The sequence below is a fragment of the Haliaeetus leucocephalus genome, unplaced genomic scaffold (assembly GCF_000737465.1).
Source record: "Haliaeetus leucocephalus isolate CR32 unplaced genomic scaffold, Haliaeetus_leucocephalus-4.0 Scaffold656, whole genome shotgun sequence".
NCBI classification, from domain to species: Eukaryota; Metazoa; Chordata; class Aves; order Accipitriformes; family Accipitridae; genus Haliaeetus; species Haliaeetus leucocephalus.
This window is the reverse complement of record NW_010973092.1, coordinates 7,269,684-7,341,772: the sequence shown is the minus strand read 5'-3', so window position 1 is coordinate 7,341,772 and position 72,089 is coordinate 7,269,684. Positions and strand designations below refer to the sequence as shown.

The 72,089-nt window shown below is 44.4% G+C and overlaps 1 protein-coding gene across 1 annotated transcript; it reads left to right on the top strand.

Moving 5' to 3' along the window:
• Positions 1-26,962: 26,962 nt before the first annotated feature.
• On the top strand, positions 26,963-64,616 carry GLRA1 (glycine receptor, alpha 1). The gene is made up of 9 exons (XM_010578961.1): positions 26,963-27,018; positions 42,592-42,722; positions 46,131-46,198; positions 54,160-54,383; positions 57,361-57,443; positions 58,114-58,251; positions 58,767-58,981; positions 59,661-59,807; positions 64,326-64,616. The coding sequence occupies exons 1-9, from the start codon at positions 26,963-26,965 to the stop codon at positions 64,614-64,616; spliced, it is 1,353 nt and encodes a 450-aa protein (XP_010577263.1).
• The last annotated feature ends 7,473 nt before the right edge of the window (positions 64,617-72,089 follow it).

Below are 72,089 nucleotides of genomic sequence, written 5' to 3'. Positions count from 1 at the left end.
TTTGTATACTTTTTCCTTCTTTTTTTTTTTTAATTGTTTGCTGCTGACCACAGACAATACCCTGCATGGACGGACCTGCAGACTGTCTCTGTATAGCCATTTTGATGTTCTTACATCAGCAGCATATATAATGCGTTGGGAAATACCAGGGAATTGATATTCACTTTAGCTGGAAGATGGAGTTCACAGACCATGATCCTGCAAAACAGTTGTAGAGCCATTCCTGCTGCTCACTCTTACTCAGGCTAGAAGTCCATAAAGCAATGTGGGCTAGTTTTAAGGCTCAGTAAGCAACACAAAATGGTCACATGCAATTTTTAGAGGTACAAAGGGGATTTGTGGCTGCTGCTGTTTGAGTGCAGGCCACCTACATTCCTCATTTTCACTGTGACAGAGAGGTAAATGAAGTTCCTCCCTCCCTCACATGGGGAAATATAAAGCAGAAGATTACAGTTATTACAACCACCTCTTGTTTGAAACAAAGTTCAAAGGCTTCTCTTCTTTAATCAATCTTCCAGCAGACTAACAGGGCTGTAAATTTCACTTTCATGGAACCAAAGCACTAGGACTAAATCAGAGTTTTTCCCTCTGTTCCCCTTCTCAAAGCAAAGCACAAGTGAAGGAGCTCTGATGAGAAAGCTAACTGAACTGACAATGTAAGCCGCACCACTTTCTCTGAGGAAAGCAAAAGGCAAGAGGTAATAAAACACCTTGGCTCCAATACCATATGCTGACAAAGCACTTTCGGCAGTCAGATATAATGAATATTCAGCAATCTCTGGATATTGTGGTATAGGAAAGTGCCTCTGTCAGGGGAGCCATTTCTGTGGCTGAGGTGAGAAAATAATAGATGTCTGCTTGGCAGAGGTAGCCACAGACATGTTAACTCAGAGCACATAGATCTCCCTAGGTAGTGTCCAACTGGAGATTATTAATGAGTCCATTAATGAGTCTGTTTCCACTGCAACAGAGTGGGGAAGGAGCTTTTAGCATATGTGTTGCAAGCAACTCTTGGAATTAAAGGTTCAAGGAAAAAAAAAAAAATGAGGCAAAAAGAAAAGGAACATTCACAAGCAAGAATAAGAGCAGAGACTTGTCTAAATATATTGTGCTATTGAACAGCATCCACAAACATGCACAGAAATTCTTTTTTTTCCCCCCAGAGCCTGTCACAGACAGCAAAGAGCTCACAAATGTACAAACAGAAAAGTAGTTTCAGGAGCATTGCTAGCATGAAGCCATCTGAAATGCCTAATTTTTTTCACCATCTTCATAATAGTCCAGACATAATTTAGTCTGGATTTCTTCCAGTCCAGATTTACTAATGATACCATAGACTTTAAATGGCCCCTCAAACACCAAGAATAATGGATAACACAAGACCTGGTCAAAGGGATTAGTTTGCAAACAATTTGGGCGTCTGTGTCAAATTTAAGGGCATATTGTAACAATTTTGCACATTCACTAAAGTTTAAAAAAAAAAACAAAAACAAAAAAGTGCTTACCTCTACAAATTTTAAGAGCTTAATTCATTCTTTAGGTTGTCATGATTTCACTTGATGCACCCATTTTATCCCTGCTTTTATTACGTACACACGTGTCCCCCTCCCACAAAAAGCACTTATCTAGCTGTTGAATTCCCAAAAGTACAAGATAATGGCTCATATGAATAGAGACTGAAGAGAGTCTGTGTTTATTAGTCTCTAATGGGCTGCAGTGGGAACTTTATTAGAAAATAACAACTGTCAGACAGTATCTGGCAGAAGTTTAACTCAGGGTCCTGTCTCTGGCAGCCAAAGCAAACAAGATGTATCTATTCCTACAGAGAATCAAAACGTTCAGGACTCAACCACCTTCTTCCCCCTCTACAGTATCACATCACTATAAATCACTGCCATCCCTCTCTGTCCCTTACAATTCCTTTGCATGGTGGCTCCATGGCAATATTGCCAGTACTACTGCAAGGCTCCAGGTATTCGTTGACCTTCTCTCATTTCTGGCTTGCTATCTTGAGCTGCAAAATGTGTGCTTTCCAGAGGGTGAACAAGCCCTTTAACTACTGTGACTGTTCTCTCTGGATGCCTGGCCCAGTAGGTGCAAGAGCAAAAATTATGGTTACCTGATAGACATTCAGCTCTACAGAAGCTCAGCACGCCATTTCTTCTGTCCTCTGCCCACTTGTTTGTGCAGCCATCTCATAACATGAGGACTTCAGCCTTGTTTGTATTGCACTGGTCCTTTTTAATTCCTGTTCCTTTCTTTTTGTATAAATCAGCTCTTAACCCCGTTTTCCCTGAAGGAAATATAAGAAAGCACAGAGTCATGCTCTGCTTTCCTGGAGAAGACAGACATTTTCTGCATTACTCTCCTGTCAATTTTCAAGCATTGCACAGGAACTGGACCAACATAAACCATCCTTCCATCAGCTCAGGCACATCCCCAGAGGTTTGGATAGCTTTTATCAATAAGGAACTGGTCTCCCCTCCCCCTCACTGTACTCTCAGATCATCTCTGGAAACAGCTCAGCGCTGCAGAAACATATGACTTCGGAAAGCAAAATTGATTAGAAGCAGGAGGTTTGTGTTAAATCAAGGATGGAGAAGAGGGACAGGGAAAGGCTGGAGGCAGCTGCAGGATGCTCCTGGGACCACACAGGGGGACATCTGAGCTAATGCTGCACTCAACCCCTGCAGCGGTACCTCTGCAAAGCAGAGTTCCAGGTGAGTTCCACAATGCAGCAATCCACCCTGCCAAGCCTCCTGCCCGGCAGCTCCCTGCGGCACAGACACGTCTCCAAACGGAAAGAGGCATCCGCCACCATGCAAACTAGATCTCACCAAGTCTTCTTAACATTAAATGGCTGAAAGATAGAGACAGAAAGCTTTTCCTTGCTTATACATTCATTGAGCTACAAGACACCCTGAGAAAGAAGAGGGCTGAACTACAAGCTCAAGGTGCTGGACTAACAGTAGAGTTAACCAATGCACTAGGGAAGGGCTCCAATCTCTTAAGCCTGGAAATACTAGGGATGTGCAAAGTGAGAGGCTTTCTCCACCCCAGCACCACCTGGTTAGCACAGAGACCGTTCCACAGAAGTGTCCCTGAGTGTCACACGCTTCATCGTTGGCAACTGCCAGACTGCAGATCCAACCTTTTCTGTCCTACTCACCAGAGGGTTAAACGCATCTGAGGACTGTGACAGTTTCAAGCACGCACAGGGGAACTCTGAAAGGACCCTCATATACCTATTCAGGCTGCTTGAGAAATCTTCATTACTACCATTACCATGCTAGCTATGTGGACCCACAAGAACTCAGGTAACATCTGCACAGTTTTGTTACACAGTCCTACCTACCACAAGGCTCATGCTCTGGCAGCCAGCGAACCCGTGCTACAGTCCCATCACCTGCCATAGGGCAGAGGCACTTAGAAAGGCACCAAAACACCCAAGCTGGCACACAGCAGTCCTGTGGGTGCAACAGCATGGAGACCAGAGCCAAACCGCTGCAAAATGTCTGACAGCTGCAAAGATCCAAGCAAGTTAATTTAAAGCTGTCTATGCTGCAGCACGGATACATCCAGAGAAACAGCACCATAGGAAAATGTACGCAGCATTGACACCATCTAGGAGGACAGTGAAGGGTGAAGTAGCTGTCCCACTGCTGTGCAGGACTGAGCCTCAAACACAGAATTCAACACACTCAGCAAACAACTGAAAAGAGGGCAACAAAGTATGGGATTGCACGCTGCTGATTTATCTGCAGCCTGCATATTAAGAGCATCTTCTCCAGAACCCTTTTGGCCTACCAAATGGTTCTGGCTTAAACAGAACCTCTCCTTTCCTCTAAATGGAGGAGGAGGAAGGAGCAAGAGGAAGCATCTGTGGCCAAGCCAGGTTTTTACATGCTCAAGTAGGACAGGGAAATAAGGCCAGTAAGAGCAACCAGTGCTGGCAGAGCATCAGAGGAGGCATCAAATCTTTGGTGGAGACTCTTCTGTAGTGGACGAAAAGGGAACATGCCAGTGAGGAGCTGGCAGGTCAGCACTCTACATCCCTGGTTTAGAGTTATGAGGGATATTATGCACCAGCAAGCCATACCACGTACAGGTGTGCAACAGGGTAACAGACCTGAACAACAGCACTCTCAGTTCGCCCACTAAGAATCTGTTGCTTGTGAAATCGAACACTGTAGATCTAGGATGATGAAGAACAAAACACAGAGCAGACAGTGTCACAAATCCTCTATAAAAGTGTCTGGGTACTCGAATGCTGTGAACGTACTCTCAGTCATGGTGGAAAAAGCATGCCTTCAAACATGGGAGTTTGGCAAGGTTACCATGGGAAATTCCACTAAACCTCTCTTCTATATGCACACCCCTATTCCTCTCTAAAACACCTCAAAGCCATAAACCCAGGAGAAGGCTACAATGAGGTATACAAGAAAAATTTCTGTAAATGACTCACTTCTTGCCAGTCCTGGTGAAAGGCCATATCTACAGCACTTTCAGTTCACACTTGAGGTTCAAGTGACAGAGCAACTTCCTCCAAATTCAATTCCAAGGAGACAGGCTGGTGTCTCCAAGCACAATATGCGATAGAAGCAGCACTGAGCTGTACGTGCCGCTTCATACGCTCACGTTCAGTGGATGTGAGACCAGGAAGCCAACTTCACTAGAAAGACCAATAAGGTTTATGAACTCTTTGTTTCCCTGTCACACATATTTATCTGCTGAGAAAATCTAGTGTTTCAGGAGCACTGAGGGAGCCCAGCTGCATACCAACATCTCTGTTGAAGTTGACACCTGCCACCATAATGTTTCTTTACCTCTGTGAGGAACATCTCCATCACATGGAGCTGTCAAAGGCATTCTTCCAATTACCAGGCTAGGCTTCAGGAGGCTTGATGCTCCTGAAGAAGGGAGGTAGAAGACAATACAACTTTTATGCCACAAGCATATTCCCCATGCCTGGAAATATATTGTGTGAAACAGATAACTTCTGCCAAAGCCTACTGCACCTCTAGTAGCACCAGCCAGTCCCTTAGGCACAGGCTCCAGGCCCCTGTGGGGCTTCTCTGAACGATGGGAGTAACACAGGGGGCTGTGTCAGATGCTGCTGTGAGATACTCTGGAAGGCATTCAGCTATGACAGCAACGGGAGCTGTACAAGTGGAAGACACAGAGCTAATTGAGTAGCCTTATGGATATTTACGTTATCCGTAAAGGCCCACAAGCCTTAGCGATGATGTCAGATCAGGTCACAGTGCCAGGGAGAGCAGCATGAGGACTTTGCTCCTTCCCAGGCATCTAGCACAAGTGAGTGATTGAACAAGTGCGTATGTATGTCTGGCACTTCACGGGAAACCGAGCTTTAATGTGTTGGGAGAGAACTCTGTTCATCTTGCTGAACACAGAAATTCCCTTCCCTCTCCTCCATGCAGATCAATGTGACATCTGGGCAGAAGTTATCCCTATTCCTTCCGACTACTCCATCAGGGCTGGTTACTGCCACGCAGGCTCTCTGCGGCTCAGACAGCAGCTGCCTCCTGGTGACGGGGCCCAAGAAAAGAAGGAAACATAAGAGAATAAAATTCCCATCCAGCCTGTAGAGCACTGTATATGCTGGCTCTGGCCAAGCCTTGTTTACCAACCCACTTTCTTCAATCTTACTAAGTCCCCTGAGGCTTTGCACAAGAAATATATAAGCAGCCTAGCACTCAAGAGCAGAAAAGAGACAGCTGAGCAGGAGTATGAAATTTATAATACCGAGCAATGTAAAGAAGGAAATTGTTCACCATCTCTCCCAGCATACAAAGTGGCATCAAATAGACTAGCAAGGGGCAGGTTCAAAGCAGACCAGAGGAGAAGCTTTGCATAGCACTTCGTTAAGCTATGAAACTCCTTGCCAAAGAAGGTTCAGGATGCCAAATGCTTACCAGGATTCAGAAAGCAGCTGGACAAGTTCAGGGGAACAAGTCCCATCAAGATAGAGATATTATGTCTGGTTTAAGCAGCTGCTGAGCTGCAAACTGCTGGAACCCTTGCCCTGTTCTTCCAACTCTCCCACAAACATCCATTTCTGATACTGTTGGAGACCAGCATTTCATAGCTGGACCTTTCTCTGGCTCAGAACAGCTACTGTAGGATCAGCCAAGGAACAGAAAGCACCAGAGCTCTGCAGGGGATTTCAAATCAGTCTCAGGACAGCCACTGATGTTCAAACAGGACAGGGAGAGCTTGCAGAGCTTTCAAACTGCCATACCCATGGCTGGCCATTGGGCCGAGGTTCTGTGGAGAAGGAAATGTGTAAGGGATAGTTAGGAATTTCCACAGAAGGACAGCGTGAGCTAGATTTGCAAGATGAAGAGTACAACTGCATGCTGATGGGAGGGGTAGGAGGAGAGGAGTGATAACCAGCTTAAGTTTTTATTACCTTATTTGCTTTAAATACATTTTAAACAGACACTGCTAAACTCAAGACGACTTAAACTAAACTAAGCCGATTATACTGTGATCAATAACTTACATTTTTAAAAAGTAACTTTTAAAACCAGCTGTGAATCTCCACAGAGAGGCTTATACTTCTTTGACGAAAGCAATTTAAATTTGCACTGTGGTTTCGAAGTCGGGGCCACATCCTAGCACAGATAAACCTTAAATGTCTCTGATGTTTCCTTTCTGCTCGGGGAGTTTCGAATTACCCAGCCCCTACAAACAGCTCGGCTCAGACTCCAGGCTGGCCACCTGCGGCTCACACTCACAACTCCTGCCACTTGAAAGAAACACACCAAAAAGCTTCTTTCAAAGAAAACCCTCCAGGCGGCTGTGTTTGAAGAGGCAGAGACAAAAGCTTTTGCAGCTAGTGCAGTCTTCGGAGGCTCTCACGGGCACACGACTAAATGGCAGTTTTCCCCGAGGAACCCATTTTTTCTCCCTTCTGTATTATTTTCTGCGAAGGACAGCTTTGTTGGCAGCTCAACCAGGATTCCTCGGCTGGGGCAAACAAAGCCCAAACGCATGTTCCCTATTTTGGGAGGTTTCGCTCCTCTCCTTGCTGCTCCGTCCCAGGGCAGTAGTGGCAGGGCACTAAGCACTCAACTGAAGTCCAACAGAGAAGAGCCTCCCTGCTGCAATGCGATATCCAACAGTAGCTGCAGCCTAGGCTCCTAGGCTTGGCATCACTTCCACCACGCAAGGCTCTTTTTTCACTGAGGATATCCAACTCTGACCTCTGCCAGCCTGTAAATGGTTCCCAGAGCTAGTGTTGCTGCTAGGACCATATGACTCGATGAAGATGTATGTGCACCTCACCAGTGTACGTTCAGGTGCAATCTAAGGGTCAGCGTACAAACGTGTCCAGGCATCCCACCTCTCATCTGTCGTGCTCAAATCCCTTTAAACCGTTTCCCTCCCACTGTTTCTGATCTACAGACAGCCTGCGAGCAAAGCACAGGCTCTTTAGGTGAGGTAATAGCATTGTGATCTTATTCCCTCTTTGGTGCAAATGTCACTTCTCAACTTGAGTAATTAGGCTTTGAATAGACCACTTTTTCTCTCTCAGCCCCTGCTTGTACCACGCTCCATCCTGTTTTGGCCCTAATTACAGAGAATAATAAATCCAGCTAGACAGTGCTTTTCTGAAGAGCAATTTGGTTTGACTTTTCCCAGCACTAATGAGTTCGTTAATAGAGGGATTTTCCCTCTCCCTCCCCTCTTCTAATCTCTGTTTCCTTAAATAGCATCACACACATCAGTAGCTTTCCCATGCCGCAGCAGGTGATGCCTCTCCTTGACCCATCTTCTCCCCTCCTCCAAGGGAAAGAAAGGCAGAGTACTGCACCTCCCAACCTTTTCCTTCTGTCAAAGGAGATGGAAAGCAAGCATGATTAATAACTGTTTGTTAACTAGCACCAGGAGGGTCACTCATCAGTTCACAAGCGTGGCAGACAGAAATGTTGGGCTACTACCAGCCTGCCTGGTCAGAACCAGCACTGGGGCTTGGAAAGCAGCTGAGTGTTGGGGAACCAGTTTAGCTGCTGGCCCAAACAGGAAAAAGACAGCGCACAATTCTTATCAAAACTTAGCTTTTTTTGTTCACCAAACCAAAACTTTAAAGCATCTCATTTATCTGCCAAATGAAATCTTTCAAGTGGCCTACAATACAAATGTTCCACCTCAGCCTTTCCTGAGAGAAGCAAAGGACTTGAAGGGGTAGATGTTCTCAAAAGATTAACAGCTTCTGCCTGTCTCTTGCTCAATAAAAGCCCTACCAGAAAAGGGGAAATGCAGATTCATTTTTTTCCCCCCTCTATTTGGAGAAATGAGCTGTATCTTCACACCTAAACAAAATTTATTAACAACAAAGGCTTTGTCAGTGACTCTGTGAAAATCTCAGCCCCTATTTCTGTCCCCAGCAAATTTAATCAGCATTTGCAGGGACAGATGTTAAATACGACAAGTTACTATTAACCTGAATCCAAGAATTCCATTTCAAGGTACTGGAGGGAAATCAATACATGGATGACTCTGCCTGCACTGTCTCTACAAAGTGGATACCAGATCCTGGAATTCCAGATACCATTTTCCATATGAAAAATTAAGTATTTTGTATTTTTCAACTTATAGTTGGAAGTTTTGTCAGAAACAATTCCATAAATTCAACCCAAATTCATAGATGGTTTCAGTTCCCCTCGCTCGGAGTATTCTCAGAATATTTTCATGCCTGTTCTGGATCTGGACACATGTTCACTGACCTGAAGAGCATACAGGGGATCCCTAGGTATTTCTCTTCTTGGATCATTTACAGTATAAATCTAACCTAAAGTAGCAAGTCTGAGACAAGGAGACAAGTTCCTTGTGGCGATGTGTGGGGTACAGAGAGATAGCAATGATTCTGAAGATTTCAGTTCTCTGACTTCACGCTCTGCATTTTTTCCCCCAAGCCCCTTATTTGACAAAACTATTTTCTCATATCTCTCTGCAGCCCATTTATTATCCTACTAATAAACCCTCCTTCCCTGATGAATCACTGCAATTTATCATTAAATTAGATGATGGAATGGGTCTATTTTTTTTAAACAAGGAGATTAACTACTGTCAATAGGATATTTCTCCATTATAAAACTCCATCTTCTTCACCAAATGCAGGAATAGCATTGTTTAAAGTAGCCCTAAGGTGATCCAAGGCAGGAGGGACAACCAGAGAGGTGATGTCCCGCTATATAAATATATGGATCAATCTGAAAATGACCATGAAAGAAAACACATGGCATTATGACCATGATTCATTCTGGGGTTTTCTAATAGCACAACTGAAAAAAAAAGTTTACCTTGTACATAGATGAGGCTTCCAGGAGCTGATATGACAAAGCACAGTCTAGATAACAAAAACCATCTCTCCATGCATACACCAGTGATTAATCACACAACAAAAGGTCAGTCAGGAAAAACATTCAACTAAATATGAAGCAACTTTCTGCTGGAAAGCCATGCCAGCCTCTCATATCCTTTTTGTATCATACAGGTCCCAAGAGCTGTCCCTTATCAGACCACTGAAATTTAGCAGCAGCACAAGCACAGAATGTATCCTCAGCTTCACTGTGGCCAGGCAAGCAGGTTTGATCCTTGTGAGCTCCTCTGCATCATTCATCCCCTGAACACAATCTCTCCATGAAATTAAAATTGCATTTACCATCATGGCTTGGATCTGATCTGCTGTACAAGGGCAGTTGCCCTCAATGTTTCCTGAGGTCTGTTTATGCCCCAGAAACGGTGCTAACAAGAGGTAGATCAAAGCTTGAGAGGGAGAACACCCCTGCACACCCCATGCTCCTCTCCAGGAAACCACTTCACTGTAAGGGCTACACTTGGCTGCTTGCCTTTCCTCCCACATCCAACCACCTTTTCTGCAAAAGTCAGCCTTGGTAGGATGTAACAGAAGTCAGTCAGCACTAGGCACCACAGAAGACAAAATCCTCCAGTATCATTCCCTACCAATCCCCAGATCCAACCTCTTCACACACATAGTGATTTGATTTCTATCTCCAGAATTTAGGAAGTTATTTTCATTCTTGGATGCTGAGGAAATACTCCATCTTCTGCCCCCACAGGTCTACAGTACAGGGAGAAGAAAGAATTGGGGTTTTATGCCACTGTCACTGTTTGTCTGTGATGAACTTCCTTTTATAAGGAACACTGGTAAATCAGGGTAAAACCAACCCTGCTAAGCATCCTTCCTACATGTAAGTGTACTCCTCTGCTCCAGATGTGATCTCTGCTGGAAAAACACACTCTGGCTGGGCTATTCACAGGCCTGTGTCAGATTCCTGCAATGAAGGAATCTATTAATTCCAAGTAGGGACTCATTCTCTAAAGAGCTGCTGATAAAATGAAACTGATAAAATGGAGGTAATTTAAAGGTCAGATGAAATCCAGCTCATGTTCATCCTGCTTATAATGGAATATCACCAAGATGCTTCATTGGCAAAGGGGCATTTATATGTATTTTTATTTTTTTAAGAAAAATTGCTTATCTGTAACACAGACTCTAAACGTCCGATAGGAAACCTTCCCACATTAATCTACCCAACAGCTGGCATCCTGCTGCCTGCCTGGGTGTCCCTTTCTGGAAATTAAATCTCCTATCATCTTTTTATCACACTTTGGAGAAAAGAAATGGGAACCAAACACAGCGTTCACGTGAGCAGCAGAAGCAAGAGCTGAAACTGATAGGGCTGCATTAATTCAAGCACGAGACAAGTTACTGCTACACTCAGACACATCCCTCCCCCTTTGCTCTGTGCCCATCATGCTCTTTGCCAGCCCAGTTCAGCTGCCCACACCATCCCTTTGCTTGACATTGGGCCCACAAGCCACACAGATTGGCCTTGGAACCAAACGCCAGGTCTCTTTTACACCTGTGTTGTATTAGGTTACTAAATGGAAAAAAAAAAAAACACCAAACAAAAAACCACAAACCAACCAAAAAAACCCAAAACTTCTCCCTTTTCACAACAGGATAAGCTACATTGAAGAAGAGCATTCCTGCACTGCAGCAGAAACAAGCTTTTCATGGTAGCCATGAGCTGATGACACCAAGGGATCCAAACTCAAAGGAGAAACTCCAGGGTATTGAATAAGTTGGACCAGAGTGATTTCCTCCCTCAGTACCCCATTTTCAGATCAGAACCGAAAGACATGACTGTCGGAAGGCAGCCACTTCCAGGGTGTTTGGCCAACTTTGTCAAATTGCCCACTGAAGCCCTGAGGCAGTAACGTGCAGAAGGCTGTTTCCACTCAAGGACGTAGCAACATAGCCACATCTAGGTAGCCTAAACTCCACATGCACCGTTAAACCTAGTTTTGTTCCCACCATTTACACTTTTCTGAACATCTAGGAGGCAACATCAGGTTCCCTGGGTGTTTGGTCATCTAGACAAGCCAGCTGACCCCCTTTCCTTCCACCTTTCCTTTTCTCATCTAGAGGTCAGTGAGGCTCCATGTGCTCATCTTGCCCCAGGGCATGCACAGTAATTGAATGTCACCTGTTGACCATAACCTGAGAAAATCCTCAACTATCATGCAAAGGCTTGAATGGCTGAGATAATTAAATCCACCTTGGTGTGTTTGTATGGGAATTGGGCCTAAATACAATTAGGATTTTTGGAAGCATTCAAACAGACAAAGCACTCAAATAAACATGACCACAAAGAGAAGCAGTAATAGCTGCAAATCGATGCCTCCCAATTCAAAGTGTCCTGATGCAAATGAAAAGCTGCAGGAAGCAGTGGAAAGCAGCACAACAAAAGGGGTCAAGGGACAACAGCAGGCATCCCTTTGAGCGCTGGGATTTCTGTTTTACACCCTTTGGCTTGTCACACACGTTTCTCCAGAAATCCTGCGGGAGATTTCAGGCAGTACCTTGAATTGCTTGCCCTCTTCATACTGCCCTGCCTCGGCATCCACTATTGGCTATTGTTTGAGACAGAAGCCTTGGCTAAAGCTGGACTTACTACAGTGCTTCCTATGTGCTAAGGTTGTAAGTGTTGAGATGCTCTAGAGCTCAAGTAAACAGGGACTTCTATGCCATGAAATCCAATCCACATACTTTTTCTCATCTATTACACACCCTGCTGTTTGCTGACTGAACTCAACAATCTCCAACAACCGCATCAGGAATACACAGAGGAACTGGGTCTGTCTGCAACACATGAAGCTTCTCTGCTACCAGAATTCAACTAGTATGAGGTCCACATAAACTTCCCCTCACTGATCGAGGAGGCAGGGCTCATCTGGCTGCTCTATTTCCTACTGCAGCAAAAGACTGTTGCAATCGGATCTCTCCTTCCCTCCGGTCTATTCTCTGCCTCCATCCTTCACATGCTCCTCCCCAAATCCCTATAATTAATATTAAACGTTACAGTTTTGTCCTATTAACACAAATTGCCCTTTCCAGAGGCAGATTAAAGAGTTTCCACTGGGGATTTCTTCTCTCCTTTACAATTTTGCTTCTGTGATCAGTGCTGTGTGTGTCTCTTACTAGCTCCTAGGGGAAAAGAGTGGGAGGGAAAGAGAAGACAAACACTTATTAGCAACTCCTTTGAAGAGCTGGAGACTGTGAATTAAACTGATTATTAACTCCCATCTTACCAACAAGGCAGGTTCCCCTCTTCTCCCTCCTTCTGCTCCTCCTATGGGAACGGTAATTGGGAATCTCACCAATCATGTGCATAAAGTTTCACCTAACTAATTTAATGGGCAGCATAAATCAACAGACTTTCTTTCCACTGATTGCAGGGAGGGGAGTGTTGTTGCTTAGTGAGAAATACATGCACATAAAATATTAGAGCATATAAACATGCAAGTGGGGGGTGCACGTGCATTCCCATTTGCATGACCTTCCAGTTTGCTTCTTGGAACAGGAAAGAAACACTCGCTGGCCCTGAGGCAGCTCTAGTTCCCTTCCCAGCTAGGTCCTCTGTGATATTTTAGCCCTGAATTCTTAAGGGGCATTTAGGGACAGACCTGACTCATCAGACATGTCACCTGCATTCAGCATCACAAAGGCTGACAGAAAGTACCCATACTACCATTGCCAGCACACATATCACCACGCAAAACCCCCTGCACCACCACAGCCAAACTTCTCCAAGTCCTCACTCTGACTCCTTGTTAACAGTAGTGTCCAGGGGTACCACAAGTCCAAAGGAGCAAGAAGTGCTGGTTCCTATTAAAAACCCCCATTCACCACCAAAATCTTTGGCCACCTACAAATCCTGTAATCTGTCAATTATACTCCACACCCACATCACTTGTGCTTTGCCAGAGACAGCTGGGAGACAGCTGAGATTCTCCTTACTAAAAGCATCAGCCCCAGGGGAAAGTCTGACTAGCTGATGTCATTGAGGGCTTTGGACAGAGAGGAGAATAATTTTGAGCCTGTCAAGCCAATTGGAAAGGAACATGTACATTACCTAGTTTATTAAAACACTCCATAAGTAAATGACTATTTCTGGGGCTGGGATGGTAAATGGATAACTGAATTTAGACACTCACAACATCACCAAGAAAATCTGGCCAATGACAATTCACTATGACAGCTTATCATAGTAATTAAAAAACAGTATCATCACGAGATTTAAAAAAATCTATGAAATAAGATGCATGTTTACAGTGAATAAGCTATTTATAATCAAGGTGCATTTATTTAGTGTACAGCAAGCCTCTTATAAAGTCTGAATTAAATGCAAAACTACCTGTAGACACACAGCATTTATTTAAAATGTTTCAGGATGCAGCAACTTTTTCAGCAAAGAGAACTTAATCAGTCCCTGGAGCTTTCCCTTCTGCTAGGGCAAGGAAAGTGCAGCTGTATTGATTTCTAACATACAGCACTTCCACGTGAGCCATTTTATTGGACCAACAAACTGTTTAACAGACAAGGTCCCAGAGCTCTTGGGTTTTATACAGGAGCATAGACATACCGTCTATAGACAGCTGATGTAATGTTAACTGGAATTTACAAGACAATACATCGTATTACCCAGTGCCAGGAGCAGAGCCTATACTTCAGACTGCCTGAAGTCCATTGTAACACCCTGTTTCATTTGTTTATTACTTTGTCCACCTTCTGCTGTTATGACAATTTCTATATTGAATTTCTCCTTAGCCTTCCACCAAAATAGTGCAGACTTTTTGAGGAAAACATGTTATTTTACCAATGCTAAAAAAGCATCTGTCTATATAATTTATATGGGCACTAACCTGTTCCCAGTAATTCTGAGTGAAGATTTAGATTCAGCAGGGCTGGGAGATGTGCCTTTTACACTTCCCAGTAAGACCTGTCCAACTTCAGCCAAATTATCAGTCCTTGGAAAGCCTCAGTTCCCATAAGTTCATAGAAGTTCTCACAAATTTCTACTCAGTTGGAATTAGCTGCTTGGGCACATTCTTAGGACAGCAAAGACACACCCAGATGTAGTCATTCCTGCAGAGTCTTTGAGTTCTCATATCCAAGACTTTTTGGGCTTTCTGGAATGCTGAGAGTTGCAAGAGGCTTTTCTAGGATTCCCTGGATTTGCCAGGAACATCAGTTAAATGAGAAGCAGCTTATCTCCAGGATCTGAAGGCTATTTGCATGTGGGATAAAGATAAAGTAAGTACGGTGACAGCTCACCTCTGGAAGCCATGAAGTGGTTCAAATCTGAATGTCAGTTCTGTCCGAACTTCCCAGTAGTTGCCCAGAGGAATTCAACAAGTAGGACAGCTGCAATCCAGCAGCCACAGACTTTAGAACAGGAGTGTTTCTTTGTTTAAAAGTCCAGAAGTGATAAAGGTCTTCTGAAGAGATGGATGGCACTTTTATGTGGGAGAAAGAGGCTTTGGAAGTTCTTGAATATTTGGGGGAATGAATATGTATATCCTTGAGGTGGGACACATGACACAGCCCAGATTTGGGAGCTATGATGTTATGCTGGGTTTCCACAACACACGTCAGAAAGACAAAAGATGTTATGGTTTCAGCTTATTTTTTCTATCCAGAAAGCCCATGCAGGTGTTATTCGTTATTATATATACTATATTTGAGTGTTTGTGTATATTTTATATATATATACACATACACAAAATAAAATAATAATATTTTGGTTATTCCTTCACATAAAATTGAGCCAGCTCTCAAATACCAAGAAAAGTACATTAGAATAGCTAGTGTCTATACAATAAAGCTCTCAAAAATTTAATTCAGTAACTAAGCTCTGGCCCTCTGACAGAGTTCTTCCACTTCAAATAATATGAATACGAAAAGTGCAATATCAGAAATACCTCCAATGTTTTTGTCCACACAGAAGTCAGGTGAGAGTCACCACAGTTCTGTTTCTCCCTAATATTGAATTAAACTAATTCAAACCAGCACTACTCCCTACTTTACTCTCCCTATTACAGCACAAGATGGTTTAAGGGCGGGGGGAGATGCTGTCAAATAAAATTCTTCACCACTTGAAGGGGTTGATTTTCCCATGGATAAAGTTATCTGGGAGGAGAGGGGGAGATTTCTTTTCATGAGGAGGAGTTTCTCCTAGACCATGGCACATTACATGAAGAGTTAAAAGGTTGAGTTATATTTGCACTTCCATGTGCAAGCAGAAATGTGCATGGACAGGTTTTAGCATCTGCCACATTCAGACAATGAGCCAAAGGAGAATATGACATCACGAGCTTCTTCGGTTCCCATTGAAGGATGCCCATTGATTTGATTTACTGCCTTTTGTTTCCAGAGGGCAGCTTCATAGATTTGGTAATCAAGCAGCAAATGCAAAGTGAGGCCACGTCTGGTCATAGGCATGGAGATTTAATGAGAGGATTGTGATTCCCCATGTCTCAGCCAAGCTGTTTCCCACCCTCAGTGTTCCATGTCTTCCCTGAAACCTAATAAAGCCTTTTCTCTCTACACAGCCTACATAAATCCCTTTTGTCCAGTTCAATAGCCTTGGTAGAGAACTATTTTCATGGGGAGAGAAAGCTATATAAAAGAAAAATGCTGGCATGGTGCAACATCATGAATGGGGTGCAATTTTTCTCTGACTTGTCCAAGGAAATGCATAGCAACGCTCCAATTTTTTTACCATAAATAATAGTATTGATGCTTGGGGAAAAAAAATAATAAATCAGAGCTAGCATATTTTTAACAAAAAAAAATCCATTCTGTTTACGTTCTGGGTTTTATGCTTCCATTCCTTTTAATAAATACAGCCCACTGGTGCTTAGCAGGGATTTGCAAAGGCTTTGCAACTTTTGTCTGTACCAGGCATGCAGCAGGTAAAGACAGCAAACAAACAAGACTGCAAAACTTGTAACCAATAGCATTTTAGTGCTTTTGCATCAGCTGAACTGTAGACACAGAAGCTATCTGTCTTAAGAGTCATTAGAACCCACCATTATTTAAATACTTTGAAGAGGGAAGAGAATTTTGATTCTGGTAGAAAAAGCAATCTTGCAGTTATGCAAAAAGAATTGTGATCTAGGAGATTCAGTGTCCTTCAATATATGCCTTTAGGAATACTCACTGTGCAAGAGAAAGATCATTAATATCTTGGGAAAATCAAGATAATCCATTCATTAATGGCAGCAGTCATTTAGAGAAGGAGCCTTGTCAACTGCTATGGTCAAGTAGAACATGTATAAGCTTGCATCAAAGAGGAGTGTTCCCTCCATTCAGATTTGGCAGAGGACAAGTCAGCAAACATGACTGCCAAATTCCCTTTGCTGAATCCAATGAGTAGTCCACACCGTCTAATACCCTTTTCCAACCAGTGAATCAATAGTATCACACAAAAATGTGGAAAATGGAACACACTGAACAAACTCCACAGCCCCTCTGGGAGGGAAATTTTGCCCAAGCTCTGAGCAAACAGTAGGCTGAGAGGTGGCATGAAAGAGGGCTTGTACCTGTCATAGGGTTTAACTCAGCAAGCTGCAAAGAAATATATAGCCCAAGGCAATAACAAGCTACTTAGCAAATGTGTTAAAATCTGTTCTCTGTCTTTTCACCTGAGGTATGAGATACTGCAGCTGAGGCAAGAATTTTAGGTGAAGTAAACATCTCAACTTGCACATAACCCAGCTGAGATTTTCAAATGGCACCTTTCACCTCCACTAGGATGTCCAGAAACAGTTATCAGTAAACCTGGTGCAGAAGTGCCCTTAGTAACCCAACCCTACATCAGCTCTCAGGCTGAAATAGAGGGGTAAAGGCAAGATGTTTTTATGAAGACCAAACAAGTAGCTGAAGCGAGTGATGCTCAAGTCCATTTCTGCAAGTTCACAGGGCCACAGGTTTGAACAACATGAAATACAGCTGGGTAATAAGTCTTTTGCCTAACGACCTCTCAAAATCACTGCTTAGCCCACTAGGGAATGACAGCTTTGGATGGCAATGAAGCAGCCAGGGCTGCCACTCCTCATGAGTAAAATAACCTCAAGTGCATCCACTAACTTGGACAATTCAAGAGGACTGTGATACTGAAGCAAGAAACATGTTCTACCAGAGGGAGGCCCTTAGTGATACTTTACATCTCAGCAGTGCTATCAAACCTGAAGGCATCTCAGATGGGTTAAAAGCCCTTCCTTCTGCTAATGCAATGTGAAAACCTACCCTATTATCAGCACTTTCTGGTGCATTGGAAACTGAGATCGTTAACAAGAGCAGTTCCATACCTCCCTTCAGAGTCAAAAAGCTTCATTAAAGTCGATGGAGGATCAGACCTTTTTTATTCATTAAAAGAAGAGGGATCCTACAGGGCTTCTTTTTATCCTTTAGATGTTTGACATGGAAATATTTCCATTGCCAAAAGCTTACAAAAAAAAGCTGCAGCTTGTTTCTTTCACTCCAGAAGATAAATTATGCTACTTGGTCCTACAAGTGAATTGGGGCATGTAAGAGGATGTTTCAGTATCTAAACACTTGGACACTGAGGGGCCACTTCAGCATCACTGGCTGTCATCTCCTGATTTGCTTTCTGAGTCTGCTGTTTGCAGTCAAAATTTTCCTCTAAAGGGTTCCACTTCTTGGCGTCTCCCACACACACTCTACTGAATTCACAAGACAAATGAAGCAATGAAAGCATGCAACATATTTGTTTCCCTCTTTCTCTCCTCATGTTTTTTTTCTTGTGTTTTTTGGGGGGAGGAGGGGTTGGTTTGGGTTTGGTTTTTTTAATTCATGACAACAGGAATGAAGAGGGTGATGTGAATAGTTCTAGGTCTCCCCTGCGTGCTTCTACTTCTGTGTAAGCATCTCTCAAAACCTGGTGCCTGCTCACTTCAAAATAAATAGATGGTTTCTTTCATTTACAAGCAAGATACAAGGTAGAAAACTTCCATTTTCCACAGTTTTTGAGGGCTGCTAAGGCAGGAGCAATGGGCTTCAAAAAACTAAAAGCTTAGATAATATTTCCAACAACTGCAAGATGTTCAGCACCTGACAAGTTCTGGCAAGACTGGCTGTAAAAGTAACTTTGGCTTATTTTTCATTCACACAGTAACGTAACCAAAAAACTTTTATTGGCCAAGATCTTTGAAAGAAACAGTACTTCTGGGTTCTCTGGGATTGCCTGGTAATTATTCTGTACAGGTCAGAAAATAATTAACTTATGACCTGCAAATCAAGCTTCTAATGGAAGTAGCAGTGTATTTTTTTTAGGGCTACAAGGTCCATGCTGCTTTCTTACTACATAACACTACATAAATTATAACAGTGACAAGCCTATGATATGCAGCAAGACTACTCACAGCTCAAGTCAAGTGTCATTATGTGACATATGAGATATGGAAATTTATTAATAAATCAGCACTGCTAGGGGGAAAACGACCATCCGTTCTTCTTTATTTCTTCAAGGATTACAGCCTTAACCTGATTCATGCACCTGACACAGGAGGCAAACACACACTCAGGTCAGGAAGACCTGAATGCTGTACCCAGCCAGCACCTCACTTGGCCTTCTGCAAACATATAGTCTGTCATGAAGTCATCCTAGCGCAGGGCTTCACACCACTTCCAAAAAGTCTACGATCACAGATTGGATATCACTAGACTTATGGGGGCTGTGTTTCCAGTGATGAGAAATCAATACAGTCCCTAATCTACCTGTCAGAGTATATACTGCCCAGAAATATGAAGGTCAAGGACAATCTATATAACTGCTCTTTTTGCAGAGAACGATGCAGGGCAGGAGTCTGCATGTTTAAGATGTTCAGCATGCAGTGTATATATGCCCTTACGTGAAGGGAAAGCTTACGTGCGCTGGTAGAAACAGGACACTAAACTTAGATGCACCATGTGGGCACATCAAACGAGTACCTGTACAGCCTATAAAGAAGGAGGAGGATATGGACACCTCAGCATTTCTGTACAGGACACTTCTACTTGACTATTACACGTGTTTATGAAAACACAAGTATTGTTTATAGCAACAACACACCTTGTGTGGCATGACACGTGGGTGGGTGTGGATGGCTGTGGATGGCTGTAAAAACCTTCCCCAGCTCATCAAAGTATCAAGGTAAGTTTTCCTCCAGCTTAAAAAAAAAAGTAAAAAAAGTAGTTGATAGACAGTTGTCTGACCCTGGTTCCTGCAAACTGTTTTTCATCTGCTCTATATCTTCAGCTTTAGGTCATCCCATCAAGAGCTCAGATTGCCAGTAAGGTACCTCAGAGTTTTGTGCCTCTCAGCATTCCTCATCCTGGGTGCAGCTCCTAAGAAAGGGTCCTTATGAAACGAGGACATAATTTTATAAGGATATACCACGCATGATGGAGTACTTAATAACCAATAAGCTCCAGCATGTTAACTGAATTCAGATTTGTTACTTTTTCTAAGGCAAGCTCTATTTCTATGGCTAGACCTATCATTTTTTAAACAAATGTGGCAAAAGACTGTCAACAGTGATATTTGGTCTGAATTTCAGCCAAAAATATCAATCACCTACACCACAACTCCTTCAGCTCCACCCCTAAAGGCCTTCTAACCTTTGTCTGCAGGTTCTGCTGAATTTCCTATGCAAAACTTTCCAGTGGCTGTTTTCCAAAGATCCACCGCATTTCAAAACAGAATTTACTAAACTTTTCACTAGAGTTCAATTTTAAACATATTTTTGGAAATATGGAAAAGAACCACCTTTACGTTAGTTCCAATGAAATCTCTTTCATCTGTAAATCTTTTCAGTAAAAAACTTGACTGAATGCTTAACTTTACAAAACATTGCAGGAACATTTTACGATGCTATTTTACCAGCAATTATTTAAAAAAAAAAAAAAAAGCGTTCCAGGTTCTCAAGTTTCTAAGAGAACTGTATTTAGTTGAACCATCTTGCACAGAAATAGCTTACTACACATGGAAATTAACTGAATAGGAATTTACTTGATAGAATCCTTTGTAAAATTCCCTGAACTTAACTTGAATTTAAATTTTATTTTTCATTTGTTCACTGTCAAAAAGCAAATAGTGCTGCTGTAACAGTTTGAATCTCTGTCTTGGGAGGCACAATCCAAGTTCTTGGGGCACTGTTTCCTCATTAGCCATTCTCCAAAGAACAAACTGACAATAATGGATTTAGTATTCCCAAGATACACTAAGCGTACTTTACTGCTATGCTAGCTGCTTCTTCACTGAAGATCCTGCAGTTTATTTGGGGAAGGAAGGCAGTGTATGTGCACATTCAACTTGAAGGAGTTTACCCCCATATATGAATTTATTAACAAAATTTTAATTTTGAAAATGGCAAGAAAAAGAAACTAAAAACAATTCTACTTGCTATAAAATCCAGAGATGAAAAACAGATCAAGAATGAAATCAACTTGCAGTTGTGAATGAGGTTTTAGGTTAATTTTCAGAGTGCATGTTCATCTCATCACAGAACAATTTCCAAGGCCTTCTGGGTTCCCCTTGTCTTTAAGCTATTCTATCAACTATCAAAAAGAAAATGAACTTACAGACTACCAGGAACATTGAAAGATTCATTTTCTTCACAGAGGAGAGAAGAAATTCACTTGCATTCTTCAAAGAGAAAGGATCAGGGAAGAACCACATGAAGGAAACTGGAGGATCAGATATTCCCTGACCCTCATAGCTAAGAAAAGAATGAGAAAGAAAAGGGCATAGTTAGAAACTAGTTTTGTTTTTTTTTTTTAGCCACAGAAGACTTGTACCTACTGACAGACATCCTCTGAGTACATTTTATTCCCCAAACACACCCTTTTCTGCAGGTGTTCCAAATTTTAATTGGGTGCAGAAGAGAAGTTAAAAACATTATGCTTTTCTTTAAGCATTTTGTTTCCCATGGCTCCTGTTGCATTCCCTGAGAAGTCTGATTTCATCCTTCCTACCAAAAGGCCTGATCTGCTCCTACTGTACTAGTGTCCTGGTTTCAGCTGGGATAGAGTTAACTGTCTTCCTAGTAGCTGGTACAGTGCTATGTTTTGAGTTCAGTATGCGAAGAATGTTGATAACACTGATGTTTTCAGTTGTTGCTCAGTAGTGTTTAGACTATAGTCAAGGATTTTTCACCTTCTCATGCCCAGCCAGCGAGAAAGCTGGAGGGGCACAAGAAGTTGGCACAGGACACAACCAGGGCACCTGACCCAAAGTGGCCAAGGGGGTATTCCATACCACGTGACGTCCCATCTAGTATAGGAACTGGGAAGTGGGGGTGGGGGGAATCGCCGCTCGGGGACTAGCTGGGTGTCGGTCAGCAGGTGGTGAGCAATTGCCCTGCGCATCATTTGTACATTCCAATCCTTTTATTACTACTGTTGTCATTTTATTAGTGTTATCATTATCATTATTAGTTTCTTCTTTTCTGTTCTATTAAACCGTTCTTATCTCAACCCAGGAGTTTTACTTCTTTTCCTGATTTTCTCCCCCATCCCACTGGATGGGGGGGAGTGAGTGAGCGGCTGCGTGGTGCTTAGTTGCTGGCTGGGGTTAAACCACGACAACAAGGAATCAAGAGAAGACATATTGAAACAGAGACTTATGGTTATAGGTGCATTTCAGTAACTCTGTTCTGGATCACATCCAGCCTTTGACTAGTAATTAATAAACAAACATCACTAATGTTATTCTTTGCTGTTTATTACCTGCCACTCTATGAATAATACAATTTGGAAAGCCTCAGACATGGTGACTGAGCTTTTGGGAGAGAAAATAGGCCAGGAGATGATATCTTGCAGAATTGCCTTGTACAATTAACCATGACTTCAACTCATCCCTTTGTTCAGTCTATGTGTCTTTGGCTTTCAGGGGATGTTGTGGCAGTTCCATGTTTCAGCGCTGGGGGTACAACTGTCCACTCAGCAACACGTAACAGCAGCTCCTTGAACAATCATAGCTTGCAGATACCCTTCAAGGTCATAATCGTCACTGCCTTGACAAGACTCACTTCTAACTTTGTTAGTCCTCGTGCCCAGACACCCCAATGGAAAAGTGTTATTTCACAAATTCTTTGTCATATCCCCGTCTTCATCTCACTCCACAGCTGCATCTTATCCCACCAGCCACCTAATCACCCATTCTTCATTACAGTAATATCTCATATAGAACACATCAAAAGCCAGTGATGCCTGGGGTGGGGGGAGAAAAAAAACACAAAACAAAAAAAAGAAAAAAAGAAAACCAGTTATCCATCTATCTAAAACACTAAAGAGCAAGTGGCAAGAAACAGAAAAAACACCAGCTGCACTGGCTGGACTGAGTCATTACAGAGTCCTCAGCCATCACTGTTTGAATCACCATAAGGAAGGATAAAAATCAAATTCACCTGCAGTGAAGACAGTAATGAGATTATTATGATAAGACAGAGTCAAGATGTAGCTCTCTGTCATAGAACAAGTGTCCTCAGCCCAAATCCTACAGCCCCAGCAACTTCCTTTCCAGCAAGGCAAGCCTAGAACTGCACACAATTCAGTCCCACCTGTTGGTTGTTGCACCAGTGATGTTCCACTGTCAGCCACAACTTTTAAAATATTGACCTGCTCCTGAAAGTTTAGATGTGAATGCTGACCTCTTAAATTATAAGACATCTTATACTACTCCAGCAGTTACCCTGCAATAACCATCTTTGTGGTGTCTTATGCTGAACAGAATCTATCACTCACAGCCCAGAAAGAAGATGACACAGAAGCTTCCCAGACAACTTCACCTAGAGCGAGTTTTGCAAGACTCATCCACTTTGAAACAAACTAATAAAAACAAGGTGAACACGCATCAAGTAATTATAATTTTAAGAGCCTCATTTGACATCATGATAAGTTATCTTCAACTCTGTCATTTGTACAAGTGCCACCAGAGAAATACAAATGCCTTTCAAAACCATTTGGACTCTGCTTTGAAAAAATAAGAGAACTGGCAAGTAAACCCTCCCCCCAAAAGTCACAAAGCACTGCAGCAAAACCTAGCAGAACTAAAACCCAATCTAAGAGCAAGCCAGGACAGATCCAGGGAGAGGAATCCTGCCAACCAGTACCTGATGACAAGGGTTACTTACAATAATGGTGATAAAATTGACTCCCAGCCATTATTAGATCTTTAGACATGATTTCCAGTTTATCTACCCTTAGCTTCTTGGAAAGCAAGAGGAAACTAAAAACTAGGCATTGTACAGAACCAATGTGGGTAACTTCACCACAGATATCCCTATAGATGGGTTTTAGTGGGGATTGGTTGGCTGTGTCTTGAATCATCTGGGTTAAATCAGAGGTTGGGAACTCCAAGGATCTGGACCCACCCTGACCAAGGTCTGACACGTGCAAGTAGCACATGCAGGGCACTGTACCAAGGCAAGCAAGTACCAACTGCCTTGGCACCAGGAGGAGATACAAGAGTATACAGTCTAGAGTCAAATATTTCCAGCGCCCTCCCCCCCCCCCCCCCCCCAAAAAAGGGGAAAAAAAAGGGACAAGGAAAGTTTTATCCAGAATACATAGAATACTTTCCTTTTCATAGCAAAACACTGATAAGACATGCAAAACTCACATCCCTTAAATTCACATTTCTTTTGATTTTACTCCCTGGTCTAAATCATCTTGATGCCTAGACCTGCTCCAAACATCTATTGCAACCTGGTTTTGCCTCTGTTTCCCCAAATGCCAAAGCAAATAATGCTCCTATTTATTTCCAGTAAGAAGAAATACTTGAATACCAGCAGAAGAGTCCCTGGGCCCACACAAATCACTCAGCCACCATCACCATCAGGATAGATGACAGCAAAGCAGATTAAGTTCTTTCCCTGGGAAAAGCAGTTTTGAGACCCTTCAACAGGAATAGCTGTGAAGCTTCTTTGTGTTATATACACCCAGATTTATGTGCTGTCTTGATCTTATGCACAGCCACCCTGCTTCCCTAACCCAAGGTAGTGCAAGGAGAGCAGGTGAGGACAAAAGGAGACAAGTCCAGATTCCTTTGGTATAAAGGAGATCAAAGTTACAACCAAGGGGAAAAAAATCACATGAGACAATCATACCTCTTACAGAGCCTATTTCTAAGGGAACCAGAAGTCTGACTAGCCTCTAGATTTAACCCACAGATGCCAAGAGATGATTCTGCCTCCTGCTCTTTGTCCTGCTTCCCAGTAAAAATGCAGGGAAACATCATTTCTCTCCTAGTGTGCGGGTCCTGTTAACACTCCCACTTTGGAGCTCCTCCTCTGGTCTGGCAGCACAGTGGGGACTGGAAAAGCACAGTGACAGAGGCTCATCCATGTGGGGATAAATATCAGGAGAGAAAGTACAGCAAGAAGCCAGCAAGCAGCAGGCAGGAAACGCTGCATGGAATCGTGTCCCCAGGAATCTCTACGAGTTGAAATCAGAGCCTGTTGTTAATCTAGCTAGACATTGAGACCCAGTAGCTGGGGTAAATCAGATTAAACTCCTTCTGTATCAATGGCTAGAAGCCAAGCAGGTCTTTCTTCCTTTTTTTTTTTTTTTTTAAATGATAACCCAAAGGATATTTCTGTCTGCTGAACTAAGTAAACATAATGCTTTAAAACAAATGAAAACAGGACATCAAAAACATCAGGTGAATTTTAGTATGGTAGTAAGGTATTTGAGATACAACCCAAAGTGAAAAGAAAAACTTGGTTATTTCGTAGCCTGGGGGGCTACAGTAGTGGTGGAGCAAGCAGTCCATTTCACCTCCACCCTCCCAACGTGGGATGGGATGAGTCTTTGAACAGATTAAAAGCAGCTAAAAAGGGGTTAAAAGTGACTCTTTCTTTGCTGGGGGGGAGGGGGTTGCAAAGCACAGGACAAGTAAACAAAACAGAACTTAAAAAGAAATATCCCATTACACCAGGACAAGAGAGAAGAAAGAAATCCTAGATTATTTAGGACAGCTAAGTTTTAATTTCAATTTTCAGGAGTTGAGAAGCCGAGCAGAGTGACACACTGATAAAGTGACTAAGGAGCCCATTCCTCCCCTCCCCGACCACCACACTCGGCACCCTGCGAGCACAGCTGGAGCTGCAATAAGAAACTGCCAAATGCTCCTTACCTGCCCTGGCCTTGATGGCTCTGGTGTTTGCCAAACATCTTTGCAAAACCAAATGCAAAAGGGGAAAAAATAATCAAATAAAACAAAGAGGAAAAAAACACCAAAACACACTAAAAAACCCAACACAGAGATGTTCGTTAAAAGCCAACAGCAACACATAGCAACTGTTAGCCAAGCAGATCTTCCACGAGATGGAGACTTAAGGCACGTTACGCTTGCCCTGTCAAGGGAGACGATTTCAGAGACTTCTTAAAAAGACAGCAATTCAGGTTAAAAAAAAATGAAATAAACCAAAACGTATCAGCGCTTTAAAGGTTAACAGCTTCTGCTGAACAACATGCGTTTATCCAACCACGTCCTAGAGTAGTTTTTTCAGCCTCGAGACCAATGAGCACAGCTAAGAGGAGGGCCTTGGGATGGTGGAGAGGCTGAGTTACCCCCTCCCCTCTGCCTTCCTCTTCTCCACCTCCCCCTCCTTTTTTTCTTTCTTTTTTTTTTCTTTTTTTTTTTTTTTTTTAGTTTAGTAAATTAATGCAGCAAGAAACTCCCAAGATCTGGCAAGTCCTAGCAGGGGAGAGAGGGCAGAGGGGAAATGAGATGCATTAGGAGGACACTGAGCCACTTTCTTTCTGAGCACAATGGGAGTGCTTCCCAAGAAACTTCCCCTTCGTTCCCCTCCGCTCTAGCCCTGAGCAATGGGACACCTTCCCTACAGCAGCAATAACTTATCCGGGAGGAAGATAGCCCAGGAAGCAGGGATCAACAGCAGCCAAACGGCGGGCAGGAAAGCGACACAACCGGGACTGCAGCACGGCTCCACACTGACAAATTCCTGTGGATGTAATTAGGAAGACACCCTGGCTAGCAGCGGAGATTAAAGCCCCGGGTTGTTGAGAGTCGTCCCCCCCTCCCCCTCTCCCATCTTACCCCACCACCCTGATGGCAAACCTACACCCCCTGCGTCCCCCCCTCTCGCCAGCCTGATGTCCGGAGCGAGATCCCGCTGAAGGGAGATTTCGGTGCGGGAAGCCTGGTCCTCCGGCCCCGAGCACCACTGCAGTGGCGGTGGCGGGGGCACAGGCGGAGAGGAGGGACGAGCCAAGGCAGCGCCGGAGCGGAGCCGCCGGCCGCTCCGCAGGCGCCCGCGGAGCGCCGCGCACCGCCGCTGTCCAGGGTGCTGACCGGAGCCGCCCGCCAGACGCTGTCCAGGGTGCTGACCGGAGCCGCCCGCCAGACGCTGTCCAGGGTGCTGACCGGAGCCCTGCCGGCCTTCCCCCTGCCCAGCCTGCCTCGGGAGGGGTGGCTCGCTTCCCCTACCCATTCTCCCCAAGTGCCGGGTTACTTTATTGGCCAACCCCACCGGCCCACCCCTCACGGAGTACAAAAAAAAAAAAAAACACACCACAGCGAGAGCTGGAAAAATGTGCAACGTCAACGCGCTCGGAGTCTACGTGTGGGAGACAATCGTTTTCTTCAGGTAAGGCTTGGCTTTACGGGAGGAGCGTGTGCGCACCGGGCACTGCCGGGCTCGACCGCCGTGCCCACCCCGAGCTCGGGGCACGGCCCCTAGGCACAGCCTCAGCCTTAGGACAGCGGCGTTCCGCCTTTCTCGAGCTGCCTTTTCGCCTCCTCTCGGTTCTCCGAGACTGGCTATCGCACAGCCCCGGGCTCGGGACTTTCCGCGGCTTTGGGAGTTACTCCGTTTAATTAGCACCGCAATCTCGCTAACCGCAGTGCTGAAAACACCGACCCCGGCTGGTTGCAAAGTGACAACTAGTGGCGGCTGGGAATGCTGCACTTGAATTTGCCCGGGTAAATATTCCTACCTCGCCCCCTCCCCATCCTCAAATTGCAGGTTAAGGTGAGTTCCGTGGGATGCTTTCACTGCTTAGCTATGTTATCTTGAGCAATCGTGGGACTCCTTTTCAAGGAGGGCTCACCCTATCTCCTCACCTTGCTATGTCTAAAGTCACTGAAAGCAAAGAAAGAACCTCCTTCCTTCCCAACTTTTTTCTTTCATGTTGTTTTCAACATCCATCCCTCCCCTTGCAGAATCTAAGTGAAAGCCAAAGGGGATGCGGGGAGCTTTTTGCAATTATATCCGTTATCACCTAGCTGTATTTCGTCTCTGCTTTAGATGTGTTCAGTTTCTCATTAAGGCTAAGGTAGGAGAAGAAACAGTTTTAGTCTTAAAGAATTGTTTCTGGTCCATCTCTCCTTGCAGTGCTTTTATTAAGTGGACAAAAAAATAATATTGGAAGGTAGAAGCTCTTCTGTATTTGCATGAATAATGCAGGTTGCTCTAGCAAGTGATACATGCCAGATACAAGCAATTGAGAAAAAACCTTCTTTCATGTCCTGAACTTGCTCATCAATCTTAGACTTCATTTCAGTTGCACAGCTCTTACTTCTGCATTTCTCTATTTTACCAAAGTCTCTTCTTAAAGTTTAATGTGAAAGAACAGACATTATTTACATATACATCACTGGTGTAATACTTACTATTTTATGAATCACAGTAGCAGACCTGCTAATACTGGCCAGACTTTTCTAGCTAGAGGTCTCTCTCCTTTTTGAACACTAACAGCTTTCCAGGCATAAAAATTGGGATATTCCCATTTTTTCTGTAATTCTACAGAAAATCAGACAGCAAGATTGTAATATGAACTCAAAGCATTTAATGTTTATCTGTTAGGCAAACCAGGAAAGAAGTTCTAGAAATAACTAAAATCGCCAATATCTGAAAAGCAATGCACAACACTCAGTACTTCAGAACCATCCTATTTAGTCACAAGTGTATAGCAGCACTGCACAATACAGTGGGGTGGACAACAGGAAGCATATGTATGTGCAAAAAAACTCTTTAGTTAGAGTGTTGAAGCACAGAGATTAAATAAAGAAGATTAAACAATACATAAATGCTCTGGAATATTATCCATAAATAAGCTAGAAGGCAAAAGGAAAATTAAAAAAAAAAAGCACATTTCCAGGCTTGAGTTTCCCATGGCCCTGGCATTAAAGCATCTGTCCGGCTCTCCTCTGGACTGCCTGAACAAGTGAAAATGATGCATACTTGTCTTGCTGATCCTGTTCTATGATGCACACTTATGCATCACACAACACATGTGAGCACTTACAGATTCTCAGCACATCAATTGAAGCCCTGGGCATTCAAAACATTAGTAAACCAGTCCCTTCATGTTTTAATGTAAATGTTTATACTGTTATAAATTGTATACATATGCATATATATACACATATGTGCTATATATGATTATTGCATATTGCATACAAAAGGTATTTCTGGAAGTCTAGTTTTCCTGAAATTAACAATTTCAGAAAATCTGAAAATGCTTTAATTCAATTACAGGGAGATGTTGAAACCAAATTGTTTTATATACTGCAATCATTTTCCAAACAAGAAGAAAATTCAGTAATTCCTGCTCAGAACTGACTCTAAGCAATGTTTTTCTTTTTTTTCCTCCCGCATTGTGTTATATGTTCAATTTGCTACAGGCCAAAAATCTACCAGCCTTTCTGGTCCAGGAATAGCTTTGCTATTTCAGTTTCAGTGAGAGAAGTTTATTCATTAACAGTCATTTATAAATTTAGTGTGCCAATTACTCCTGCACTCAGTCATACATAGTGTTTAAAAACCCACAAGCTGATAATCCAATAATCCGTGATAGAAGTATGCATTGCTTTAAATTACAGGGTGTACCACACTTAATTGTCAGCCTGTCAAAAATATTCTGGAAAGAGAATCCATTATATGTTAGCACATACACCACAAAAATAAAGAAAAATTCCAAGTCCTAAAGGAAAATTAGATACAGCCAATATAGGAAATAAGAGTAGATCTGTTGCTTAACAAAAATGTCCTTCATCAGCCTTTTAAAAAACAAGACCCTGTGGGAAAGAGTAACAGCTGGTGTGTGAATGCAAACATTATGGTATTGCCAATATGATATTTGTTTCTGTTGCAGTTGGGGTGTTTTAGAAGGAATTTGCGATAAGCGGCTTATTCTGACATGCCTTTCTTTATGGAAGAGCATTTCCCATTTTGCTACCTGCCTTCTCGGACTGCAGTCACTTAGCTGTGACTAAGACATTTACTGAGAACCTGGATAGAGGCAGGGATGGAAATTGGATTGGGGTGGGGGACAAAGAGTCTCCCGACAGACAGGCTACTTGACCAACCTTTCCTTACACATAGCTATGTAAGGCAAAATGTTATTTCTTGAAAATAAAAAATAGATTGGACAATGTTTATGCAGGGACTTCCAGATGTCCTGCTTATATCTGTGGAGACATATACAAACATTCTCCCAAAGTCTAACTACATACAATGCATGTTCATTCCCTGGTTCAGCTGTGAATTCCTTCATGCAGAACAAAAAGCTACCCCTACCCTGTGATGATCTTGCCTGGACTCTCTGTTTTACCATCACTTTTTAATAGCTGTAGTGGTCCAGAAACACCACTGCATAAGCCTAGTGGTAGGAATGCACCAAGTTAGGAGATAAGAGATAGCCTAGAACTGGCACCTTACCCAACTGGACACTGTCCTGTGAGGCTTTGAAGTCATTTGGGCCTGATCCTTGTCCTAATTGCATTTCTGCATATCAGGAATCAGTAGCATGACCTTCACTGAATCAAGATCTGAGTTGGCCCCTTCTGAACAGCAATCTGTCAGCTAGCAGGAGTGATTCAAGGCTACTGCTCCAAGCGATTCACAGGCTAAAAGTTGCTGCCAGCCTCAGACCCTTTTGGATTGCTCTAACTGGCATTTTTATATTCCCTTCTGCCAGTAACAGAGCTCTTCAATTCCAGTTTTTAAAACAATAAGAAGATGCCATTGTGAATATGATGCCTCTTAACTTTCTGGAAAGACAGGCACTTTTTTCCTAAAACAGTCTTGACAAGTATAGTAGGCGATTGGATTGCTGCTGATTTCGGCCTCTTGAAAATACAGCAAAATAAAAGGCAGGGGAAGGAAAAGGAGAGTAATGAGCATGTTATCTCCAAACCTTCTGCTATAGCTCTGCAGTGCTAGATAACATTACAGAGGTACCTGTGAATGAAGTGCTAACCAGAGGCTTCCAGAGCCACAAGCTAAGCAATGTAGCAGATATTCTCAGTAGTTAAAGAGTATTTTCCTCACACTAACTAAAATCTACTAGAAGTTGTGCCTCATGACCTGTTGTGCCTCTGCTGACTCTGTCAGCTCCTCCACAAAATAGAAATGATTTTGCAAAGGTTTGGACAAGATTGCTTTAAGGACACTCTTTAACTTCTTTGGTTTGCAACTTGTAATAGCCCCATTAGAGACCCTGATAAAACTGTTACATATTCAAGGTTTGAAAATGCAATGAGGTAGACAATTCTACCTAGAAACCCTTATAAATCATTCCAAAAAGTAAGAGTAATTTGGTGCCATCCCTGTAGAAGCCCGAAATGTTTGGGACCCTGCCTTCTACAGGGACTTTGTTACACCCTTCCAACCACCCATAACAATTCACTCGCATTCTAGGCAATGAAAACAAATCAACCTGAAGTGCGTAAAACATTTTCTAACACAGTCTAATCTTAAACTTCCTCTCTAAAGAGCTGCCTTGAATGACTGCAGACCTGCTCTTTGGATAGATCAGAACAAAAGAAAAGGTCTACAAATGCCTGGGCAAAAACCATTTCCCCCCCATTATGGGTGGGGGAAGGAGCAGAAAAACCACAGATAATCACCTTGCTTAACAAAAACATTGCAAAAAATGTTGCTGTTTCTCACATGCACTAATAAAATATCTTTCATCTCTGAGGCACTGCTGCTGTGCAGATTTTGGGTTATATAGACTGGCTGTCCAACTTGACTCCCACTGAACATTAACCTATACTGCAATAAGTCCCACTGGCAGAACACAGATTTACTGTTCAAATCCCTGAAGGGAGCTGCTTCTGGAAAGAGATCGATATGTGGAGGGAATGGTAGGATCCTGCCCTTGCATGTAATTACAGATACTTCCTTCAAGAACAAGAATTCAGGCATGGGAATTTGGTCTCCCCTTATTCCTCTTCTCCCATGAAGGAGGTGTCGGAGACCCTTATGTATGAAGCAAGTCAGCACCAAAGGACCCTCTGACTCTGTTTTAAGTGTCTCCAATTTAATAGCACAGACTAAAGGCTAAAAAGTTCATTCTGCTACTGACCAAGTGATTCAAGTCAAAAAGGAAAGCACTTGTATGCAATAGCACACTGGAGTTTCCCTGGTCTTGGGCAAACACTTTCCTTGTTGGCTTATGAAATTCATCTCACCAAATCCTCATGAGCTGACCTGGATAGAAAAGGATCCCAGCATCTGAATTAAGATGTTAATCAATGTCCAAAATTAAATTACTTTATTATCCCAGCACTAACCACTGATCATTTATCTGTGATAGAAAACCAGCAGAGAAGTCTGTTCTCATTTCATCTGAGCATGCAGGTTAAAAGGGCTCACCAAATTTCAGTATTGAGAAAAAGATGTCAGACCACCTAATGGATATAATTGCTATTTAGGTATTGATGAAAGACAAGGTTTTTAAAAATAAATCATGCTTTAAAAAAATCACAACATCCAAATCAAATCCACAACATTTAAGTATGTCAAATCATCTAAAACTACTAACAGAGTTTCACTTGCTCATTTTCTATAACCTGGAGCTTTTCTGAGAATCCCAGAGTGACTAGTGTTAAGACGACAGATAGGCTGATAATGCATTTTGACTTTTATCTGTTTTATTTGCCTGTATCGGCTCTCAGTGTTGTGGCACATTAAATCAGGGTTCCGTTATTTCCAGTAAATTATCCTTGTGCTGTCGTTACCTTGCATACTTTCATTTGACCTTTATCTATGAGCAAGAGCACAATGTTTTCTATTCTTATGAAGTACGGTTACACTTGTGCACCTCACACCTAAGAGAAATGGCTCATCATATTCTTTCACATGCTAAAATGTCATTCCAGCATACCCTTCTCTCCATGGTTTGATGCAATCGATTCCAAGCGCTTTTGATAATTTTGGTGTGGGGAAAAACAAAAACAAACAAAAAAAAACACACAAGAAAAACCCAAATTTGGGATAAATGAAGCAAAAAGGAGGGAGCGAGAGAAGCAGCACAAGGCACAAGAAGGATCACTAGCAGCCACGACCAGACAACTCAACACCAGGCTGTCTGGCTCCTGACTTGTAGACCTACTTGCACAGCCCAGAAAAGAGTCACTTTTGCATTGCAAAAAAATATTGCTAATTCAGCAGGTCAGTTCCCCTTAGAGGCAAAAGTAAAATAAAACAAAACAAAATTCACCTTTTCTTTGTTTCTCTCACCCTTCCCCCAAAGTATCCAAACAATTTACATTTGCACTTCCAAAGCCAGACAACAGAAACCTTTTCCCTCGAGGGGAGGTGGTTTGCATTGGTATTTCTCAGCCAGGATGATCGGTTGGTGCAAAATGATGTAGTCCCCTTAACCTCTTGGGAAACTGCTGATATGCCCTAGCTGATCTGGTCCTGGAGGTCTGCATGCTTTGATCCCACTGGTGCTACTCCTAAATCTCTCCTGATGCTTCAAGAGACTGATGCACAGAAACTGAAAAAATTAAAACCAAACAGAAATACAGCTTTTGTCCCCTCGGTAAGGCCAGAGCACAGAGAGGACCTGCAGAGAACTGAAATAGATAGAGACAGATGCACCCGTCATTTACAAGCACTGAGCACTCCCCATTATGCAGACAATTATTTCATCCATATAATGCACCATGGTAAGCTGCTGATCTGGGGACTGTACCACATCTGGCTGGTACATAGACACAGTTGGCATCCTGTAAATACATCTCTGTTGAATCTAAGTGCCAGCTGAGAAAAGCAGGAGAAATCTTAATTTACCAAACCCCACGAAATTTGGATTTTGAGAGGGAGGGGAAAACAAAAGAACACACTTTTGCACCTGCTTTCCTTTTGATTTCTCCCTCTTCACCCTTCCACTGTGGCTCATAGCCCGCTAGGAAAGAGAGGAAAAAAAAGACAAAAACCCCAAATGCCTTAGCAAACAGCCAGGGAACTCTCTTGTTTTTATCAGTGCCTCATTGCAGGGTGGGTGAAGAGGGAAAAAACTACCAAGAGGTGGCCAAGACAAGGAGTGTCACATGCATGGAACAGCTGGGCTTGCAGTGCAATCAATCATCGCACACATTGCCTTCAGACGAAAGCTGCTGACAGCAGCTACCCCCCCACGCCTGCCCTGCCAGCAATGCCTGCCCCTAGGACCACTTGCCCAGAATGCAGATCCTGTCTCCCAGCCCCAGCAGGGCTGGAGTAAACACACAAATCAATAAATAGCAACAGAAGTGGGATCAATGGCGGATCAGACCACTATCGCGTGCATCAGTTCATCAGCAAAATGCAGCTGAGCCAGGAATCGTGCAGAAAATCCAACAAAATTCATGACTTCTCACCTTTACCTGATTTCCTTTGAATTTTTTTTTCTTCTTATTTCAGATGATGCAAGTAAAAAGATGCTTTGTACAAAGCACAGGCCCCTCCTCCCCTCTTATGGAGGAGGTATAAAACCTGAAAGCATAGAAGGGTCAGCTGTTATCAGCACCCTTTAAAAAAATCCTTAGCTCCAGATGTCCCTGCTAGTGCCAAGAGCCCCTGTGCAAGATGGGTCGAGTCCCACACCACAGCAGGATCTGCACACCACCTGTATTACCACAGTTGGGAGTAGGGAAGCAAGATGCTCTGAATTCCTGGGTGAGGCAGCCTTTTCTTGTCTTGTAAGACCTGTGCAAAGACAGGCTGTGGACAACAAAAGTGACTTTTTGTGGGGTATCTTTACAATCTTGTCTCTTTGTTCACTCCCAGTCCTTTTACCTTCTGGAAGCACTGCTGAGCAGGGCAACAGTTCCTGGCATATCTACACATGCAGATTTTTTTTTTTTTCCTGCAGCAGAGCTCCCAAGATCTGATTTACAAACCAAAATGCGTGCATCCCACCTCTTCTACCACCCTGTGTGCCTGAGAATCGCAAGCATCCTCCAGCTTCCAGCCCCATCCATCACACCCTGACACAGAGCTATGGGCTTAGAAATCATCTCCCAGCAGCGTGGCTGACAAAGACCAAGCCTCATCAAACATAACCTGCTCTCCTGCACCAACGCAGGCCCTGCAGCACTATCAGGGTTGAAAAGATGTTGGCTTTTTTTTTTGTCAGGGAGATGAAAAAACCAAAGTCAGAGGGCAGCCGCAGTGGGGAGAAGAGCCCTTCTGGGCAGGGGACCCAGAGCTTAGCCATTCATTCCAGAAGTTACATTTCATTATAGCTCATGAATAAACTGATAAATTACACCAGGAATCACAGACAGCACAGAAGGAACGTTCATCTCCGAGCAGGGTATTTGCGTTGCAATGACAACTAATTCTATCAGAAAATATCAAAATGAGCGCTCTCATCATGCAACTCATTTTACACAGTACAACACACACACACTGGAGAGCCCCAGTTTTACTGTGGGACCCACAATTTTGTAGGGAGGTTATGCATGTTAGCTCAGGAGGCATTTCAAAGCAAAAAGTTTCGGAAGATAAAACCCACCACCACTCTGCAGTGCACGTTATATCTCTTTTAAAAGAACTCTATTCATACTACCTCTGATTTATCAAAAAAGAAAAAAGCAGTTACCATATTCTTATCAAACCTTAACAAGCAGCATAAATCCCTAAACTAAAACTAATTTTTAAAAAGCTGCCGTAGTAAGTTATTTGAACTGATGAAAACACGACTGATAGTGCGACTGCAGAGCTATAGATAGAAGAGCATCCACGATTTCTTGTAATTCTCTGACACTTGTCTGGTCTGTGATCTAAAACCTTCTGACGTCAATTGAGGTTCCCACCCCAGCTCTCCGTCCAAACGCTAAATCAAGAGCACATCAGTGAAGCGAATATTGTTACCTAGAATATGAAGCCTTGTCTTGTAAAGACATTTTCCCCCTTTATTTACTGCATTCAGGAAGGCTGTTTATGCATAACTTTAAATATCTGACTAGCCCCCCTGACTTTAAAGGGAATATTCAGTGTGCGTGAATCTAGACACTTGCTTTTGTCTTTGCAAGGATTTTTTTCCCTTTGTTTTTTCAATGAAAAATGCAATTATAACTTTTTTTAAATCCTTCGGTATATGCACGTGTAAGAGTCAATGCTGGTGTTTGCTGGATTTAGTTCACAAGTGATTAAAATCTGAGCATTGACTTGTGCTTTTCAGTTGTTAGAATTATGTTTTCAAACCTGTCTCAGTGGCTTAGGATCATACATCTCCAGAAAGTCTCTACTTGTGCTCCAAGAGCTGTAGACGCTTCTGGAAGAGGAATTAGTTGAGAATGTCACTAGAGAGAATGCCTGTGGCTCAAAACTGACTTTAACACACACTTTTCATTTAATATGCAATAAGCAAGAGTGACCACAGGACATATGAGAGTTTGAACAACAGTCCTTGTAAAAGCTGGGACCTTGCATGCAACTGAGCACTACTCCCATGCAATTTGTTGGTCTCCCTGTGCTCTTCCAATCTCAACTATATGCAACATGCAGATTTCTCCCTACCCACCCCCCAGCTGATTGTCTAGTCATTTATTATTTTCTTATTGCTCTGTCCAGGCAGCATCAGCAATTGTTCCAAGTGCTGGTGTCTTTCCATAGAGTTAATCAGTGTAATTGGGATGTTTTATAGTTCTGGACAGGGTGTTTTGCCATATGGCGGAGGAGCCATGGGCTGCAGAAACATGTCAGTGGAACGGAGAGACACCAGAATGCTGCAGTCTGAAGACGAGATTTTTCTCACTCCAGTAAAGTTGTTGCAGCTTTCCCTGGATGGGAATGATCACAGGGGGTTAATTCCCTGAGGCCCATGGAAAAGTGTCTCCCAGCTCCTCCCCTCCTGTGCAGCCATGGGGACCAGTGGTAAGGTGTTGTACAGGGCCTTTGAGGGTGTCTTGGAATCCTTTAGGTTAAAACTTTAACTGATTACATCCTGTAGCTACTGCAATGCAGTTACTTCTGGTGCAAAAGCTAAAATTGGTTTAAACAGCTCACAGCAGAGCACAACCATCCAAGACAGACACGGCAACATTTAACAAGCCTACTTTTTTTTTCCCATCGCCCTCCTCCTGCCATGAATAGGGATAAATAATAGCTTATAGCCCATTTCTTTGTCAGAGTGAAATCTTCTTCTCACAGGTTTTCAAACTCCATATTTCACCAGTCTCACCATACCCGGCTATTTTCCTATCCTGTCCCAACATCCAGGTCTGCTTTACACCTCTGTTGCACAAGCTCTCAGCTGAATTAAGAAAACAACCAAGTCCAAATTTCCTCCCCACCTCTGAGAATTAGCTTTGCAAATTCACCCCTGTAGCACACCCCACATCCATACTGCAGGGACTGTAATTACTAGCAGTTGAGCATGACCACATGGATCGCAATCAGTACTGTGCAACCAGCACATCTGTAAGACTCAGAGCTCCTGCTACTCTGCACCATGGCAGGCCAAAACCATAGCATCAGGGCTCTCTTCTCCCCACACACCTCTACTCTTTTATCCCATCCATCTCTACCACTATAGGCCAGGAATTCATACAACATGACAGAGAAAAACATGCAGACAATGAGTTTCATCCTTTTTAATTGAATTGCATATCAATATTGATTGTGCTATTCATTTTGATAGTAAATCTAATCATTAAAAGAAAAGTCTGCTTGCAATCTCTGCCAAGACTTCCCAGGCCAGCGTCTGGCAGCATTTCCCTCCAGATAACATGTTGACGTGCAGTCAGAAATAACAGTCTGGGTACAGAGTTTAGGGCTGCCCATTTTCCTTTTCACCAGGAAAAAAATCTCTCCTCTGTCCTTCCTCCCTCTCTCCAGCTGCTGAGGTCAAGATGGAGACAGGCAGCCCCAGCATCAGCTGTGGCCGAACACAGGCTGGGCTCTGCTGAGCTCCAGTCTCTGCTCAGGGGCTTCTGTGCCCAAGAGGCACCATCTCAGGGACCAGGGAGATAGTTTGGGAACAGCCAGGGGAGAGTTACCATGGGTAATGCTAGTTAATCATTGACAGCACGATGCCTTTCTGTGCCCAACCGTCTGGTGTCCTCTTTGCAATTATGCCGCTCAGAGCCTGCTGGAGTCAATAAAACTAAGCTCATCAATTCTCCTGTGTCCCCAAGACCTCACACTGTCCTAGCCTCATTTTGAAGGTAATGGGAGAAACAGTTATACTGGTCACCTCAGCCTGCCTCAAAGACCTGATGCGTATTCCTCTCCCCTGGGATGCCTACTTACAGAAAACATCACGTTTGAAGGACAAATGTGTGAGCCAGCTCACCTGAACACTACTCCCAACACATCCCTGCCAGGATTTCTGGCTTGCATTGCGTTTCAAAATAAACAAACCACTTCAGAAACCTTTGCTGAGCAGCACTGAACCAGGGTAAGTGATCAGCTATCTTCTATTCCCCCAACCTGCAGAGAGCCCAACCAGAGGAATAAACCCAGTGCTGTTCTTTTGAGCCACTGATGTTGCACCAGTTTACCTTCAGAGACCTGAGCCTTCCACAATTTGCAGGGAGATATTTCCTCTGCAAACACTTGTTTTGCAACAGTTTGTGTTTCTGCTGCCAGACATTTTTTACCCTCAGAATTAATGATTAACAATTAAATTATTTGACAGGGGAATAGAGGCCCCATGCTAATTAAATTCCTTCATCTCTCCTCTTCACAAAGAAAAAAATTGATATTTCTCAGTATCAGCATTCAACCAGAACAGGGCAGTTTGTGATGTTGGACTTAATTAGATGGACAATCATAGGCACAGCCAAAAAAAAAAAAGGCATAAAATTATTGCACAAGAGCCATACAAATGGGGGGAGGATGAGGAAACAGCCAACTGGGGAACTGGGAACCAAGTAAACTGATACGTCCAGACTGCAGAAGAGCCCCTTACTAAACTAAATAACTTTTTAAAAGAATATATCATCTGTTTAGCTGAAACAAAATAATACAGACAGAGCAAACAGTGCCTGTATAGGCCAGGTGAAACCGGTAATAGGTGTCCTGCAAAGCCCAACTGCTCTATTTTAAGGAATGCAATTCTGAGTAGCTGGGCTGTTCATCTCTGCCAGCTTTCACCTTCACATACCTGCTCGTGGGCTGGACTTCCTAGGGGTTTGGTGGCGTCTCCTTACATGCCAGCATTAATATCACAAAAGATCGTGCTAATTCATCAACCTTTGAATAGATCCTTTCCATTGTTGTTGCTGTGATGATTGCCTGATGGCACTTTCTCAGCCAGATCCACTAGGGATTACACCAGCATAAATAAGATAAGCCACTGTCTGCTATTAAAATGCACCAAGATGCTCTCGGCTCAGACAACATTCTTGCACCGATGCAAACTACATGCTCAGTGGTTTTGTTACATGTTTTGCCTCCTTTTGTTTATTCAGAGAAAAAATTTTCTCTTTGAACAACACAACAACCCACCCTAAGTTTCCATTTCTCTTCTATCATCAATAATTTTCAAATCACTTGGCAATTTCCTTCTCCCCATCTCTGCTGGGCCAGGAGATGAACAGTCCCATGGGACTTTCAAGGATGCTTCTGTAAGAATTGAGGGATGGAGAAAATCCCAGAAAGCTCCTAAGGCAGCACACACAGAACTGGTCAAGACAGACCTGGAAGATAGCAGAAGCCAATAGCTTTTTCAGGTGCTGTCGGAGCTAAACTGCTATAACAACGCCCAGTTGTCACAACCTGAGTGAACATTTCAGGGTTGTGTTAGATGCAATCCATCCCTCCAAAGTGTGTGCATGGGGGGGTCAGCCTCTGTAGCTCCCAGTGGTGTTTTCTACTACTACTTCTGAGGAGATCAGGGAGTAGACATCTGCCTCCTGTTGGAAAGGCTTTGCTCTTCCCTCATCCTCTGCTTTCTTGCCTTTTCTTCTTAAATGGGGGGGTGGGGGGGGTGGGGGGGGAGTTGTTACCAGCTCATTTTAGGAAAACATTCAGTAACCAAATAGAAACTGGAAGAAACTCAGAACTCATCATTCCTAGATCACCTGGGTAACACCGCGCAGCAGCCAAACAGAGCTTCTAAAACACACACCAGGAGGCATGAAACCACATCTGACAGTTTCAGCACATCCCCAAAGGTGCTCACAGAAACTGCTCATAGGGATGGGCATGAAGCTGCAGAAAGCAGCAGGGCTGTGACAGAGCAGTCCTCTCCCAGATGCTTGTGGGATTCATTTATCTAAACATATACTTCCATGTAGAAACTGAGCCCTTGAAATTAATTTACTTGCAACTTTGATGCAGAAAGAATCGGAAAATGGCACCCAAGAAATACCAGCAGACTCATTCATTTGGAAGTGGAGTGAACATATTCAGCGCAGGCTTTCACCCTGAATTTACAGGAAAGCTGAGCACCAGTTTCTGTGCTTTTTCACCTCATTTTTTTTTAAATGAATGCCAGGGGAATTGCAGTCTCTAATTATCTTTTTGCACTTAAAGCTTATTAGATTTGTATTGCCTCAACCCCCCCTACCCCCCACTTCTCCACTTCCATATACTTCTTCCAGTCTACAGTTAATGAGACGAAATCAGTGTATTGCACTATCTGGCATCTTGCTGCTGAAGTGGCAGGAGTCTTTGGTTACCAAAGTCATTTGCTGCTTAATTGAAATCTTCTCTCAACTCATTGCCATGCAGACACTCTATTGGAATGCAGTAGTTGAGCCCAGTATTGATCGTCCTCCCACTCCCAGCTTTTTTCTTCTGAGTTTGCAAATCAATTGCACCCTGTTGTATTCCTTCTACCAAAAAAGAAAAATAAATTTAAAAACATCACCCATTCCACAACCCCATTTACCCCTGAAACATACTGGTTTGGCTTTGCATAGTTTCTTGGAGCAGAGGCGGAGACAAGGCAAGAAATGGCACGTGGCTATAGTAAAATCTAGATCCATACCTTGTCAGATCACCTCCAAGCATGGGTGTGCATCAGCTAGTTCAGATAAGGTCCGGTGTGGGAGCAGATTGTGAATATATAAAGGGTGAACAAAATCCTAGTTTTAGACTCTCACTGGAAGTGATCTGGAATTTATCTCCCCTCTTTACTTCAGAAAGGAAACAATTTTTAACAGTTAAAAATCTAGTAATCAGAGAATGCTTATACAGTTGCAGCCTGCAATGAAGCCAGACTGCAGTTGTGAGTTTGCAGGATTGAAAACCAAGGCTTAGCAAGCCATCACTGCTAACACTAGAGAAGAAAGTCAAGGCAATATAGGTTACTACAGACTCCTGATTTTGAAATTATGGTACCCAAGCCCTTTTGAATCCCACCTATTTTTAAAGTCCCAGGGAACCTGGTGGTTCAAAATGCTCTTGACAAGATAACATTTGTTGTTTTGGAGTCTCAGCTCAAACTTGCATTGTATGAACAGGTCTTTGAGGGCAGGGTTGCATTAATGCCATGCATAGTAATCATCCCTAAATTCTTCCTGATAGATCTCGTGTCAGTACTTACCACTACTTTTCTGAATGATAGCAGGTTTGATTACTGCAAAGTTTCTTGATACAAGAAATGCAAAACTTCCCAAGGTGAGGTCCTCATGCTGAAAGAGGACTCCATGGTGTCATTTGAGAGGACACATGTAGCTAAATATCTTGTGCCTGTTGTGAACATTAGACGCTTAGACCTCTCAGCTGCTCTGCCACAGTGGCTTCTCACAGTTCCCACAGAGCCTTGGTACTTTTTAAAAGTCAGGAGTTTTGCAAAGGGTGAAGCAATGAGCCTCATTTCCTCCTGAGCAGCTTGCTTTGGCTTATTATACATTTGCATTGCAATACTGGCTGTAGGCATTAATCAGCATCAGCCATCTGAACCCACAGGCAGAGACAGCTCTTGCCCTAAGCACATTGCATGTCACCTATGTGGTTTGGGGTTTTTGCGCCAGTCTAGGCAATTTTACACCATACTTTCAGCCTGGCAACAGGTCTGTGTTCAAGCAGAAGCCACATAACCATAGGGAAGGAACCAAATAGTGTCTATTCCTATGTTGGAAATCAAACCTTCCTGCAAAGTTGAGAATGAGCACCTAGTACCAGGGGTCACTTGTTGCTGCGTAGATGGCAACAACAGAGACTTCGTAAGCCCAAATCATCACCCTGCAGATCTTGTAGACTGCCATAGGGTCAGAATGCACATTGCCAGCCTTAGATTTTCATCTTCTACAGATAAATTGGTAATTTCACTCTTTCTGCTCCAGAGGCCATACAGGTTCCCAAAAGCCTTCATTTCCTTTCATCCTCAACTCAACAGGAGTATCACTTCAGGATCACACTCCAGACACCTCCTCATCCACAGGCTGCGTTGCTGTATTGAACTCAGACCCCTGCATTGCAGGTACCAATAGCAAATGCTGGACTGACCAGCAAGCTGCAAGCAAAAATACATCCATCTCCTACCATCTCCAAGGCTCTGCAGGAGCTATACAATCACATGACGCTCATTTAAGCCTTGAATTCCAGATTGCTCTGATCCTACCCGCCTTCTGGAAAATTAGACTGTCAGAGTACCAAATATGCTCCTTGCTATTTGCCATGTAATTAAGCCGTAATTGCTGCCCAAGGCTAATCTCAGAGTGTATTTTACCTGTGGAGCTCAGTGCCAGAGTTCACATTTGTAATTTAGTGGCATGCCAAGGAGCTATACCTAAACTCACAAAAGGATTTTCTCCACTCATCATCTCTCTTCTACTTTGGTGGCAGCTGGGATTCTGTATTCAGAGATGTTTGGGCTGGGCAAACAAATTAGCAGAGACCAGCCTCATTAGGAATTCACATGGGTACCCATCCTGCCTCACAGCAGGAATGAGATGACGACTGCTCTGTTTCTGGACCCCAAACCCTCCCCAGCAGCATGGGATGTACACTAAAACACCCTCTTTCTTTCTACTCACACAGCCTGGCGGCCTCCAAAGAAGCTGAAGCAGCAGCACGATCTGCCCCCAAACCCATGTCTCCTTCCGATTTCTTGGATAAGTTGATGGGGCGAACTTCAGGATACGATGCCAGGATCAGGCCAAATTTTAAAGGTATGCAAAACCCCTGCTTTGTGGCTTTATTTCATTTTGGGACTGAAAACTGCATGCAATTCTCATGAATGCCTCCCTAACTGTATATGGAACATGAACAATCTTTAGGTTTATATGAAACATCTATGATAATGAGAGATTTGGCACATTGATCCCCTGTAGATGTCTGGAAAGGCATCCGACTTCCACTCAGAAGGGGAACAACCTTGTAACAACTTTACATGCAGGAAAAACTTCAATATAGGGATCGGGGAACCTGCCAAACCAAGCAGTGACTGGCAGGGAGCTGAACATCTTGCAGATTAGGAGAAAAACCTCAACTTTCCTTTCCCCTTAAGTCACTGCCGACAAGCACCTTCTAAGAGTAGGCAATGCTCCCCCCTTACACCCACTGAAGCCAAGAGGAGTCTCTCCCATCAGCTCCAGAGGAATTCAGCAAGATGCCAGGGGCAGCTCTGACCCACCACTGTCCCCCATAGTAAAGGGGCTTTTAGGCTAGTGCCCAACACAGCTCCAGTTCACACCCGATTTCCCCAGTTCACCCAATACTCACTGGCAGCCAAGCAGCATTGGCACAGGCCCTGGGAGAGGCAACAGAACCTCTTTCTTTGCTCCTCAAAACACCTTTTCTAACAAGGGTGGGGTTTGGGTTTGATTGGGGGTTTTTTTGTGGGGTTTTTTTTGTTTGTTTTCTTTTTAACTGAGCTCACTTTCCCAGAGCTATTTGCCCTTGAATCACACCCAGAGATAAAGTGGGACCTGCCCCTCTCAGCCACTGTTCAGCCCTCTTCAATGCTCATTTCATTCATTTCTTTTGTTTCCTACTACCAATTCCTCCTCCTCCCCCCAGAGAGTCACTGGCAATGCTATCATAGGACTCCCAGGACCCATTAATCTTGGTGACAGCACCTGCCATCCAGCTTCAAACAATAAGCTTTATACTGGGCTCTTAAACCCAAGTGTAGGTGGGAAGCTTATGTCTTGGTAACCAACTAGGCAACAGAGAACACTGCTGTTTTCATCCAAATCACAAAGAGTTAAAAAACCAGCCTGTAAACCTGCCTACCACTAAATTATGCACACACACAAAAGAAATTAAACTTTAATATTTAATGAAATGTATACATTATCTTCCTGCTGAAGGCAGCTGTATTGCATTTTTATTTGAGATAATTTAATTTCAGTTTTATTTCAATGAACTACACCTTCCCCACAGGGCAGTTTTGCTGGCTTAGCATCCCACACATAAATCAGGCTCCAATTTATATGGGAGGCATAGGAGGTGTTTTACAGAGCTTGGGGTTGTAGCTCTCAAAGCATGTCATTTAAATTAACTGCAGTAACTCATAAGGGCATTTTAATGGCTTAGATCTAAATGAAAATAATACCAAAGATCCGTATCAGATTGATTTTTGGGGAGGGGAAGATTAACAAAGAGAAGATTGCAGCTTTTCCATAAATGCTGTAAAATCTGAACTTAGTTGTGGATTCACATTCTGAGAACAAGGAAGAAGCATTTGGGCTTTGGTTCAAGTTGAGGATGAAACCATTAACTCGGGCAGGGACAGAGCTGAACCCAGCCAGTGTGGGACAAGGGCCTTCTCGCCCAGGCTGTACCCTTAACCCACCTCCTAGAAAACTATATTCCTTCACAGCTGCATCCCACTGCAGAGGTGGCACATTCCAGCAGCAGGCAGGGAAGTTTCTAGAGCCTCACACAAGCTAAAAAAAAACAATACAAAACCCTGCAGAGTGCTCACAGCTCCCCTTGGATGCAGTGTGAAGAGCACAACGCCTCAACAAGAGCTGGGCTGCCCCAAGGAGACAGTCTTCTTCACATGCACTGGGCCAAGCTCATCCCACACTCAGCTTCGCATCAGCACAGGATCAGGAAGAAGAGGGCCAAAATCTTCCATGCATGTCAGTCATGAGCACATGCAGTCATCCAGGAGGTCAGCTCAGTATTTTTTCTTACGCTGTGCCCTTTGGGACAGGACATGACATGCACATGGACCTTCTATATGGTTCATTCCTCCCCGCCTGTATTTCACCTTGCAGCAACTGCCAGTCTGCAGACATGGCCTTAACTGGCAAGCATCACTCCCCCAGTGAGGCTGAGCCATCAGGCAGTGTTTGAAATGCAGACACCATCCTTATCTCCATAAAAGATGGGGGAATAATCTAAAAATCCACACTCACCACTTCCACAGATCTCATTTTCCCAGAAGCATCAGTCACAAGGACGATACGAGATTAATCCCCTCAGTGTTCAAGGGGGACCTTGGTTCCTGGGGCAGTGTCCTCTGCTCTCTGCCCGGGCTGCCTTTCCCCACCACACACCAGGCAGCACCAGTAGCAGGTCCTTTGGGAGCCCCTAGAGCGGGGGGCCCTTTTGCTTCTCCCCTCCCCTTGTAAAGGCTCTACAGAAATCCTCTCATTATATATGGGCAAGGCACTGGTTTGCCAGGCACCAGATACAGCTCTGGTTCCAAAGTGTTTTCCAGCTTTTTGCGCTGGGCTGAACTGCAGCTCTTGGCATCTCCCTCAGTGCAAATACAACATTTCCACCTCAGATTTGCCAGGCAATATTGTGATCCACTTCCAGTCATACTGGTACCTTTGGGTACCAGTACCACGCAGACAGACCCTCATGCCCTCTAACAACAATGTTTTCATCCCTTAATCCTCACCTCTCTCCTTTGGTGGCCCCTTAACTTTTCTAATACAAGCAGGCAAAGCAAAGCTTTGGTCTGAAAGCAAATAAAGCCAAGGAGATGCATGGCCCAAAGTCTGTGAGGACCCTCTCAAAAACCGGACAGCCAGAGAATTTCTGCTGGCAGAACCCTGAAGTCTCCTATCCAGCTGTGAGTTTAGCAGACACCACCATTATCACATGGGGTACTTGTTCCTTTACCTAGCCTGATCCCTACAGCACTCTGCTGCACCGGCTCCATAGGAAACAAGCATATGGTCCTAGTTCAGAAACATTTAGATGCTTTAAATGAGTATTTTAAAAGTTTAGAGCTCTAAACAAGAGGGCCTGTCAGTAGTCTCTCAACTCTTTACTGAGATGCATTGCCATCATGTTCAGGGTAAGCTTGCCACCCATACAGCAGTGTCAAGATATCTAGAAAGCTGTCCTGCCTGGCTGTAATCTATTCTTTTTCATCAAAACAGTTCACAGAACAGATATATAAACACTATCCCAAATAGGGGAACAGAGGCAAAGCAAGAGTATTGTCTGATGTCAAACTGGCATCAGAACCACGACTAGACTAAGCTGGTTCTTCCAGACCATATTCCCATACTCACCCTGTTCCCACAATAGGTTTTAACACTACAGAGTGGAAATACTTTGTCTTATAAGCACACAGTGAACTGCTGTTCTGATCTGTATTTGTCATGCAGGCCCACCAGTGAATGTCAGCTGCAACATTTTCATCAACAGCTTTGGTTCGATTGCAGAAACGACTATGGTAAGTAAAAATCACAGCACAGCTGCTTAGCTACTGGCTCAGCCTCATTGCACTCCCAGCAAACGCAGCATCACCTTCCTCTTTAGTGTGACCAGAGGAAAATACTGTCTCCGTGTTCCCAAGTTTACCTAAGGGTTGCGTAAATTAATGGTCAACACACAAGACTCATACTGCATGTAATTGAAGATCTCACAGTCTCCATCTGCTTCTCTATGAAAACACTGTACAGGCAAAGTATAAGCATCAGAAAAGGAAACAAATAGTCTTTTCTGAAGACTTGCCTAAGGCTCCAAGCTCAGAGACAGTTGCAAATACTTTAAGTGCATATAAATTCAGCAGTTTGAATCAATGCTTTAAGTGAAGGGCAATCAGCTGAACTCAAATTCAGTCTGCACCAGATTTTGGATCCCCAAAAATTAAGATAATCACTAGATTATTATTTTCTTGGAGACATTTCTGATAGACAATGATTTTTAACCAAAAAAATCAAAACCAATATTTGCAACTTAAGGCTCACTTCAGACAAAATTAGTGAACATGGCTAAAGGCTCTATCTAATTGGCAAGACACTAGGAGCAGAGGATAATTGCGCCATCTGAAAACCATTAAAGATTTGTTGTGACATAATCAGTGAACAACAAAAGAAAACTCTGGAGGTACAGTGCCTTACCTCTGTGCTAATTAAAGCTAATCCAGAAATATGGAGTTTAATTAAGCTTTGGTAATTCTCTTTCTAGAAAGATGTTGAATAAAGAATGCAGGACTCCAGCTCCAGGTGTTTTGTGCATTGAGGCAGGATGTTATAGGCTTTATATATAGATCATGCTCCCTGATTTGAATAAGTTACTTGTCATGCACACCACTGTCAGAGGAGATCAACAGCTATATATCTGGGGTTATAAGTCTCTTCTGACACTACACCATTCTTCTGGAAATGTTTGGGGTTGGGAGCAGTTCAGTTCCAGTAGTAGAAAAAAGCTGTTACTCTGTCCAAGCACAAAGAAACACATGTCATAGTTGGATTGCAGAATTTGTCAGAGTTCATAGGTAATAACTGTATTCATGGATTCATTTATATATCAAGAAAAAAAGAACAAACTAGAACCAAAATACACATCTGTTCCTAATATACTACTTTGTTGGACACCTCCTTTGGTGTTACAGGCAATAAATACTCTGTTCCTACACAATCTAGCAGAGGTGATCCACCGACTGCAAGGGAGAGGGGCAGACCCACAAGGGATCCCTGTGCAGCATACAGAGGACATTAGAGTGACATGGGTTTTGGTATTTCTGTCCTACATTGCAAGATGCATTGGAGCAGTCATACAAAGACACCACAGGATCCTAATAAACAGGATGGTCCATAAAATTAGCATAGACTAGCATGAGGGAGAGATGCAGTTCACCTCCAAGACATGCTGCAGGGACTTGCTATCCTCTCCAGATGCCATACATTTCATAGTCTATCTTCCATAGAAAAAGTTCCCATGGGAAGCCAAGAACACCCTCTGGGCACACTGCTTTGTCTAGAAATACCCAAGCCAGCTCTGACAAGCTAGTCCAGATGTCAGGCTGACGCAGCATTGCGCACAACCTAATATAATGTGCTGCTTTGGGGACAGCGATTCTGCTTGTAAACACTGATGAGAACACGAGCAACACAGGTACTGAAGCATCTAAAACCAAGAGCCCAGCAAGTCAGAGCAGTCTTTGGGATTTGCTAACTTGGGATTTACTCTGCAGAGAAACCAGTCTCTCCTTGCTGTTTGAAGATGCAGCAGGTCAAACAGGCAGCGTCAGCTCCCCAACACAGTTTCTGATAAGGGCAGAAGGTCCTGTCATGAAGGGAATTTGAGACAGACCTGACTACTTTGAATTCAAACCAATGATCAAATATCTGGGGCAGTTGGAAAGTGTGGGTGGCAGAGAGGCAATTCAGTGTTTTACCATAAAGAAAGCAGTATTCTATCATCAACCCTTGGGACTGATGATGGTAACACTCCCCCAGTTGCTTTGCTGGCCAAAGAGGAAGAACAGCATTATGGTTTAAACCTCAGCCGTTAGGCCTGGCAAGGGAACCTGCGATTGGGAACACAGCCCTGTGAACCCAACAAGTGCTTCAAGAAGCAAGATACTATGAACTACAACAGCCAGACAAACGCAGACAGCCTCCTTCTGTCCCAAAGCATTACTGCAATAGTGCATCCAACAGCAAGGGATTGCAGAGGATGAATGCAAAACGCATCCACTTTATCTGCTTATTTTTATTAAAAACACCAAACAACCCCCAACCACAAGCTGTTAAATCCCTTTTTGCTCTTCAAAAGCATGAACACCTTCCCCCCAGCTATACCAGAGAAGGAAACCTATAGCAAAGCTACAAATTCTTCATTCAAAATGCAACAGAAGTCAAGCACCTAGGGAACAGGGTCTTGGTTTTCAGTGAATAAACTGCACCAGCTTTGGCTTTTCTTTGTAGCATAAGACAACTGGTAGGATTATCTGAGCATTTTATCTAACAAATCTCCTGCTACAACAACAAACTTGGAATTAAGCAATGCCCTTGATCTCTCTTCTAGTGGAAGCTGCAGTTTTATGGCTCTCTCACTGGCTTAGGCAGTTGGGAGCATTTTATATACAGTGAAGGCACATAGAGAAGGAGGAATTTTTTTATATTATCACCTAGAGGTGCTAGGAGCTGGATTCAATGCTCAAGATGACCCCTCCCAGTCTCACATTTTAAAAAGGACCCACACATAGGAAACAAGAGAGCACAAGAGAAAGCAAGCCACAAGACAGCCAGCACAGGCTCCCCTAGACACAGCATATATATGAGAATTTCTTTTTGCTGCTTTCATACCATAGTTATCCCATCTGAAATGATCAAACCAAATGCGACCTTCCAGCCAGCTGCAACACAGCCACAATTGGTCTCCCAGCATCACCTAAGGACAGGAGAAGCTGGAGGCTGCAACTGTCCAAATGTTAAATACTTGTTCAGAGATATCTGTATAAGATATTTCCAGTGAGATAACAAACCATCCTCAAAACAGACTAAGCAATTCACTCCAGCCTCACAAGCCACAGTGCAGCAGATAGCAAATATGACTGATGAAGCGTGTGGGTCACACATTTAATACTGGGCCCACTCACCCCAAGGTCTGCAAAAGACTAAGTATCAACCCACAAAGCCTGTAGCAAAGGTTTTGAGCTCAATTTTCTGCAGTCAGTCATTCTTAAAACCAACCATCAGTCCCACAGAGATGATAAGCATATAACAAGTCACACAACACAAAATGAAAAGGTTTTCACAACATCTCACAGTCTGCTGCAGTTTCAACATCATACCTGCAGTGTTTTGGCTATCTATGTGGTTGGAATTTGTTGGTTTTTTTTTTCTTCTCCATTCAGTGCAAAGACAAAAACAACAACAACAAAAAAACCCACAAAACAAAAAACCCAAAACAAACAAACAAACGCCAAAAAAAACCCAAAAACATGAAATGAGACCATGCAACTCAAATACAAGGACACAAAAAATCCCCCACAAGCTGAAGAACAAGACCTCACTAGTAAACTTGAAATTTAGCTACAGCCCACCCCCCAGCAGCTCCATCCTTAGCCCAGGAGATATAATTCCCCCTCTTTTTGGAGGGAAACCCAGAAAAACTTTCTGCTTCAGGTTCCAGCACAAAAAACTCACAGCTATTAAGCACCAGGGTACTGCTCCTACCCCTCACCACACACCTACCTTCCTCAAACAACAGACCTCCTCCTCAGTAGCACCTCCATCACAACTGCTACTCACAACACCTCCTCCCCTTAGCCCAGCTGTGGTTTTCACACCAGGCTTCAAATTGGTTACTTGGCTACAGCTGTGGCAGGGTAACGAGGTCCCTTATTAACCCTTCCAAGGTCTGCTCCAGGTGTGTTTATTTTTTTGCAATCGGTTTGTTGTTTTGCTCCTTTGCAGGGCAAGTAGCCTTAAAAATGTTTGTTCATTCCCTTCCTAGAGAATGAACTCAATGCTAATAAAGCCCCTTGTGCTTTGCTGTCCAGGTGGCATAACAGAATCACCTCCTGAGGGAGGTCAGTCTCTACCCTGTTTTTTCCATCAGCAAAATGTAAATTTATCAAAGTGAAGTCTCTCACCAAAACTGTTCAGTGCAGAGGCTGGTCTGACAGAACCCCTGAGTAAGGATCTGAAACCAACTGAGTTTTCTGAGAGTCTCCATCCCTTGTTCACAGCACTACCTCCAGCCTGCCGTTGCTTTCATCAGCTCACTTGTCATCAGGTGCTAAGACTGCGGTATCTTGGGAAGGAAAGGTCTCGAATGATCTTCCGTTTCCTTGGCTCCTTGAGAGGTCACTAAGCAGAATTTCATTCCAGCATTATCAAATTGAACTAGTTTGATCACTTCAGTTATTTTCTTCCTGCCCTGTGTCATTTCACCCTTGGGAGTAAAATGCCTTTGTGCCAAATTGCAAAGCTCCTGAATGCCTTCACAACACAGAGTTGCCGCTCTCTTCTCCCAGGCCAGCCAGAGGAGCAGGCTGCACAAGATAATCAATGCCTGGATGTGATTGGCACACAAATGAAGAACTCAAGTGATAAGAAGGATATGGAGAAAGAGATTTTTTTTGCTGAGTTTGCAGCCCCAGTAAAACCTTTTTTTTTTTTTTTTTTTGCTTGAAAGTTCGTATCAGAAATTGGTCCATTCTGCCCATCGTTTAGGAATAACTTTGGGCTTCTTAGTGATGATAATTAAGATCTCATACAACGGCATCCAGGTGAAACACTGCATATCTCCAAGTAACCGATGAATGAGTGTTGTTTGACTCATCATCTCTCAGCTTGACTGCAATGCCTGGGTGCAAAGCTTTCAACACATAGGATCTTTTAGCTGGTACAGAATACTGTAACCCTTATCTTAGTCTATGTCACAGCTACAGATACACCCCATTTGCTCTCCATGCCTTGTGCTAGCTCCTCAGGCAGTGTTACGTCCAGTTTGCAGTCACAGTGCTTGTTTTTATATTTATGTTCAAATAAGCCTGGACACAACAAATCTAAAAGGCTGCTCAGCACCTTCAATACTACAGTGCAATGTAGCTGTCCGTCATGAGGGGAAAGGCATCTCGGAGGAAACAACCCTTCTCAGTGGCCAGGCCAGGACCGCAGAATAAACCCACTGAGAAGGAAGATCTTCATAAACACAAACACACACACATAAGTAAAATACTAATGCCATAAAATGGCAAACCCAGAGAATTGCATTCAGTGCATGTAATCTATTTCTTTGCCCTTACCTTTTTTATATCACAACATAAATTCTCAGTTGTCCATATTCCAAAACAAAAAATATCCACTGCAAACACTTGCCTCCAAAGGAGGAGCACAAGGAGTAGCACGCACCAGAGTTACTCAGCACACTGCTGAACATCCCCTGGACGCAGGCAGTGCAGTCTCTCACACCACACATTCACAGCATGGCCCTAGACTGTTCCCATGTAGGACATGAGTACAGGACACTTGGTCTCTGGAGATGAGTTAGGAGGGGCCTTCTCACAGCCATCTACTGTGAGAAGTTAATTTTCATTTGGCCCACAAGCACATGATTACAATCCCTCATCATGGTGACGAAGACTATGGCAGTCATTCTGTCTATGGCCTCTTATGCCTGCTGTGGTGGTAATGTAGACCACGCTACACGTCTCTTCTCACCCTTTCCTTTTGGCAAGTTTTGCAGCTGAAGTAGTGAATTTGCTCCAGCAAAAAAGCTTATCCACAGCAACACAGGCTGTTGTAGGGAGATTGGCTCCATTTCCCCCCCCCCTTCCAACACTCCATCAGGCTGAGAACACTTCTGGGCAGCTACCACTGAAGTTTCTTCCAAACATGAGTTTAATTCGTGTTGTACATGACATAAGCCCCCAACTGGAGCTGACCTGCTAGCATCCAGCTTATTTGTAGCTGAATAAGCAAAACAACCTTTTACTGTCTACCTATTAGGTCAGTGACATTGATTTCCCCTGACTGCAATGGCTGCAGATCTTTACACGCAGAAAAGGGAGAACTGAAAGTATACAAGTTGTTCAGGGAGCTGGTGCGTGCCATGGGAAGCGGAGATTCAGGGCTGCTCTCCTTTTTCAGGTTTGCGTGATTGGCTAGTCCTGAGCTAAGACCCTGGTTCCTAGCTGTCCACAGCTATTCACATTTTCTCAAGACACATTACACAGGGTCGACAGAGGTGAATAATTAAGTCAGAGGGACCCACTAGGTCTTGTGAAGGTGGCATTCGGAGTATCAGCAGAAGGAGAGAGTGTTGCAACTCTTTTTCATGTTCAGAAGTCTGTTCCTTTTAGCATCAAGTCCTTGGTCCATTTGCTGTTGTCACTATCATTAATGTCATTAGCAGCCTCTGTGGTCTGACGACGCAGATGGCACTAAGTGGCTTCAAGCAGATTCTAGACCATGGACTTGGCTATGAACTGCCCCATCCAAAACCACAAAGCACCCAAGACAGAATCCTGTCCAAAGCCTCCAGTGTGACTGGACTTCACAAGAGTCATGTCCTCCCAGACAAGAGGCTGTAGGTTCGTGGTCAAGCAAGAACTTGAGGCAGCAACATCAGAAAGACTCTCCTCCACATGCACCCTTCAACTCTAGAGCTTTGTGTTCTCCAGATGGAAAGAACAGACCTGATGGCAGAGTCCGGGAGATCCCCTCAGAGGTGCCAAATGGTGTCCCTGAAAGAAAGGTCCTAGTGCCTGCAGCAGGTATTAGATACCAGCAAGCATGTCAGACATCCTCTGTTAACTGTCTCTTAATAAAAGTCTTCAAAGTACATTAGTATTAGAAAGGCACCAAAGAAACCCTTAATCATGATAGCAACTATTAGTTTGGGCCAGGGCAGTGAAATTGGTTTATTATATGCTGCTCTTCAGATGCAGTCTGCCTCTATACTTAGAAAATGTCAATTAATTTATGGACAAGGAGCTTTTATCCCTCTCCTGATAGCTGCCACATCCTCTCCCCATTTCAATTTGTTGGCTCACTTTCTTATGTGAAAGTCAGCAGAAAAGGGGCATGTAGATCACCCGAGGAAGCTATTGGTCAGACAGGGAGACCAGAAACTGCCTTTAATTGTCCAGGAGAGTGTCTGAGCTTGACCTCAGCAGCCAGCCTTGGCCTGGGGAACTCAAGGGAGCTGTAAGACACACAGTTACGAGGCAGATATCATTTTGTGTAGTGCTGGGGGACTAGCTTCAATTAAAGAAGATGGCCATCTTCTAAAATCTGTAGCACTTATGGCATTTTGACATTAGAGAGGGGAACCCAGAACACTCACTTAAGATTAGGAAAGCAGACTTCACGCACATCCCTCTCATGTTCGCATACGCTCACCAAGGGCAGCTGCTTCCATCAGTTCACCTGAGTTACCCTTATATTAGTGGACACATGGGGAATATCCCTCCATGGACTGCCTGTCTCACTGTGCCTTTTCTTTTCACAAGTCTGGAGGAACCATAGTCACAATATGGGATGGTTCAACACTGAAAGCAAGTTGGCTTCAGACTCCTTTCCCCCTTAATCCTCTGCAACAGTCGTCTTGCTAACACCAGCCCCTACGACCTCCGCAACTGAACATCGCTTCTCCAGCACCGGGGTTCAGACTAGAGGTCTTGACACTTCACACGCAGCTGACAATTGCTGTGATGGAAGGATGCAAGGATAGGCAGCTTCTCATGCTATGAGATAGCTATTCTACAAAGCTGAAAATTAACAACAGCTCCTTGAGAAATAATTCCAAAAAGGCTTGCCATAGCTTGGGAATGTAGCCCTAGACATGGTTTGGTTTTGAGAATGATTTTAGTACATGCTCCCCCATTCTCAGCACTTTCAGCCTGCTTTGAGCACTAACTGCATTTCTCTGCTCCCTACTTACACCGGGCAGGATTACAGGGTGAACATCTTCCTGCGACAGCAATGGAATGACCCACGGCTGGCGTACAACGAATACCCTGATGACTCCCTGGACCTGGACCCCTCTATGCTGGACTCCATCTGGAAGCCTGACTTGTTCTTCGCTAATGAGAAAGGGGCCCATTTCCATGAGATTACCACAGACAACAAGCTTCTGAGGATCTCCAGAAATGGCAATGTCCTCTACAGCATCAGGTGAGGTGACTCAATGGGAAGAGCTCCACCAATGTGGGGGAGGGCAGAGCTAAACTCTCACTATTCAAGCCTAAAACGAGAAAGTGAAAACTTTGAGCATGCTGTTGGATAAAAGAAATTAAGGGGTTTTTTTAAAGGGGGAGATCATAAAATTAGCAGTGTCATAGCCATGTGGAGGGAAGGGACATCTGGAGGTCTCCCATGCAACCTTGTCCTGATGATTAACAACAACAGATCAGGTCAGCTGTGGCTTTGTCTGGTCAAATTGAAATACCCCATGGATGGAGATCCCATGACCTCTGTGGGCAGCCTGTGTCAGCACTTCATCCTCTTTCTGGGGCAGATTCCTTCACACAAAAATCATTGAAAATTGAAACACACCCTTGTTCCCTGACCAATAACTCATCTCTACCTTCCTCAGTCCAAGGACTTCTGTTCCTCACTAGTAGATTCCTTAACATCCCTAATGTAAAATTACGTGAGATATTATACTAGCACAAGTCTAAAACCAGCTGTACTACATTAACACTAGCAGATGTCCATGAAAACTATGCTTTGAAAGCAGCAGCATCTCCTGACAAAAAAATTAGGGAAAATGCTAAGTAGAGCTCCATGGCTTTGTCTCACATTACTCTTCCCATTTACCCCTTTATCACTAGATCCAAGAATCCATCAGTGAAGCTGAACTAATTGCACTGAATTTCCCACAGGAAATTAATCCAGTCCCCACCTTCACTTCACTTCCAACCCCATCCACTCTTTATTTTAAACCAATGAAACTAAGATCAAACTTCATGAGCCTAAAGAGGGAAAGTTTAACTCTATCTTAAAGACTTTTTCACCTCATGTATAATGTAAATTTGCCTAAGGTACACACATTCCATCTCACTCTGCAGCTCCAAGTGGCAGTCATGGGGAAGAAAAAGCAGCACAGAGCTGTAAAATGGAAAATAAACAGCTTAATGCTGCCATGTAGACAGCCTCCATCAAACATCAAGGTAGTTCCAGCCCAAAGACCAGCTCCCTGCTGGCCAAGACAGTAAAAGAATTGCCATGCCTGTTGGCTGAATGTGGAAACCTCACATTTCTTAATTTCTAAACACAGGCAGGTAGTAAAACTGCCACCAGCAACTTGGCAGTGAGCATGTCACAGAGTCCTGTTCCAGGTGGGTTTGTAGGAGCACAGAGGGGGAATACTGGGTCACCCCAGCCCTGGAGTTGCTCTGCAAAACAGAGCAAAGACTCAGCAGGGGACATGGAGCAATGTGGCTGAGCTGATCACTGTTTTCAAGGCAAAAACTTGAAAACAGTTCAGTTCTTGTTTTAAAAAAAGAACTTTCCTATCTTCCTCATCTCCAAATGAAAATATAGGTTCCTTTTAAAGTATGATTTTCTGTGAAAACAAGCAAAAAAAAAAAGGGACATTCATGGTGGAAGAGCAGAAGGCAAACACAAAGAGTTTCCAAAAGGAGAAATAATCTTTCCCTTTTAAAAAAAAAGTTTCCATCTAAAGTCCTCTGCCATTTCCTAACTGACACTTTGCTACTACTATTTGCAACAGTCAAACTTTAGTCAAGGCATTTACAAGAAGGTGGACTTTGTCCCATGGACCCAAGACTGAGGATGCTCAGCACTGGGCTCACCCAAAAATCACCCTTGAGGATTTCAATCTCTGATCCCTTCTCAGCACACATTTGTCCAGCATGTGCTCAGCATCTCATAACCTAGTTAGTTGTAGCCACAGTCACCCCTGTTCCATAGCTGGCAGATATTTACAGCAAATTCTTCTCAAGGGGCTTCTCTGAAGATGTATTTGAAGGCTTATCTCTCTGATTGATCAGAGATGGAGTTCCCTGCCAGAGATGTGATGAGAAAAACAAAGTGGGCAAAGGCTAGTGGTGACCCTCTTCTAGTAAGGTGTTTGTTTAAATACAGAAAAAGCAGTTGCTTTCATAAAGAGGAAACTTGAACAGGTTGATTCTTTCTACTGTCACACTTTCTGTCACAACATGCCTCTAAACTCAAGCAGAGAATTTCTTCTAACATAAGGATTTAGGTTAAAGTATCTTTCCCTCTTGCTAAGTTTCTTCTAAGTCTGATGATAGAAAAATCCAGTTCCTGTCCCCCAGGAAATTCTGGTATTTCTCCATCAAAGAAAAAAACTGAAAAATCTAAACACTTCAGGGAACAGCATTTTCAGCATTATCAAACCAAATAACACAAGTCTAGCTATCTGAATCAAATCATTTAATATCAGCTTGTTGAACCAAACAAACATTTTGAGCATAGATCATGGTATAGGGCAGCACAGCAATATACCACAGAAAATGCAGCCTGCACCTAGGGGAAAATGGAGCTTGAGAGACAAAAGTAGAGGTCTCAGGGGTCACATCAGGAATTCAGGAAGGTGCAGAGGTTCATACTGACTTACCACTGAGCATTTTCCCTGCAGAAAATCCCAACAAAGTCTCTTTTTTTCCCCCACAGCAATGTGTAATCTTGACCAAAATTCATTTTTTTTCTGACACAGAAATGTCCTGTTCAAAGATTTTCAAACAGTCCCAGTCTCTAGGAATGCATCTGGGGGGTCCAGAGAATGGGTTTGGGCTTGCTGCTAATCCAGACTGCTGTGAACCTGAGGCAAGAAATGAAGACTGAAGCAGCAAAACTGTTTGGTGTGGGAGCTCTTTGTTCTGCACAGTCCAAAACAACATTGCAATGAAATGCCATCTGCAGCAGGCAGCTCTGCTGGGAATTATATCACAGATCCAAATGCTCGGTGTTTCTGATGCTTTCCAACACCACATGTGAAAACACAGGCAGGGAAGAAGTGAATGATCGGTCATTCCCCCCAGCACACCAGTATGTCTCGGGCAAGGTATCAGCCTGTTTGCAACACTGGATGTCCGAGAGGGTTCACCCCCTCATCAGTACCACAAAGTGTTTGGCATTCCCCTGTGCTGTCTTCTCTCCTCAGGATCACGCTGACTCTGGCCTGCCCCATGGACCTGAAGAACTTCCCCATGGACGTACAGACGTGCATCATGCAGTTAGAAAGCTGTGAGTCCTGCGCACATCTCCATTTTGGAGAGGAGACAATGTGTTTTCCCTCTCCCTCTCCCCTGCCATCTCCCTCCCCAGCTGCAACCTATTGCCAGTTCAGCCTTCACTGGAGACTTGCTCAAGAACCACTTGCTCAGGATTTTCTATTCATTCAGTACACATGACATTTCCTAGCGAAGTCAAACCTTAAAACATCCCACGAGGGAAGCCCTGGCTTGCTTGTATTTACATTGGCCTTTCACTTTGGAGGAGAAAGATGAAAATGCTTTCAGTTGCAAATGGGATTTTTTTCTCTCTGGATGAACATTTGCCCCTTGTACCTGTTGCTTGTCTCAAAGGAGGGAAAGGGGATGAACAACTCCATTCAGAGAAAGAGGTCGAGTTTGAAAAAATAGCAAACAGCTCGACAAGCCAAATTCAAGAAAAATTGTGATTTATTACAGACAATTCATTGCACACCATCACAGCTCCTGTGCAGGTCATTACCCTAGCTTTTACCTTATGCATAAGCAATTCTCCCTCAACCCAAATCCCATTCATTACAGCATTGCCAAGGAAGGGCAGGATAAGTCCCTGCTTCCAAGCATAGCTCTCTTCTACAAATCTGTCCCTTTCCAGATCAGTATTTCATATGTTTCACACTGTATTTCTCCCCTCTTCTCAACAGTTGGCTACACAATGAATGATCTCATATTTGAGTGGCAAGAAAAAGGAGCTGTGCAAGTTGCTGACGGGCTGACATTGCCTCAGTTTATCCTCAAAGAAGAAAAAGACTTGAGATACTGCACAAAGCACTACAACACAGGTCAGTGCTGTTTACCCTTAGCTGCTGGGTTCATTAGAGAGGAATTCAGGACTGTGCATTTGCCAGAGTCTCTTGCTCTGTGTGATGGCACTCTGGTGATACACACCTTGTCCTACACAGCTAGGGACAACTTACATATAAATACACATAGATATGTTACCAGTAAATATACACATATATAGGCAATAAAAAGTCAATAGACACAAATGTGTGGAACCCTCTTGTCCACAGTAACACCTGCATCAGTTCAAGGGTGTTTGGTCTGGACCTCCTCTCCCAACATCTTTTTATCACTGATGCAAGGGAGCAGGTGAAATTTAAGTGACAAAGGACATACTGCCAAGAGCTTTCTGGTTGCACATTCATATTTCAGAACTGGGCAACAGCTGTTATTTTCCTTCTCTAACAAGACTCTGGTTCTAGGCAATGCAAGGAAAGTCCCCAGACAATAGCCGAAAACAGGAGGCTCACCGTGCCTTACCAGTAATCTTCCATGTATCTCCCGTCTTCCTCAGGCAAGTTCACCTGTATAGAAGCTCGTTTCCATCTGGAGCGGCAGATGGGCTACTACTTGATCCAGATGTACATCCCCAGCCTCCTTATTGTCATTCTGTCCTGGATCTCCTTCTGGATCAATATGGATGCTGCACCTGCTCGTGTTGGCCTGGGGATCACCACAGTGCTCACTATGACCACACAGAGCTCTGGTTCCCGAGCATCACTGCCCAAGGTAGGGATAACGTTTATCTTCGCAGAGGGGCAAAATGTGAACTTTCTGGGGGCAGCACATAAATAAGTCACCACGTAGATCCTCCTGCTCAACACAAGAGGCATTCTGCTGCCATTGCCCTATTCCAGTTTAAGAGCAAGCAGAACAAATTCCAGTCCCTTTCTGCAAAAATTTTCAGAGTTGCTATGACTAGCAGTAAAACTTCCCCTAAGATTCAGCGCTCACCCCAAGATCCACCACAGATCTTAGTAGCCAGGAGCTCTGTACCTTACAAACCCCTGCAACAACCACACATGGGTATGCACTCTACATTCTAGCTTTTGACTCACATGACCATCATACTTTTATAATAGTACTGAATGTCCCTGTTATGAAGGCCTTCTGGTATGATCAGATTGGATTACTATTTTCCTTGCATATGAACCATCACAATCAAGACCTGGATAAATTAAAAACTGTGGAATTATTGCTACTTTAGAGTCCAGGAGCACTTTCAGTGGCCTGATAATACATTCATGTTAAATGAGCTAGATTTCAGTATCCAAGAGCAGATGTCAGCCTTATCATGGCTTGATCAACTCCTTCCAAAGACCTTGGGAGTAACATGTAAAATAGCAAGAAAAAAGGCACGTGAGTGAAGAAGCCACCCCAACTCAGTCTCTCTCTCTCTGACTCCTAGGTGTCCTACGTGAAGGCCATAGACATCTGGATGGCCGTGTGCTTGCTGTTTGTGTTCTCCGCACTTCTAGAGTACGCTGCCGTCAACTTTGTGTCTCGGCAGCACAAAGAGCTGCTCAGGTTCAGAAGGAAGAGGAGGCACCATAAGGTAATACATAAAGCATGAAGGACATGGCTGGAATCTGTCCCAGCAGAACATCACTACATGGTCAACTGAACCGAGCCACTAGCCCCTGGAGGAGTCCTCAGTATATGGTCAGAGGTTAAGGAGGGTCACACATCAAAAAGCAGGGCTACCTCAATGAGTTGTGTCTCTTCTAACAGTCTGCTGACCCCAGGCATCTAGCAAGCTGGTTTTTGTTAGCTAGCCACGTGGTCTAAGCCAAAAGGGTTTTTCTCAACAGAACAATTTTCACACAGCCATGTTCTGGTCTGAGTTCTCCTCTTCAGAAGACACAGCAAGGGCTGGGGGGGGCAGCAGGCAGGGAGGTGTGAGGGATGTCTATCAGAGAACAGTATCCCCCAACAAGACAGCCTACATTAGCCCGGAGGTAAGTGACACCTCTTTTGTCTCTGTCATCTCCGCGTTCAAAAGCATCTGCTTCTCAGACTGACTGCAAATTCCTCTCGGAAGGAAAGAGCATTATTCTCAGCCTCAGCCTTGCTCCATGCTTACTCACCGTGACTGACACCAAGCCAAGCATGCATGCATCACATAGACATGCATCTCCTGCAGCCTGGACTCTACTAGCTTTTAGGCTGAGGTACCACAGCAAAGATTTCATCTCACAGGATGCATTAGAAACATAAAGGTGTCCGTGATCACAGGACCAAAGGCACTTAAAAATTGTCTTTAATTAACTAGTAGAATCAAGTAGGCGGTATCAAATTTTCGGCACCAGGCCTGAGAGGCTGCTTTCAAGCTAGCATTAAAAACAGATTAAATTTTCTAAGAAAAAAAAAAGACAATTTTGCTGATGGCAATCTCAAGAGAGCCCCTAGGACACCACCAGGGTCTGCTTAAAATATTCCTCATAGGTATTTGCCTACCCTTTATTTTAAAGAGCCCTCCGTGATCCATCTCATCCAGAGACCCCCCTATTCCATTGCTTCACTGTCCCAGGCATTAAAATTCTTTCCCAGGGTCTAATCTGTCCTACAGCAGTTCACAGTGTGTGCCTGGAGAACTGCCACCATTCCAGGAGGCAGTGGGGGCTAAGGAGCAGGAATCCCCATCTCTTTGTAGATTTGCCTCTCTCTGCTTCAGTTGTCCTATCTGCAAAACAGGAGATAATTATTCACTTGTCCCCAGCCCAGTCAGGAGCAGGGATGAAAAGTTGGACAAATGCAAGGGAAAAGAAGTAACGGATGAGACCATTAGCACCCACTGATTTTGTCTGGCCAGAGCAAGACCCTGCCATCTCAAAATCAGCTGAGGCAGTTTTGGTCCAGAAGATGCAGCCTGCTTAATAGAGCCAAAGCTAAAACTACCCAACATGGGTGCCTCATAGTGCTTTTATCTCTTCATCTAGATTCAGACATCCTGTCTCTGGATCCGTGCTGTTGTATGCAGATCATTCTGTTGATAAAACAATAAGAGAAAAAAAGCCACTAATACACAGATGAGTTTAAAAGATATTTGCCAGAGATGTTCCATTGAACACAAGGCTGCTATTACAATCCCTGCCCAATCTCACAGCAATTTAATTGGAACAAAGCATAAACAAAAACACTTGCAAAAGCAAAATGAACAAGGTTTGCAGGCTCATCAGAAAACTAGGAGCTGACTGCAAATATGCAAATGAGTTAGTGCAGCTGCCAAAGAACTAATTGCTCTGTCCCAGTGTCCTGACTCGTCTGGGTAGCTCTGCCTGGTTTAGGTATGACATGCCAGGGTAAAAACAAGCAGGATGTTGCAGTGGTCCATGCTGGTGGAGGCAGCTGGGGAGAGGAGCAGGCCATGCCCACATTTATTAGGTCTGCCCAAATCAAAATCTACTAGCCATTCTTCACAGCTCGATGCGCTGGACAATGTGCCATGGTCTGGCATTAACACAAGTGAATCCAGACAAATCTCCTTCTTACTTTCCTCAGAGTTAGATGCAAGGTGCTAGCTTATTCTCATCATTAAGAGTCTTTCCTCTAAAAAATAAAAATGGAATCAATAAATATCTGTTATCGGGTTGCAATTGGCCCTTTCCATTTCTGAGCCAGCTCTTACCACTTTCTCTCTGGAAAATCGACTAGACAGCTCTCTCTGAACCCATTATGCTGTCTGTGTTTACTGGGGCAGATAGGTCCTGGCATGGGGAGATGTAGGGACTGTGGTGGCTAGGGAGACTTGCTGTCCCTTTGAGGTATGGACCAGTCTGGTTAACGTGACACCATCATCAGACCCAGTTGGAGTGTATTTGGAGACCCAGCCCAAGGGGGCGAGCCCAGGGTGGCTGGTGATGTCTTTGCCTTTCTCCTTTGATATGGCACCTTGAAAAAGGCACCATTAGCTGCTCTGTCCTAGGTATGGCACTCACACAAAACAAATCAGCCGCAGAAAACAGCCAATGGCCCCTCAGGAATGAGAAGAGAAAGAAATTCGGTAACTTAGGGAATTAAGTGATTTAGGCTAAACCAGACATGTGTCAGTGCATATCTGTTTGTGCAGTCAGAGAAAAGCAGAGGCAATTTTACCTGACCCTCCATAATACAGACGTGATGAGAAGGTCTATAAGCTCTGAGCATCTCAGAAGGCCAGGCCTTTGCAGCCCACGCACACATTATCAGCTGCACAAAGGAGCCCAGTTAAGGAAAGGGGGACAAGTTAGGGATGAGAAGGACCTTTGCAAAACTCTCCCAGGTGCCTCAGAGCCATGGGATGCTGGTGCCCGCTGCCAGGCAGGCACAGCCCCCGGCACAGCCCGGGGCTACCTCGTCGCCCCGTGCCATCTGCCGGCAGCATGGCTGGAGGCATCTGCTGACTGCTGGGCAGTGGGAAGGTCAGAAGTGGCCCCTGCAGCCCATACCCCTCCAGGTCCCCATCCACCCTCACTGCCAGTGCCTCATCCACAGTGCAGGTTCTGGCCACCTAAAAAGGAGAATGCCTGCATCGCTTATCATCAGAAAATCAGCCTTTTAACTGGAAAAAAAATCTCTCCAAGGGACCCAAGAGAAGAGTTTCTGTGATACTTGACTCCCAGCTCACAAAGTGACTTACTAGATGTTCAGCATATGGAGTCACTCAGCCCCAAGAGCAGCTGGGTCCTAATTTTTGGTGCCTCAGTTTCCCCAGCCAGTGCACTGCCCCCTCACAGAGGCATTGTTAGGAGTCAAAGATGTTTAAAGGTTGTCAAGTTTCAGATGCCGGGGACCAGAGATACACCAAGGGGACACAACCAGGGCAGGGAAGAATTATCCAAAGGCCTGCAAAATTGTCTCAGCCAGGACTCTGAAACAAATAAGCCTGCTGGTAGGTCATACAACTCACCAGCTTGCCACCCTCCCCCCCAAAAAACCCAAAACAAAGAAGGTTTGATTTTATTTGGGTTGTTTCGCTTTGCTCAGATATGCCAGCGTGCTCTCCTTTCTGCTTCTCTGCCCCAGACCCCCAGCACAGTGCCTCCATCCCACGCAGCTACCCACTCGATACCGGGGCCATCCAGAAAAGACACTCTGCAAAGGAGAGAGGAAGGGGCAGCAGGGCAGGCGGGTTACGAGGGAGGGGGCCGGTAGGTCCGTGTTGGGGGACACAGCGTGGATCAGCCTCTGTGACAGATAATTAGTGCCATTGGTCGAACAATTAGCCTCGGTGACCTGTAGTCAAGAGACTTGGGGTTCTCACCCTGCCTCTGCAGCTCACTGGTTGTGTTACTTTGGCCAAACTTGGTTTCCCCTGTGATTACGTTCCCGTGTTCGATAAAATAGGGCTAAATCATACTGAGAAGCCTGCAAGGCCTCCACCACAAAACCAGCAATCGCATTTGCCTTTAGACTGGAAAAGAAATTCTTTTTCTTGCTCGATAGTTGGGCTTAGCCCAAGCAGCCACGTCTTATTGTTGACGCACAGAAGGGCCCTTCTGTTCCTCACCTGGAAGATGGCTTGTGGGGGGTGGCTGTGGGGCTCAGGGGGTCCCGTGGGCAGGCGAGTGGAGGGCTGGTTGCACGCAGCCTGCAGAGGTCTTTTTCTGGACAGGTCTCGGCGCCTGCGCATCCATGTAACTCTGTAGGAAGTCTCACGCCGCGGCTTCGACTACGGGAGTTACATGGAGCCCACTCCTTCTGGGCAAGCTGATACAGCACAGGCAAAGCAAAGAAGGTGCCGATAGGAGCGGGGGGAGGGAGAGGCAGAAGCAAAACAGGGGATGCAATTGAAAAATGAAAGCAATACCATAAGCCCTTCAAGCATGTCAAAGACCCCAGTGGGGTGGAAGTCAGTCCTGTTCTCCACGGGGTGCTTGGATCCCCTGATTTGCATCTGTGCATCACGCAGCTGGCACCCCTCTATAAGGCTGATCTCCTAAGAGCAGAGGGTTTGTCCAAGGGCACCGAGCTCGGGGCACGACGGAGGCATCTCCCCCTTGCAGAGCAGGAAGGTGGCAGTGGAGAGCCTTATAGCGAGGGTGCACTGTCTATATCTCATTTTAAGTAGAGTCCCATGCTGAATCTGTTTCAGGAGGATGAAGCTGGTGAAGGCAGGTTCAACTTCACTGCCTACGGGATGGGACCAGCTTGCCTACAAGCCAAGGATGGCATCTCCGTCAAGGGCGCCAACAACAACAACACAGCCAACCCGGTTCCCCCGCCGTCCCGCTCCCCCGAGGAGATGCGAAAGCTGTTCATTCAGCGAGCCAAGAAGATCGACAAGATCTCACGCATCGGCTTCCCCATGGCGTTCCTCATCTTCAACATTTTCTACTGGATCATCTACAAGATCGTCCGCAGAGAGGATGTGCACAACCAGTGAGGGAAGGGGAGCAGCTGGGAGGGAGTGAGCAATCCTTTATATATGTGCAATAGCAATGCAGCAATGCATGAATTTAAGAATGTGGCAATATCTACTAAAAAAAGGGGGGAGGGGGGCTGGGAGGGACTTTTAATAGTGTGAACTGAGGATAACCGGCACAGGGAGGAGAAAAAAACCAACCTCTTGATCTGGGGAGTGCAAGGTGGGGCTAGTTTTACAGCATAGGAAGGTTTGGATTGCTCCAGCTGCAATCCAATCAGTGTAATATATTAATATATATTCATGCTTAATTATAATGCAAAAAGAAAACAATCAAGAAAAAAGATAAACAAAAAAAATCCTTTTTTTAGCCTATTAACAGCTTAGATTCTCAAGTCACTGGAATGATTCATAATTCCATGTGCAGAAATGACTGCAATTACGCTTTATCTGACTTTTGCTATAGAAAGGCCATACCAGTCAAGCACGTGGGGTAAAAAAGCCCTAACAAAAGGAAAAAGAAAACCCAAGAAAATCATTCTATGCTTCTCTAGGTTTTGCACTTTGGAAACTGGATAGACGGGGAAACTTAAGAAAGAGGCTGCGGGTTGTTGTTTATTTTATATATTTACTTTTTTTAGTCACGGGTTTGCTGATCAAACACTTTGTGACTTTTGGATAGAGGAAAGCAAATACATTATCTCTCTCATCCCCATCAGAGAGCATCCAATGGGAAACCCGAGAAGGACATCAGGGCCTTCATCAGAAATCACAGGTACCTTCTGTCCTTTTAAATGACCTGGCAGGATTCAAGTCCCAGGAGTCAGAAATACTATTCAGAACACTAGAAATGATGAAGGATTTTTAAAACAGCCCTTTTTTTTTTTCCAAGCCCCTTTCTGCCATGTTTGTTTACAATGGGGGGATGGAAGCGTTGGATGAGTTAAAGCAGAACTTATATTTAAAATATAGTGAAAACAGGCATATTCATGCCTTGTCGCAACAGGACCGGGCAAATGGCAATACTGTCAGTAAGGGGGGCTGGGGGAAAAGTGTGTACAGAGAGAGTGATTTTTATTTTCAAACATTACATAGCAGTAATATTAATAGCAAAGCTGGGTCAATGGACCCAAAATTCTATTTTTGTATCTATTTTGGTGCTGCATTTAGCTTTAACATGGATGGGAAGATGGAGCAGGCTGCTTTGCCCCTCTCTGCTGCCCAGCAGAGTCCTGGGCAAGGCCAGCACAGTTTGGGGGGGGGGATAGGGAAGCGGGGGGAGGGAGGTGGGAATGGGTGAGCAAAGGGGTTTCCCTTTGGCCAAGTGGTAGCACAGGCTGGCATGGGCGTTTGGGGTGGGGGGGGACACACCAAATGCCTTCAGGGTGTTATTTGAAAGCCTGGCTCAAGGCTGACATGGGCAAGTCAAGGGCTTGATGCCCCACTTGCCTCTCTGGGACCCTGGGCACGAGCCAGGCTGCAGCACCCGGGGTGATTCAGGTGTGTTCGTTTGCACTTTAGTGAGGCGGGTAAAAGAGAGCATGAAGGAAGAGACAATCAGCCTGCACTGAAGCACTTGGGCTCAGGTCTGGATTAGGCACTAAACGAAGGCAGAGAGACAAGTGGCACCTAAGGGGTGCTTCCACTCTCCCTCCTCTCCCCAGTCTCCTGCTCAGGACTGGACCACAGCTGACCTGGGCTGCAGCTCTGATGCTTGCTCTGGGAACAGACAGGCTCCCACTTGCAGAAGCTGCATCCTCCACGGCAGCTGGAAGAGCTCACAGCAAAGTACCCTCTGGCACTGTCAGGTCCAGTCTGGCCCAGTTCAGCAGCACCCAAGCCTAGGGTGGGAGGTGGGAGTCCCAACCAGCGCAGCAAGAGGCAGCTATGGGAGAGGGTGGGGGAGCACGGGGACCTGCGAGCCCTCCTAGCACAGGGTTGGTGCCAAGAGGAGAGAGCCCAGAGAAAATACCAGGGCTCTCCTGGGCTGGGTAGAGGGACACCCATCTCTGAGGCTGCCAACTCAGCACCTTTCACCAGCACTAAATACACTTTATTTAAAGAGGGGAAAAAAAAAAAAAAAAGGAAAGAAAGAAACCGAGGATAAGAACAACAAGGGGAAAAAAAGGAGAAAAAAGAAAAAAAGATGGTGGGCACTGTGTGGACTAGGGCAAACGGCAATATTTCCTAGTGTTTTGGCAAAGGCCACCTAGCTTTCCGAGTCCCTTTGCACTGCTGAGACAGGGAAAGATCATGCAATACCAGTGTGAACCAGTAGATCAGCCCCTTACCCCCTTCCCTCCATTGGAGCAGCAGAAAACCTGTGGGCTGAGGCTTTCTCCGTCCCCTGGCAGTCAGTGCTCTCCCAAGCAGGGAGATCTCAAGCTGTTGAGCAGAGGCGTTATTTGATGCTAGGACAACTTTCCGAGCCTTGGCTGGAGCCCAAGTCTGCTGCCGGCTCTGGTTTTGCTTGCTGAATTATTGAACTCTCCCTGCATGCGCGACAGCCGGTTGTGCGATTGCTTTAAATGGCGCATCCTTGTCTGAGATGAAAGAGCAAATCCGGGGAAATCCCCTCCCTGCCCGGCAGCAGGGCAGAGGCTTGGCAGCCCATGAACCGCAGCTCCTTGCTCATGCAGGGGGAACAACCGCAAATCAGTGTTGTTTGGGCAAAAAAGGTCCTGCCTCAATGCCCAGACCTTGCGCTTAGGAGTCTGGCAATTTGGTTGTGGTTCACACAACGCCTCAGTCCCCCCAGGCTAGCAGGGATGGCTCACCAGGGCACAGCCAGCTGCAGGTTTCCTTCCTAACTGGAGCTGCTTTACAGAGTTGCCCATAGGTTATTGACAAATCCCATGCACCATCCTCCCACCCAAGTGAGTTTTGATCCTACATCCCAAGGGCAAGACCAGAGCAAGGAGAAGGAACACGTTCCCACCTGACTTCATTCTGCTCAGGCTTGGAGACCGAAGAGAAAGTCCATGTTCATCCCAGACCTACTGCTTGGACATGCAGATAAGCTCGCAGTTACTCCTTCACTAGAGCTCCAGTGTCACTTCTTGGCACTAAGGCCAGAGGAAGGCAAATTGGGGACTGGAAATCATCAGAAAGATGCTTGCGTTTCCTGCTCATATAGAAGCACTTCAGTGGCTAATGGAGCCCATGGGAGTTTAGGGACTGAAATAAGAATTACACGCTTACCAGCCTGCCTTTGCATCCAGGTTGACTCTACCAACCAGTAGGCACGTTTGATGCTCACCATAAGCAGCATTGTTTTCTCTTCATTAAGCAGCCAGTTTCCATTCGGGCCATTTTCCAGCCCCAGGGCTGCCTGCACAGTGACAGTGAGCAGCACTCACATCCCAACATGAAACATGCTGGGGTTTTGGCAAAGATCTGACAGCGCTGAGATAGCTGTCCCACAGACATCCTGCCAGTTTCACCACATAGACAAGACCTTTGACTGTCCTAGGAGCCCCTGGCAAGTCTGCATAGTTTTCAAAATCAAACATTTTTCACCATCTGTACTAGGCTGTGTTTAGTCTCTGTATTGCAACAGAACTTGCTTTGATAACCTATCTCATCTTCAAAGTAGGCTGCTTCAATAGTGCCAGCAATTATATTTATTCGTAAGAATGTACTGGATTTGATATTGCAGGGTAGCTTCCAGGCATATTGATGGAATTTAAGTCAGTAATTGTTAGCTCTTGTTAAGAACAAGGCTCAGAAGCAAAACCTCTGAATAAAATAGACAGCAGTCCGTCTGGCAGGAAAGAGAGAAAATAGGGGCCTAATTCACTTGGACTCTTTGGAAAAACAGGGCTTTATCCCAAACAACATTATTTCCAGATGTTGCTGGAAATGTATCACTTGATGGAGCAGGAATCATTTTTCCTTATATATAAATATAACTGCAGAAAAGAAAAAAACAAGGAGGATAAACTTATTTTTTGGTCGGATAGATGAGGTTTTCCCACTTTAATTCCTGATTAAAGCCTCTTTCCATCTGAGATTCCACTACCATGGAAATCTGAGAGGTGCTGAAGGGGGTCCAGGACAGACCAGCAAGCGCATGGTCTGCTACAGACTGCAAGGCTTAACCTTGTTAAACACACAGGCAGGATCATTTGCTTCATAGGTCGGGTAGTGCCCTCTTTTCTCCTGTCCTAAAAGCCTTTGCTCGTCCCAGCTGGGGGACTTTGTTCCTAAAAGCCTCAAACTATCAAATGCTGAATATTCCCACATCCTGTGAACAGAAACATTTTGTTTTCCCCAGACTTTTCTGGAAGGTTTTTTTTTTTCCCTTCTGCCTCTTCTTAAGATCTTTAATTTTAAGGCAAAGCCAAGACAACTCAGATTACACTATTGGTTGTCCTTTATCTCAACTGTAATTTGAAGACCTTTCTTGGTTTCCTAGTGCTGGTGGAAAAAAAAGATTAGAAGTATTTACAATATATGGGTTTTTTTAAAAAGAAAGGAACATATGAAAGGAGAAAAGGCTATTTTAAATGGTGCCATATTTTTCACAGATTTTATACAATCATATTTTTGTACTGTACTACCACTCCTTAATAAAACATAGTTCTTATCCCTGTGCCAAAACACAGACAATCTCTTTCAATACCCCACTCCTCACTCCAAAATCTCGCTACTAACAGCAGCGGGTAATGCAATACGGACCCCTTCTCCCTCAAAACCCAATCCTACCAGAGCGGCTGCAGGTCTGGCATCCCTGCCTGCCAGCCAGACGTTGGGCATCTCCTGTCTGGGTAACCACAAGCAGCAGGTCCTGCCCTGCTGGAGCATCCCACAGAGCTCAGTTCAGTGAAAGAAGTATCTGAGCCCTTCCCTGCTAGAAAGCACCTGACACACTCCCACCACCTTCTCAAAAGAAGATGTAAGGTGAATCTTGTGCTGCTCCTGCTTCGATAGATTTCCATCAGTTGTGTGGAGGCAGTATACTATTTAAGTAGAAAATTGAGATACTTGATTGTTCTTCAGGGTGCTAGGATGAGCAGCAAAGCAGAAGCTATTATTCATTTATTTTAGCATCTTCAGAATTACTTCAGGTCCTTTAAGTCTTCCCATCCCCTCATCTCCTGCCCTTAAGAGATAATTGTTAAGGAGCACTTGCACATCTCTCTTGCTCAAATGAATCTACACAAGTCTCTTACCTCTTTCAAGTAAATTACATTTTTCTGTGTTGATCTCCCTTCTTTCACCACCTGAACTTTCATTTCTATGGGGCTAAGTTCCTCAGCTCTGCAATCTTTGAAGGGCCTGCACAGATAGGTGTCTTGGGAAATACAGGGCAAAATATGTGAATAAAACCCTTCATCCTAGGTAGACAGGGTAACAGAGTTACCAGGGAAGTTCCCTCATAGCAAAGCATGCATGAGGAGGACTCCTGGGGAATGTGAGGGTGGCCAACAAGGTCTCTTTTGACTGTGCTCTGTGTAAAAGTAAAGCAGCATTAAGTCAGAGAGAAGGCAGACTTTTTGGCTATTATCGCTGTAGGGCTCCATGTTCTTCAGTGATCCAGCTATATTGCAACTGTTTATTGGAAACCAGGTTCTTATATTCCTTCTGCTGTGGTGTGTAGCAGAAGGCCCCAGAAGAAATAAGCTGTTGTAAACCAGGCAATGTGTAAGGAGCTGTTGCACGTTTTGCACGGGGCATCTGCTCAGAGCTACTCCAGGCTCTGCCTGCAGCTGATGGGGAGATGCTGGTGCTTGCCCTAGGTGAGTCATTCTCCTTGGAGAACTGCTGGGATGAGCAGCCCTTGGGTGATGCCCTCAAGTGATCCCACACTGAGGGAACAACGAAGTGCACAGCCTGGACCGGAGACTAGAGTTAGCTTGGTAATGGGAAGCACAGGCTGAGCCAGGTGAGGAATCCCAACCTGTTATCTCCCTTGCAGCAGGCATCCCATGCACAGGAAGGCTGACCTTTTAATTTGTGGAGTCTGCAGCTTTCCTGGTTCATCTCTGCCCTCACTCACTCTGTCATGTTGTCCCAGCATCATGCTGCCAGCAAAGGACCAAAGCTCCTGGTACTGTAACATGGTAAAGGACACAAACCACATGGCAGTCTATAAAGAAAGGGATGATTTTAGCACCTAGCAGAGGAAATTACTGGTTAAATTGTCAAATTAGGATCCTGGTATAGACTGGAAGGGAAGGGGAAGGAAAAGGAAAAGCAACGGGAGAGGTTTGTTTGCATGCCACATCACTATCTTCTCCTGGCATTCAAGGCAGACAGTGCTAACAGGTATGATGCAAGAGTCAAAGCTGGCAGCAGGAATGATGAGATTGTATTAAGTAATCATGACCATCAAGTCCAGCTAACCTAAGTTGCAGTCCTCACGCACTTTACTGCCAGGCTTCTGAGTAGAAACTGTAAGGGAGTCTTATGTTTGTGACATTCCTGCTCCTGGGTGTATTATAGACGGAGTGCTGAAGCCCATCCTGGGATAAGGCTGGCTCTCAGCATGCTGGAGATGGATTAGCCAGGATTTGACTCAGGCCACGCACACAGACAGTGCATGCACTGGGAACAGCTTCAGCACAAGGGGACGTTGCCACTTCAGGGGAAGGCAGGGATGGCTTTATGTTGGCTTAACAATTCCATCAGGACTCAAAGCATGACTGCTGGGGGTTGCAGGCTGTGGTTATAGTGCTGCCACTACTCCTACCAACAGTAAGAAGCCAGCCACAAAAAGCACGAGGGAGAGGGACCTCAACAGCTTCCCGACAGCGGTAATTCTCAGCAAGGAGAGGGGATACGAAACCCTCCTACCTGTTCCCAGCCTAAGGTCCAAGTATGGTGGTGCTTCCAGCATAAAATCATCCATCTTTTCCTGGGCATAGGACGATACTGCCATAAATAAGCCATCAGCCTGGCTTGAAATTCGGTTTTATTTGTAGATTTGCCACTTGAATTGCATAAGTAGCTTAAGCCAAACAAGGACACCCTCTTGACCTACCCAGGGAACTTGGCTGAGGCTGGCTGGAGCACAAGGTACTGTCATTAACTATGTGCTCTGGCTTAGAGCTACAAGTATGTCATTGCTATGGCAGGTGAGTCAAGCTTGGCACAAGCAGGGACAGGTAGAGCTGGCCTGGAGCTGCCAAGTCTGAGGGCCACAGAGCTCAGAAGTAGCTCTTGCTGCTAAGGCTTCTGGAAAGCTGGTCCCAGGATTGTTAGCACTGTAGCAAGCTGAAATCACCTTCCCCAGTGGGTCTGGGGGAGGACGTCTGCCTTAGGCACGTGGTGATACTGGCGCACTGTTGGGTTACTTGTCTGACAAAAACATGAATCAAGCTTTAGGCTGCAGACCAGCTGAGCCAGCTGGCCTAGGCTGAGCACACCGCAGAATTTGGGCACTAAATTACAGCTCCAGGTTCAAGCCTGAATCAACCTTGCAGTGAAGACACCCTCACAGTCACAATTACAGTGAAGGCCTGATAATAGTGTTGCTTAAATCAGCATTAC

Bases quoted from the DNA above. Each gene is read 5' to 3' on its own strand.
- GLRA1 (XM_010578961.1), top strand. From the start codon at position 26,963: ATGTGCAACGTCAACGCGCTCGGAGTCTACGTGTGGGAGACAATCGTT. The intron at 54,384-57,360 runs GTGAGGTGACTC...TTCTCTCCTCAG, and splicing joins AATGTCCTCTACAGCATCAG to GATCACGCTGACTCTGGCCT. The intron at 59,808-64,325 runs GTAATACATAAA...AATCTGTTTCAG, and splicing joins GGAAGAGGAGGCACCATAAG to GAGGATGAAGCTGGTGAAGG.